This window comes from Myxine glutinosa, chromosome 5, assembly GCF_964187855.1.
Source record: "Myxine glutinosa chromosome 5, kmMyxGlut1.1, whole genome shotgun sequence".
Lineage (NCBI taxonomy): Eukaryota > Metazoa > Chordata > Myxini > Myxiniformes > Myxinidae > Myxine > Myxine glutinosa.
The window spans coordinates 11,805,147-11,866,316 of record NC_136265.1 but is presented as its reverse complement, the minus strand read 5'-3'; the positions used below and the strand labels follow the sequence as shown (position 1 = coordinate 11,866,316).

Sequence of the window (61,170 nt, the reverse complement as noted above, 5' to 3'; positions counted from 1 at the left end):
ACGAGTACTAGGCCTCAGAACACTCGACACGCATTAACCAACGATTGTGTATACATGTACGAAAAATTAACACCGAAAATTTTCCTAAAAGACACGCTATAGGTACACACACCGAAAGATAGATCCAGTCTCGACAAAAACACAATTGTGAAAGATTACTTAGCTTCGAAAGCGTGAGCGCATGGAACAGCTTCGAAAAGACGAGACCTCGCCGTGATCTCGCGAGATCTCATTTGTTAATAGCGGGGCAACTTAGCATAACAATTGTGCATTTTGTGAGGAAAGCACCAAATTTGGCACACTAGTAGACTATCATATTATGAAAAGATCTGGATATTGGGCCATCTCAGATTCAGAGATTTGATTTTTGCAAGATTTCGATTCGATTGGGATCGAAGAGAACACCTTCTTCGTCTTCTGTACAGTGAAGTTGCCAGCCCTGAATTCTCTGGCTACATCTGGGTGCTTCATTGGGAGTGCAACCATGTCCCTCAGGTGAACAGGGACCCACCTGGCATAGTGTGTGTGGTCTAAGGCATGGAACCATGGGACCAGTTCCGTCAGTGCATCAAGGTACATCGTGAATGAAGCCTGCCGCAGAGAACGCACGTAGACCAGTACCAACATCTCTAGTTCCAGCACAGTTGCCCAGTACTGAAAGTTGGGAATGTCTTCTCCTCTCTGGTGACACCAGTCTTCGAACTCAGGCAGGTCTTCTGCATCATCAGCATATGTCATACAGTGGCGTTCATACGCACGGTGTTGCAGGATGTGCAGTGCCGCTGCAGTGATTTGATGAGCTCTTCTTGTGCGGGTGACATGGGCAGCTCGCAGGAAGGAGTCGGCCGTCCCTGGCGTTGCAATCTCAGCTTGCAAATCTGCAAAATCTGCAAATCTTGCAAAAATCAAATCTCTGAATCTGAGATGGCCCAATATCCAGATCTTTTCATAATATGATCGTCTACTAGTGTGCCAAATTTGGTGCTTTCCTCACAAAATGCACAATTGTTATGCTATATTTAGCTCAGCTGCCGGACTATAAAGCCATTTCATTATAAATTTACATCACTCGTTAAAAAGAGCCATTTTATTATTAATTTACATCACTAGTTAAAAAGCCATTTCATTATTAATTTACATCACTAGTTAAAAATAGCCATTTCATTATTAATTTACATCACTAGTTAAAAATAGCCATTTCATTATTAATTTACATCACTAGTTAAAAGAGACATTCCATTATATTAATACATCAATAGTTGAAAAGAGTCATTTCGTTATTAATTTACATCACTAGTTAAGAAAAAAACATTTCATTATTAATTTACATCACTAGTTAAAAGAGACATTCCATTATATTAATACATCAATAGTTGAAAAGAGTCATTTCGTTATTAATTTACATCACTAGTTAAGAAAAAAACATTTCATTATTGATTTACATCACTAGTTAAAAGAGACATTCTATTATATTAATACATCAATCGTTAAGAAGAGTCATTTCGTTATTAATTTACATCACTAGTTAAGAAAAAAACATTTCATTATTAATTCACATCACTCGTTAAGAAAAAACATTTCATTATTGATTTACATCACTTGGTAAAAAAAAAGTCACTTTTTTATTCATTTACATCATTTGTTAAAGCCATTTCATGATAAATTTATATCACTCGTTAAAAAGAGCCATTTTATTATTAATTTACATCACCAGTTACAAAGCCATTTCATTATTAATTTGCATCACGAGTTAAAAATAGACATTTCATTTTAAATTTACATCACAAGTTAAAAAGCCAATTTATTATAAATTTACATCACTAGTTAAAAAGCCATTTCATTATTCATTTACATCACTAGTTAAAAAGCCATTTCATTATTCATTTACATCACTAGTTAAAAATAGCCATTTCATTATTAATTTACATCACTAGTTAAAAAGAGACATTTCATTACTAATTTACATCACTAGTTAAAAGAGACATTCCATTATATTAATACATCAATCGTTGAAAAGAGTCATTTCGTTATTAATTTACATCCCTAGTTAAGAAAAAACATTTCATTATTAATTTACATCACTAGTTAAAAATAGCCATTTCATTATTAATTTACATCACTAGTTAAAAATAGCCATTTCATTATTAATTTACATCACTAGTTAAAAGAGACATTCCATTATATTAATACATCAATAGCTGAAAAGAGTCATTTCGTTATTAATTTACATCACTAGTTAAGAAAAAAACATTTCATTATTAATTTACATCACTAGTTAAAAGAGACATTCCATTATATTAATACATCAATAGTTGAAAAGAGTCATTTCGTTATTAATTTACATCACTAGTTAAGAAAAAAACATTTCATTATTGATTTACATCACTAGTTAAAAGAGACATTCTATTATATTAATACATCAATCGTTAAGAAGAGTCATTTCGTTATTAATTTACATCACTAGTTAAGAAAAAAACATTTCATTATTAATTCACATCACTCGTTAAGAAAAAACATTTCATTATTGATTTACATCACTTGGTAAAAAAAAAGTCACTTTTTTATTCATTTACATCATTTGTTAAAGCCATTTCATGATAAATTTATATCACTCGTTAAAAAGAGCCATTTTATTATTAATTTACATCACCAGTTACAAAGCCATTTCATTATTAATTTGCATCACGAGTTAAAAATAGACATTTCATTTTAAATTTACATCACAAGTTAAAAAGCCAATTTATTATAAATTTACATCACTAGTTAAAAAGCCATTTCATTATTCATTTACATCACTAGTTAAAAAGCCATTTCATTATTAATTTACATCACTAGTTAAAAATATCCATTTCATTATTAATTTACATCACTAGTTAAAAAGAGACATTTCATTACTAATTTACATCACTAGTTAAAAGAGACATTCCATTATATTAATACATCAATCGTTGAAAAGAGTCATTTCGTTATTAATTTACATCACTAGTTAAGAAAAAACATTTCATTATTAATTTACATCACCAGTTAAAATTAGCCATTTCATTATTAATTTACATCACTAGTTAAAAATAGCCATTTCATTATTAATTTACATCACTAGTTAAAAGAGACATTCCATTATATTAATACATCAATAGTTGAAAAGAGTCATTTCGTTATTAATTTACATCACTAGTTAAGAAAAAAACATTTCATTATTAATTTACATCACTAGTTAAAAGAGACATTCCATTATATTAATACATCAATAGTTGAAAAGAGTCATTTCGTTATTAATTTACATCACTAGTTAAGAAAAAAACATTTCATTATTGATTTACATCACTAGTTAAAAGAGACATTCTATTATATTAATACATCAATCGTTAAGAAGAGTCATTTCGTTATTAATTTACATCACTAGTTAAGAAAAAAACATTTCATTATTAATTCACATCACTCGTTAAGAAAAAACATTTCATTATTGATTTACATCACTTGGTAAAAAAAAAGTCACTTTTTTATTCATTTACATCATTGGTTAAAGCCATTTCATGATAAATTTATATCACTCGTTAAAAAGAGCCATTTTATTATTAATTTACATCACCAGTTACAAAGCCATTTCATTATTAATTTGCATCACGAGTTAAAAATAGACATTTCATTTTAAATTTACATCACAAGTTAAAAAGCCAATTTATTATAAATTTACATCACTAGTTAAAAAGCCATTTCATTATTCATTTACATCACTAGTTAAAAAGCCATTTCATTATTAATTTACATCACTAGTTAAAAATAGCCATTTCATTATTAATTTACATCACTAGTTAAAAAGAGACATTTCATTACTAATTTACATCACTAGTTAAAAGAGACATTCCATTATATTAATACATCAATCGTTGAAAAGAGTCATTTCGTTATTAATTTACATCACTAGTTAAGAAAAAACATTTCATTATTAAGAAAAAAGCATTTCATTATTAATTTACATCACCAGTTAAAGAAAAAACATTTCATTATTGATTTACATCACTTGGTAAAAAAAAGTCACTTTTTTATTCATTTACATTATTTGTTATTAAATTAATTTACATATGCTTGGAAATCAGCCAACATCACTTCATTACATAAAAAGGAGCAAAAACTGATCCCTTAACGACAGGCCTATCAGCATAGTCCAATCGTCAGCAAGGTCATGGAATCCATAATCGCAGTTGATATGAAATCTTTCCTTTCCTCCAATGGCCTCATTTCAGATTGCCACTTTGGTTTCAGACCAGGCCAGACATGAGATCAGGCCGTCTCTCTCGACATATCTCGTGCTTTTGATACTATCTGGCATCCGGCCTTACTCTCCAAACTATCTGCTTATGGAATCCAAGGCCAACTCCACACAGGGATTACTGACGTCCTCTACTCCCGTAGCCAATGTGTGTCACTCTCGACAGAATCCTTTCATCTCCTCTCCTTGTCAAGGCTGGAGTGCCCAAGTCAGTGTTCTGGGCCCATTCCTATTCCTGATCTTCATCAATAATCTCTCTGACTATCTGGAAAATCCTCCAGATTTTCTGGAGAAAGGATGACTCCACCCTCCAGCGTGACATCCCTCATCCTTCAGACAGGCAGGTTGCAGCCTCTTCCCTCTCCTCAGACCTTGTCAAAATCACAAGATGGTCAAACAATTGGAATATGTCTTTCAATCCTGACAAATCTCACGCTCAAGATCTCTCTCTCCAAAAGGAACATCTGGCAAACCACCCTATCAGCTTTCTCAACAATCCTCTTGAAGTTCAATCATTCAAACTCCTGGGTCTCACTCCCAGCCATGTTCTTTCATGGGTAAAAACACATTTCAACGTTGGCCTCCAAAGCCAGATGCCAACTGTGCATCCTCCATTGTATACATTCCTTCCTTGACATACCTGAACTCCTATGCATCTGCAAGGCCTTCATCCCCTCTGGGCTGTCTCCCTGCCTCACAACTTGGTCAACTTGATGCTGTGGAAAGCAAGGCCTTCACGATTATTGAAATCTCCCACGATGAAGCTGAGTCTATGGGCCTATCAATTTTGCCATCGCAAACAGGTCGGTGGTCTTTCACTTTGCCTTTGCAGACCTGTCTAGTCTTGCATCATCTGCTCTTTCCATGCTTTGTGCCCCCCCTCCCCCTCACCCACATGTTTCAGCAGGGGTCACATGATCTTCCCAGTAACCCCCTTCTGGTGAAATTATCTAAATCCAAGGTCTCTGTTCACCTATGCTCATTTGTTCTTATTTTTGCACCTGTGAAACCACCTCTCACATTCTCCTCAATGTCATTCTTCCCTCCAGGTCTTCAAGACAGCTGTTCACCACCATCTCAGATAGTCCCCCATCCAAAACCATGATCTTTTCGACCCTCGTTTGCCTCCCTGCCCCCACTGCAATGCCTTCGCCTTCCTAATCTTCAGTTTTCCCTCCTGAGACTTTCCTTATGTATCCATCTTGTCCACTCCAAGCATCCTCTCCTGTCCCTCATGCTTCCCCGCACCCATTGTTCGTCTGCCTCTATCTTGGCCTTTAACTCCGCTGTTGGTGTGCCTTCCCCTCCCCCCTTCTATGCACTGTTCCTTTTGTCCTGTTGTGTCCTATCTGTTCCGTGTACTAGTAATAGCTCTTCCACGAGACTTGACTTGTATACATTTTTATTTTGTTTTACATCACTCGTTAAAAAGACCTAGTTTGTTGCTAATTTTCATTGATCACTAGATAAAAAGAGGTATTTGTTATTAATTTCTATCACTCGTTAAAAATAGCTAGTTTGTTATTGATTTCCATTGATCACGAGATAAAAAGAGGTATTTGTTATTAATTTCTATCACTCGTTAAAAAGAGCTAGTTTGTTTTTGATTTTCATTGATTACAAGATAAAAGAGGTATTTGTTATTAATTTATATCACTCGTTAAAAAGAGGTAGTTTGTTTTTGATTTTCGTTGATCACTAGATAAAAGAGGTATTTGTTATTAATTTCTATCACTCGTTAAAAATAGCTAGTTTGTTGTTGATTTCCATTGATCACGAGATAAAAGAGGTATTTGTTATTAATTTCTATCACTCGTTAAAAAGAGCTAGTTTGTTGTTGATTTCCATTGATCACGAGATAAAAAGAGGTATTTGTTATTAATTTCTATCACTCGTTAAAAAGAGCTAGTTTGTTGTTGATTTCCATTGATCACGAGATAAAAAGAGGTATTTGTTATTAATTTCTATCACTCATTAAAAAGACCTAGTTTGTCTTTGATTTTCATTGATCACTAGATAAAAAGAGGTATTTGTTATTAATTTCTATCACTCGTTAAAAAGAGCTAGTTTGTTGTTAATTTTCATTGATTACGAGATAAAAAGAGGTATTTGTCATTAATTTATATCACTCATTAAAAAGACCTAGTTTGTTTTTGATTTTCATTGATCACTAGATAAAAGAGGTATTTGTTATTAATTTCAATCACTCGTTAAAAAGACCTAGTTTGTTTTTGATTTTCATTGATCATGAGATAAAAAGAGGTATTTGTTATTAATTTCAATCACTCGTTAAAAAGAGCTAGTTTGTTGTTAATTTTCATTGATCACTAGATAAGAAGAGGTATTTGTTATTAATTTCAATCACTCGTTAAAAAGAGCTAGTTTGTTGTTAATTTTCATTGATCACGAGACAAGAAGAGGTATTTGTTATTAATTTCTATCACTTGTTAAAAAGACCAAGTTTGTTTTTGATTTTCATTGATCATGAGATAAAAAGAGGTATTTGTTATTAATTTTTTATCACTCATTAAAAAGAGCTAGTTTGTTATTGATTTTCATTGATTACTAGATGAAAATAGGTATTTGTCATTAATTTCTAGCACTCGTTAAAAAGAGCTAGGTTGTTATTGATTTTCATTGATTACAAGGTAAAAAGAGGTATTTGTTATTCATATCACTCATTAAAAAGAGCTAATTTGTTATTGATTTTCATTGATTACAAGATAAAAAGAGGTATTTGTCATTAATTTCTAGCACTCGTTAAAAAGAGCTAGTTTGTTATTGATTTTTATTGATTACTAGATAAAAAGAGGTATTTGTTATTAATTTCTATCACTCATTAAAAAGAGCTAGTTTGTTTTTGATTTTTATTGATTACTAGATGAAAATAGGTATTTGTTATTAATTTCTTATCACTCATTAAAAAGACCTAGTTTGTTTTTTATTTTAATTGATCACTCGATAAAAAGAGGTATTTGTTATTCATATCACTCATTAAAAAGAGCTAGTTTGTTATTGATTTTCATTGATTACAAGATAAAAAGAGGTATTTGTCATTAATTTCTAGCACTCATTAAAAAGAGCTAGTTTGTTATTGATTTTTATTGATTACTCGATAAAAAGAGGTATTTGTTATTCATATCACTCATTAAAAAGAGCAAGTTTGTTATTGATTTTCATTGATTACGAGATAAAAAGAGGTATTTGTTATTCATATCACTCATTAAAAAGAGCTAGTTTGTTATTGATTTTCATTGATTACTAGATAAAAAGAGGTATTTGTTATTCATATCACTCATTAAAAAGAGCTAGTTTGTTATAGATTTTCATTGATTACTAGATAAAAAGAGGTATTTGTCATTAATTTCTTATCACTCATTAAAAAGACCTAGTTTGTTTTTGATTTTCATTGATCACTAGATAAAAAGAGGTATTTGTTATTAATTTTTTATCACTCATAAAAAGAGCTAGTTTGTTTTTGATTTTTATTGATTACTAGATAAAAAGAGTTATTTGTCATTAATTTCTATCACTCATTAAAAAGAGCTGGTTTGTTATTGATTTTCATTGATCACTAGATAAAAAGAGTATTTGTTATTAATTTTTTATCACTCATTAAAAAGAGGTATTTGTTATTAATTTTTTATCACTCATTAAAAAGAGGTATTTGTTATTAATTTTTTATCACTCATTAAAAAGAGGTATTTGTTATTAATTTTTTATCACTCATTAAAAAGAGGTATTTGTTATTAATTTTTTCATCACTCATAAAAAGACCTAGTTTGTTTTTGATTTTTATTGATTACTAGATAAAAAGAGGTATTTGTTCTTAATTTTTTATCACTCATTAAAAAGAGCTAGTTTGTTATTGATTTTCATTGATCACTAGATAAAAAGAGGTATTTGTTATTAATTTCTATCACTCATTAAAAAGAGCTTGTTTGTTATTGATTTTCATTGATCACTAGATAAAAAGAGGTATTTGTCATTAATTTCTAGCACTCGTTAAAAAGAGCTAGTTTGTTATTGATTTTCATTGATTACAAGATAAAAAGAGGTATTTGTTATTCATATCACTCATTAAAAAGAGCTAGTTTGTTATTGATTTTCATTGATTACAAGATAAAAAGAGGTATTTGTCATTAATTTCTAGCACTCGTTAAAAAGAGCTAGTTTGTTATTGATTTTTATTGATTACTAGATAAAAAGAGGTATTTGTTATTAATTTCTATCACTCATTAAAAAGAGCTAGTTTGTTTTTGATTTTTATTGATTACTAGATGAAAATAGGTATTTGTTATTAATTTCTTATCACTCATTAAAAAGACCTAGTTTGTTTTTGATTTTAATTGATCACTAGATAAAAAGAGGTATTTGTTATTAATTTATTATCACTCATTAAAAAGACCTAGTTTGTTTTTGATTTTCATTAGTTACTAGATAAAAAGAGGTATTTGTTATTAATTTTTTTATCACTCATTAAAAAGAGCTAGTTTGTTATTGATTTTCATTGATTACTAGATAAAAAGGGGTATTTGTTATTAATTTCTTATCACTCATTAAAAAGACGTAGTTTTTTTTGATTTTCATTGATTACTAGATAAAAAGAGGTATTTGTTATTCATATCACTCATTAAAAAGAGCTAGTTTGTTATTGATTTTCATTGATTACAAGATAAAAAGAGGTATTTGTCATTAATTTCTAGCACTCATTAAATAGAGCTAGTTTGTTATTGATTTTTATTGATTACTAGATAAAAAGAGGTATTTGTTATTCATATCACTCATTAAAAAGAGCTAGTTTGTTATTGATTTTCATTGATTACGAGATAAAAAGAGGTATTTGTTATTCATATCACTCATTAAAAAGAGCTAGTTTGTTATTGATTTTCATTGATTACTAGATAAAAAGAGGTATTTGTTATTCATATCACTCATTAAAAAGAGCTAGTTTGTTTTCGATTTTCATTGATTACTAGATAAAAAGAGGTATTTGTCATTAATTTCTTATCACTCATTAAAAAGACCTAGTTTGTTTTTGATTTTCATTGATCACTAGATAAAAAGAGGTATTTGTTATTAATTTTTTATCACTCATAAAAAGAACTAGTTTGTTTTTGATTTTTATTGATTACTAGATAAAAAGAGTTATTTGTCATTAATTTCTATCACTCATTAAAAAGAGCTAGTTTGTTATTGATTTTCATTGATCACTAGATAAAAAGAGGTATTTGTTATTAATTTTTTATCACTCATTAAAAAGAGGTATTTGTTATTAATTTTTTATCACTCATTAAAAAGAGGAATTTGTTATTAATTTTTTATCACTCATTAAAAAGAGGTATTTGTTATTAATTTTTTATCACTCATTAAAAAGAGTTATTTGTTATTAATTTTTTATCACTCATAAAAAGACCTAGTTTGTTTTTGATTTTTATTGATTACTAGATAAAAAGAGGTATTTGTTCTTAATTTTTTATCACTCATTAAAAAGAGCTTGTTTGTTATTGATTTTCATTGATCACTAGATAAAAAGAGGTATTTGTTATTAATTTCTATCACTCATTAAAAAGAGCTTGTTTGTTATTGATTTTCATTGATCACTAGATAAAAAGAGGTATTTGTTATTAATTTTTTATCACTTATAAAAAGAGCTAGTTTGTTTTTGATTTTTATTGATTACTAGATAAAAAGAGGTATTTGTTATTAATTTCTATCACTCATTAAAAAGAGCTTGTTTGTTATTGATTTTCATTGATCACTAGATAAAAAGAGGTATTTGTTATTAATTTTTTATCACTTATAAAAAGAGCTAGTTTGTTTTTGATTTTTATTGATTACTAGATAAAAAGAGGTATTTGTCATTAATTTCTAGCACTCGTTAAAAAGAGCTAGTTTGTTGTTAATTTTCATTGATTCGTAGTTAAAATAGCTTATTATTAATTTTCATTGATCACTAGTTTAAAATGTTCATTACCTCCGCCACCAAAGGTGGATGGAGGTTATGTTTTCACCTCTGTATGTTTGTCTGTTTGTTTGTCTGTTTGTTTGTCTGTTTGTCTGTGAACAAGATATCTCAAAAGGTTGTGGACGGATTTGGACGAAATTTGGCAGAGATGTATCGTATGTGACAAGGACGAAATGATTAGATTTTGGTGAAGATCCGGATTCGGATCCGGCTACTAGAATTTTTAAAGTGATTCTTCACCATTGGGAGATTGGGTTTTAATGAAAAGGTTCGGAGATAAATTGAAACTTTCAAGAACTTTTACATCCTTCTTGAGCTTTGGTGACCAAAACTGCACTCCATATTTTAGATGAGGCCCTCACTAAACTCTTATAGTGTTAAAACCTCTTTTGATTTATAATTTATCCCCCTATGAAGAAACCTAAAACACTGTTTGCTTTACCTATCACTACCTGGCATTGTGCTGTCTGCTTACCCCCCATATATATTACCACCATCCAGATCCTTCTCCCATGTGGCACGCTTCAAGATTGCCCCTTGCATCACGTGATTTTTATTCTGCCAGTTAAACTCCATCTGCCAATCTTTTCCTCAATCGATGGAGGTACCAATACTTTCCTGAATATGATCACCATCCCCTCTGTTAACTACCTTACCTCGAAGCTTTGTGTCAACTGCAAATTTGGAAATCCTACTCTTCACCCCAATATCCAAATAGTTGATGCAAATTATGAATAATAATGGTCCAAGCACTGGCCCCTGAAGTTCCCCACTACTTACATCCTGCCAGATAGACATCCTCTCTGCTTCCTATCACAATGATGCTCAAATGTCTGTGTACTTGGATCAAGGCAGCAAACGATCTCACTGCTAAATTTGAGTATCCGGTTGTTAGTTTAAATCACAAACCAGTCGTATCGCATTAATAACCTGAGCTGTTCATGAGATCATTGCACGGTATTGTATCTTCAACTAGAACGCCACTCAGTAGAGCGCATACTCCCGCCGTGGGTTTAGTTGAAATAATACATTTTGTTTCACATCCGCTCTCCCCAAAACAATAAATGAAAAACAAAGTAAGCCCTAACTGTCAGATACTTTATTTTGATATATCTCGGAATTAGAGGAGAAAAACATCATTTAAGAATAAGAATAAAAGCTTTCATGCAGTAAAACAGAAAAAATCTTTCCCAAAAAAAATTCCCCAAAAAATTCCTGGATTCGGAATAATATCCTGAGCTTCACTAAAAACTAATCAATTCTTCCTTATCCCAAGGGCAATCATCCCACCAACTTTCATCCAAATCCGTTCAGAACTTTTCCAGATATCTTGTTCACAAACACATGAACACACGAACATACGAACACACACACACACGGACGGACACGATCGAATGCGTTACTCCCACCTGAGCCATCGCAGAGCCTGAACCAGAATTATTTATTTGGTCTGGGAAGCCCATGCGAGGTTTCTTCTTCTTCAGCCTCTCTCAACCCTGGGTGAATATGTGATCTTTTTTTTTTAAAGTTGGAATTTTGCCAAATCTGTTTTATTCGTTTGTTAATATACCTCAGCCATTGACAAATCTGGAACTAAGTCTTTATAAGTTCATCAAATACTGACACCGCGAATGACATTCGCTGAGCTAAATGTTGATATCTCTTCTGAGGTAAAAAAAAAAAAAAAAAAGTTTTAAAGCATTATACGTATCAAACGATACATTTTATGAAACGGGGAAACCTAATACACACTTTGGTGGTTTTAAAATGACAGAATATGTCTTTATTAGAAAGAAAAAAAAGAACATTGAAGACGACGCTGCTAAAAAAATACACCGCTCTAACGCATAACCACGAGTTTAAACTACATTTACAACAAATATGAAAACTATTTTCATATCACAATGTTAAATATAGAATATATAGAAAATGTTTTTAAAAAATGAGCCCTATCTTCCAATGGTAAAAAAAATCCTTCAAAAAATTCCTGGATCGGGAATAATATCCTGAGCTTCACCAAAAACTAATCAATTCTTCCTTATCCCCAAGGGCAATCATCCCACCAACTTTCATCCAAATCCGTTCAGAACTTTTCCAGATATCTTGTTCACAAACACACGAACACACACACTCACACGGACACGAGTGAATGCATTACTCCATGGCGGGAGTAATAATCCAACAAATACCTAGCTTATCAAAGTTTGAATCATGTTAAAATGTGCAAATGTCAAATCATTTGTTAAAAAATTTAAAATCAATTTAATTTTAAAATTTTAAATAAATTTTAAAATAAAATTTTAATTTAATTTAATTATTTTAATTTCAGTTAATTTATTTTATTTTATTTATTTATTTTAATTTAATTATTTAATTATTTAATTCTAAAATAAATTTTAAATAACATTTTAAATATTAAAATTATAGATATATACAATATACATATATATTTTTAAATTTTAATAAATTTTAAAATAAACTTTTAATTTTATTTTATTATTTTGATTTTAGTTATCTAATTTTATTTCATTTATTTATTTATATTAAATTATATAATTATTTAATTTTAAAATAAATTTTAAATAAAATTTTAAATATTAAAATTAAATATGTATATTTATTTCTTAATAATAAATTTTTTAATATAAAACAAATTTGTTAAAAGTTAAAATGTGCAAATGCCAAACGCCTTTCCTCTATTTCCACTGTTCTTTTCGTTCTGTCATGCTCTGATCCACACTATGCATAGTTTTTGATCTGCACTGGAGAGTGATGACCATCTTTGGTTGCCATTTTAGGCAAAATCCTCTTCGGAAAGACAAACTGATTGATGCTCTCTCTTCCCTGGTTTGTAACGGTCATGTTTTATTGACTTGTTTATAACAGAGCAGCTTTGGCACGTTGGAATTCGTAAAGATAATACTTATTTCTGATTGTATGAGTGTTAAAAAAAAGTTATTGGATCGAGATGCAATCGGGTCCAAGGAACGCTGAATTTTTATATAGTTTTCGATATAGTGTCCCTTAACTTCAACGCAAGGCTGAAAGGAATCAGGATGGCTAGAGGTACGCACACTCTCCTCTAAGCTGTCTAGCCGGGATTTGAATCCCATCCCAGCTATAAACACGCATCCTGGTGTTTCACAAGCAGGGTCATTCATCAATGTTTGTGTCGTCCCTTGGATGGGCGACCTGGCATCCCGGCTGCCTGCATTGGTTAGGGTTAGGGCATCCCGGCTGCCTGGTGGAAGTTGAAAGACCCAATGATGTCCTTCGTGTAGAGTAGGCGAGCTAACGCCGGCACGGTGGCCAAGTTCCAAATTCCTGCACTAACTCCTGCTGGGAAGGACATAGTAAACCACCCAGTATAATCCTTGCTCAGGAAGCTGCTTCGGCGGCTCAGACTCTCTGCGAAGGGTATGGTACATCAGAGAGTGAGAGGGAGAACTTCAATGCACCTGCTCCATTCAGCCTTCAAAACTATCTCTGCCAATCCAATACAAGTTTTGATATCACCCCTTCAGCCATTCTCAGTTACTACGGTCAGTTCCTCCATCGGTGAATCGGCCACCACGCAGGTGGGACTTCACCTGTGGAAACAGACAAGTCACTGGGGACCAGGTCTGGGCTGCATTGGGGGGCGAGGTGATGGGGAGCAGAGAGTTGCGATGCGACAATCACGAGTGGGGTTTGCGTAATAAGGGCCTTGGCACAGCGACATCGTTATGCAGGAGGAGCACCCCTTCGGTCAACATCCCTGGGTGTTTGTCCTCGATGGTCTGCTGAAATGCTTTCATTAGGCTGGCATTGTATTCATCTGTGATTGTAGTTTTGTGAGGCCTAGAATCAAGCAGCAGGATTCCTTGGCATCCCACATTAGAGGCCATGCATGATCTTGCTGGTCGAGTGGTTGGTTAGAAATTCCTCAGGAGGTGGTTATCCCTTTGTGCTTCCAGCGCAACTATTCCAATTTGGTTTTGGGTTTCCCGTAGTGAAGCCACGTTTCATCAGCAACTATCAAAAGAGTGATGTACATTGAACGGTTTGAGAAGCTTGCAAAGCGATGCCAGCTGTGGATATATCCATTGATCATGGATGCTCAGGTTCTGCGACACTTATCTTGCCGAGACCTTGAACGTTCCCAAATGTTTGTGCATGACGGGTGAAACACTTCCTGGATAATTCTACGTTCTGTGGACATTTTGGAGACTCCGAGGACATCCTCCATCATCAAATGTCTCAAACTTGCTCATGTATATGGCCCGGTGGCATCCACCGACTGACTTGACTCCTGGAGTCCTCCTCAGGTCCTTTTACCTTTCTAATGCACCGTGTACTCAAGCTCAGCAAGGAGGACAGCTGAGCATAGTGATCATGTGATGTCTTGTGCAAAGCTGCAACATTCCACTGATCTTGATTTGGTTCTATTATAAAATGTTCTTCACACACTGTTCTTGGACCGCAACATGCAACAGACCGGATAAGATAATAATAACAGCCCTTTCAAGTCTTCTGGGCTTCAAACAATGACTGTGCATCTGCAGATTCTGTTCTTGCCTCGCGGTGTTTTTGCTACATCCGTCACCTAGGATCTTTCTAAATTTTGCACACCGGTTTCCGTGAACAACCGGCCTTCAGTGTACGCCAGATCCTGGCTTCTCCGACAATGGGTCAGATATTTGGTGAATGACTTCATTGTTTTCCTGCCGTTTCGTCCTATCTGAACGGGAGGGGATAAATATAGCGTTGGACAGGTTCCACGAATGAAACCCCATGCACTGAAAGACAACATGGTTTGAATTCCCCATCATTGTCTTTTTGCCAAAGTGTACGCATGTTCGTCGCCGTACTATACTGCCATTTGCCCTGCACGTGGGATCTCCCAAGCTTCGTTCCAAGGAATTGGGGTTAGTTCCAAGGAACCTATGTCACAATACCACACGCGTGGGCGAAGCGCAAAATCGGAGCACGAACCTGCAGTTTAATAGTACATTTGTCCTCAATTTGGAAAATTGTATGGAATCTCGTCCGGATCGTGCATGTGCACAGAGGAGTAGTGTCGTTTTACTCTGTCTACCGGCCAGGAAGTCAAACAGAATTGAAAATCATTCCAAACAGGAAACTTACTGTTGTTAGGGACCTTGTAAAGGACACAAACAACAGACAAAAATAACTATTTTAACGTATTAAAGCAGTGGTGTAAAAGACGGTGCATCAATGGTGGTATACTCCTGAAAAAAGTTTTTTTCTACAATCTTTAAAATCTTTATTTTATTTCAATTCAATTATACACTTCAATACTGTAGAACACAAATCGCCCTGTCGACACTTCCAGAAACCTTTAGTTTAGCAGTACTTGGTCAAAGTATTACGCCATCATACACTATCTCGACCAATCAAATTTGCCACTCGCGCTCCCAGCATTAGGGAATATGGAGATTTAGACAAAATGGTGGCCCGTAGGAAGTATATAGATCGTGCTCGGAAAACGTGAAACGAGTTTAAAAGACCCTTCCCATGTCCTTTTTTCTCAATACTGCACGCTAAGGTGTTCCATTAATTCTCTAGTTGCAGGACCTCCACCACCTAAGGTTTCACCCACCTGTCTGTCTGTGAGTCTGTCTGTGAGCAAGATATCTCAAAACGTTGTGGATGGATTCAGACGAAACTTGGTGGACATGTCGGGTGTGTGACACGAATGGAATAATTAGATTTTGGTTCAGGTCCAGATGCAGATTCGGTCTATCATTGGGATACAAAACTTAGACTGTTCAGCCTGGCGGAGGTATACTCTCAACTGAGTGCTGTTGTAGTTTTTATTGCAATGATCATGAATATAATATAAACTACACCTGTTGCCTGATTGTAATGTTTATACGTATTTACTTGTTTTTGTTTTCTTGTTAACTCAAGAGTAATGGAAGAGTTTGAATTTTTATTTTATTAAATTACAAATTCATTAAATTAAATTAGAATTAGAAAGAGATTTTATTGTCGTGGAATTTACATAATTAAATTAATTGAATGTTAAAAATCCAATGTCCCCACCAATCAGAAGATTTCTACAGAGTTTCATACCCGGAGGTTTACACCTGGTACAGTATAGATGTACATCAAAGAAAACGTCATAAAGACACACCAAATACACCAGCATACACAGTATACAATATCAACAACAGTATTAACAACCAAGCGGAATACCGACTTTCTGGAATACCGACTTCTTTCCTGGAAGTCCGAGCACTGTCCATGGGTTTTTTTTTTACCTCTCCCTCCCCACCCCCCCCCCCCTCACCCCCTTCCCACGCCTCCTCTCCCCAAGCCCTCTCCCTCCCACAGATCTCCCAATGTCCCTGCTCTCAAATGTTGTACTTGTGTGCATTCCCCCTCTCTCCCCATATTGTCTCCCGCTCCCTTTATTTCGTCTTATGTGTCCGTTTTTTTTTTTTTTTTTTTTTTGTGTCATTAATGCTCTTAGCTCTTACTCGAGCCTCGATCTTGTATACAAAAAATAATAATAATAATAAAAGACTTAAACAGAGGGTGGAACGTTCATAATGCAGAAGCAATGAAGTGACATCCCAAATGGTGAGGACACCGGACTGGTATCCAATATAAGTTATGGGTTTAAATAGGGATTAAGGCAGTAGTATTAAGGTTTTGGATTTTAAACTTCTGGAATACGTGGTGGTTTTATTAAAACTAGAATATAAGACCCGTCCCTTCGCTGATGGGAATACCAATCCCTTCGCTGATGGGAATACCAATCTTGTAGATAGATATAGATTCATGTACGTAAGAGGATTTTTTGAGGTCACGTGAGTTCTCTCCTCCGTGGAGCTCCATGTCGCATCTGTCTGCCACCCCTCACACATGGATAATACAGTGCAGATGGGAAGAGGGAAATTCGACCATTTTTGCTTTCGTAGATGGTATGGTGTTTTGACCGACAGGTTTTAGGAGAAAATAAAAAAAAATTCACTTTCACCCTTTAAAAATCGTGCGACTAAATTATTGAAATATCAGCTGATTGTGTTCTTTAAAAAAAAAAATTGTTGTCAAGATCGAGGCTCATGTAAGAGTGAACATTAATCACAAAAAAAACATCAACGGACACATAAAACATATAATAAAGGGAGCGGGAGACAAGATGGGGAGAGAGAGGGAAGCACACAAGTACAACAGTAGAGAACAGGGACATCGGGAGATCTGTGGGAGGGAGAGGGCTTCGGGGGATGAGGCATGGGAAGGGGGAGGGGAGGGGGGAGGGTGAGGTAAAAACAAATGGATACTGCTAGGACTTCCAGGAAAGAAGTTGGTATTTCAAAAAAATGGATCTGGGGTGAATTAACAGGGGTAGAAAAGATCAAGATTTTGGATGGGGGAAGATATGAGATGGTGGTGAACAGGTGTTTTAAAGACCTGGAGGGAGGAGTGGGATTGAAGGGAGTGAGGGAGTTTGTTCCAGAGGCGGGAGAAAAGAGGAATGAAAGAGTGAACGTGAGCAGAGAGCCGAGATTTTGGCAGTTTAACTATAAGAGGGTTGCTGGCAGATCTTGTGCGACCTGTAGGAATACTTGGGGGACAGAGCACAGACAGAGCAGGGGGAGCAAGGCCGGAGAGGAGTCGGTAGAAGACAGAAAGACCACCAACCTGACTGCGGTGAGAGAGAGAAAGGCCCTCAGAATCACCTTCATCGCGGGAATTTCCAATGATTCTGAATGCTTTGGTTTATTGGTCGCGTACCCAACTCATCCACACCAAGTTGCATCCGAATCCGTCCATAACATTTTGAGATATCGTGGTGACAGACAGACAGACAAAGGATGAATAAGCAACCTCGGTCCACCTTCGGTGACCAAGATAGTAATCGAATTGATAGATTACATCAATTGGGCAAGGATCAAGTGCAGTCAGGATGGGTGAAATGCCCTCATCCTGCATCTGAGTTTACAGGTGCTGACCATTGCCATGCACCACTCATGCTATGTTGGAATGGTCCATGGAAATGCACCACTCATGCTATGTTGGAATTTTCCATGGAAATGCTCCACTCATGCTGTGTTGGAATGATCCATGGAAACGCACCACTCATGCTGTGTTGGAATGATCCATGGAAATTCACCACTCATGCTGTGTTGGAATGATCCATGGAAATGCACCACTCATGCTATGTTGGAATGATCCATGGAAATGCACCACTCATGCTGTGTTGGAATGCTCCATGGAAATGCACCATTCATGCTGTGTTGGAATGATCCATGGAAATGCACCACTCATGCTGTGTTGGAATGCTCCATGGAAATGCACCACTCATGCTGTGTTGGAATGATCCATGGAAATGCACCATTCATGCTGTGTTGGAATGATCCATGGAAATGCACCACTCATGCTGTGTTGGAATGCTCCATGGAAATGCACCATTCATGCTGTGTTGGAATGATCCATGGAAATGCACCACTCATGCTGTGTTGGAATGATCCATGGAAATGCATCACTCATGCTGTGTTGGAATGATCCATTGAAATGTACCACTCATGCTATGTTGGAATGATCCATGGAAATGCACCACTCATGCTGTGTTGGAATGCTCCATGGAAATGCACCACTCATGCTATGTTGGAATGATCCATGGAAATGCACCACTCATGCTATGTTGGAATTGTCCATGGAAATGCACCACTCATGCTGTGTTGGAATGATCCATGGAAATGCACCATTCATGCTGTGTTGGAATGATCCATGGAAATGCACCACTCATGCTATGTTGGAATGATCCATGGAAATGCACCATTCATGCTGTGTTGGAATGATCCATGGAAATGCACCACTCATGCTGTGTTGGAATGATCCATGGAAATGCACCACTCATGCTGTGTTGGAATGATCCATGGAAATGCACCATTCATGCTGTGTTGGAATGATCCATGAAAATGCACCATTCATGCTGTGTTGGAATGATCCATGGAAATGCATCACTCATGCTATGTTGGAATGATCCATGGAAATGCACCACTCATGCTGTGTTGGAATGATCCATGGAAATGCACCACTCATGCTATGTTGGAATGATCCATGGAAATGCACCACTCATGCTATGTTGGAATGATCCATGGAAATGCACCACTCATGCTGTGTTGGAATGATCCATGGAAATGCACCACTCATGCTGTGTTGGAATGATCCATGGAAATGCATCACTCATGCTATGTTGGAATGATACCATGGAAATGCACCACTCATGCTGTGTTGGAATGATCCATGGAAATGCACCACTCATGCTATGTTGGAATGATCCATGGAAATGCATCACTCATGCTATGTTGGAATGATCCATGGAAATGCACCACTCATGCTGTGTTGGAATGATCCATGGAAATGCACCACTCATGCTATGTTGGAATGATCCATGGAAATGCACCACTCATGCTGTGTTGGAATGATCCATGGAAATGCACCATTCATGCTGTGTTGGAATGATCCATGGAAATGCACCACTCATGCTATGTTGGAATGATCCATGGAAATGCACCATTCATGCTGTGTTGGAATGATCCATGGAAATGCACCACTCATGCTATGTTGGAATGATCCATGGAAATGCACCATTCATGCTGTGTTGGAATGATCCATGGAAATGCATCACTCATGCTATGTTGGAATGATCCATGGAAATGCACCATTCATGCTGTGTTGGAATGATCCATGGAAATGCACCACTCATGCTATGTTGGAATGATCCATGGAAATGCACCATTCATGCTGTGTTGGAATGATCCATGGAAATGCACCACTCATGCTATGTTGGAATGATCCATGGAAATGCACCACTCATGCTGTGTTGGAATGATCCATGGAAATGCACCACTCATGCTATGTTGGAATTGTCCATGGAAATGCACCACTCATGCTGTGTTGGAATTGTCCATGGAAATGCACCACTCATGCTGTGTTGGAATTGTCCATGGAAATGCACCACTCATGCTATGTTGGAATTGTCCATGGAAATGCACCACTCATGCTGTGTTGGAATGATCCATGGAAATGCACCACTCATGCTATGTTGGAATTGTCCATGGAAATGCACCACTCATGCTATGTTGGAATTGTCCATGGTAACTAGGCATTCCACACAAAGATAGTGGTGACCTTGAAGAACCGAGATTAATGCAAAGCACGAGAGCCATCAAATGCTGCAAGACTCCTGATGCTTCGTGATAGCATCTTAATAGCATTGTCCATAATAGAAATGAAAGAAGAAGAAGAGACAAAGGAAATCACATTTTACAATGCGGGCAAAGACAATACACAAGGATTTGGACGTGTGCAAAGTTTGCGGACCTCGTGCGTACAGGATGTCCGTAATGAGATCCTGGATTTGTAAGCGGCTTCCCCACTTCCAGAATCACCTGAGCTATTGCGTATCCTCCCGAGCAATGACTGTCTTTCTGAAGACCGGGCAGCAAACCCAATCAGCAATTGGTTCGTCGCAAAGTCTGCATAGCGTGGCTCCTTGTACGATGCAAGGTTCACAACACATTCCACGATTCAGGATTTGTCTCAGGACCAGGGCGCACACCACACTCCGTTCCCAGCCTAGGACGTGCCGTGCGTGGGGCCATGGACAGGAAGGGGGGATGCTGATCCACAAACAAGGCTGTGTGGGAAGAGCGACAGCAAGGTCGCTGGAGCTGTCAACATCCTGTTCATTGGTCGTCAGTCACCTTCAGCACTGCAAACTTCCTAATGTTCATCTGAATAGCCTTAGAAGGCGATCTCTGGGAGAACCTCTGGGCAAAAACCCCCTGTGGAAGATTTTATGGAACAAGGATTGATTGAGCAAGACTGTGATCATACCTGCTATGGAGAAGTCGAGACACGATGCTACCTGGAACTGAAAGAGCGTGTGGGACGGAGGAGGAGGGAGAGGGGGTTGGGGAATTATCAGACATCTTATTGTTCTGTCCAGGTAATTGTCATACGAGTTATCAACTCCAGGTGTGAACATTCAAAATCACTTATGGTGGGTTGGAGAGGGGTTCACCAGACATCTTATTGTTCTGTATAGGTAATTGTCATACGAGTTATCAACTCCAGGTGTGAACGTTCCAAATCACTTATCAGTTCGGACAGCACATTTCCACACGTGGAATCAATCGGCAGCCAAGGCGAGCCACGTTACCTCTTGGAGTTAGCTTTTAAGGAATTTCTAAATTTCCTCCGGCCTTACAACACCTACCCCTCCCTCCTTCCCACAAATACTCCAGCTACAAGGCTGCCATGTTTGCCTTCACCGAGTTTGCCATTGAGACGAGGCTCCGCAAGTTCATTTGACCCATAGACTTTTGCCCCGCACTTGTTTTCTTCCTTTCTTATGTTGGCTCTTGCAACTCTCCATTTGTCATGAGGAATTCTCAGCTGCATTTTTTGCCAGAAACACTTTTCCTTAGTTCATCTTTAACCCATTTATATCCAGATACAGTTCTCGATTTCTCACATTCCTCTCCCTCCTGCCGCTTATCTATCCCAAAGCTGACCAGTTTCTAAAAGCCCTTCCAAAGAAACCCAACATCCTCCATCTCCCCCAGCAGGCCCCCATCCGCTCTGTCCCATTTCTATAACCCCAACATCCACCACAGCAGACTTCCCTCCCGCCGTGTCCCTGGCTCCAAGAGAAAAGGAAAGAGGGCTGTCTCACAGGCCTAGCCCTCCCTTCTCACACGTCCTCTCCTGCTCTGTCAGAAGCCACTTTGGCTACTCCGTTGGAACCTTGCTGCTGCAGTTTGTCTTCAACAGATAGAGAGGGTAAAAATATATAAATACTCCTGTGGCCTTTGTTGCTGCAGTCTGCAAACCTCTGATCTCGATGCTTACAACCACATAGCACCTCTGTTCTTGATCATTGGACCCCAACGAAGACCATTACCATCCCCCAAGCTGTCGTTCCTACCGACATAGCTTGGGCCTTTCAGTGAATCTGTTGCCCAGGGATGGACTCCATCACATGGCTACCACTACAGAGGCCGCAGAACGTGGCACCCTCTACCAGTCGCCCTCCACAAATGGTCGAAGGGGTCCAGCCATGGTCCTAAACCGCCGACTGGTTGTCTTGGCCGTCGTTGCAGCCTGCGTTTCACTCGTCCTGAACAATGCCGCGGCTTTAACGGCCGCCTGGGTACGGCAGAGAGTCGAGGATGAACGGCGCAGGAGCGTGGGTCTTTGGCGGTTTTGTTGGCTGGACCCAGCACCACCTGGCGAATCACCTTGCCAGACGCTAGGATGGGGAGCGGACTTATCTGGCTTCAGGGAGTCTCATGTTACCGTTCGATGTAAGTCGTGGTATTTTGGGTTGTCCAGCTGTACTGCCTAATTATGCTGGAACTCCAACGTGGTCAATGGACCTTTCCTCACCTTAGACTAAATATATTTGCCTTTCAAATGATATGTTTGCACCTGTGATGTCACACTGACCAACTGATGAGTCCAGCTGATGCAGAACAAGCTCAACTATCACTAATTTGGAGATATTTCCATCAAGAAAGCTTTCTGGTGTCTATGAAAAGCTTGGCTTTTTGTCCCTGCTGCAAACATTGTGTAAGGAAACACCATGGCAGCTTTACTCTAGGTTGTGTAAGTTCATCAAGTTGTTGCTGTTGTTGTTGCCATTCACCTGTTGAATCGGTGTGTTTGTTGCTGTTTAATCCACCAGTGCAGTTTGACATGATGCGCGCCTGCAACCTCATCGCATCGGCCGCCTTGATGCTTGGTCTGCTGCTGGGCCTACTAGGCCGCGCCCGCTGCCGCGTTACACCGGCTAACTCCGACTGGTGGGAAGAGGCAATGGCTGCGATGTTTCAGCTGGCCTGTGAGTTTATCGGGCGTGGTGCAACATTGCACGTCATGTCGCTTAACCTTGTCATGCAGTCCTGAAGGCCCTTTAGGAAATTCTGTGGGTAACTTAAATCGTTCCGTGTTTTCTGTCCCTCATCTCCTTGAGATGCCACATCTCAAGTTTGCTGCACCCCAAACAAACTCCCCATGAAGACCATAAGGCATACCACTATTGATGCAACATTGACATTTTTTTCAGTATTAATGTGTTTCTTGCTGCATAAAGACAAACTAGAATAGGAACATAAGGAACCAAAAGCGTACAACTCAATATGACTCACAGGGGCCAGGGGAGTGGGCCTTAGAAGTGGGTTATGGCCTGGGAGCGAGGCAGCCTCTGGCAAAGAGAGGATCTCAGCCCCCTGAAGCCCATCGCTAATATTAGCGGAAGGTTGGGGAGAGGCGAGTGGTGGCTAAAAATACGGCGCCTCTTGGGCGACAGGATATCCTTTAGGCCTGTAGTGCAGGATGCAGTGTGCTGGAGGAAGTTGTTACTTGGTGGGGCAGCATGAGGTCCTGAGAAACAGACACGATAAAGAGAATGGATGCAAGTGGATGCACAGAGAATGTGAAATCTTAAAATGTGTCGCGTAATAACTACTTTCACAGAGGAATGCTTCTCGTTGATTTTCAAATGGTTCTAATTTGCCACCGTTCAATAGAAGTTGAAGGAGACGCCAACGACATTCACCATGCCAACGCATGGCACGGCCAAAGCTCACCTTGGCACAATTCAGCATGTGGGACCACAGGTCACTGTGCCGCCACTGTGTAGCCCCACCTTATTTCCATGTGGCCAACGCTCACCTCCGCACAAGCCTACTGTGGCACAAACATGGCCACAAAGGTTGTGGTTTGTAAGAATCATGGGGTTGCCCCAATGGGTTCAAACCAGGAAGTGCTTTAAACCTGGAACCTGTTCAGTTGTGCAATCCTAAGCAACGATCAGATCATGAAGAATGCCCTATACAGAGCATCGGTGGTGCCAAAGCTGTTTCCATGGCTAAGGTTACAATCCGGGATGCCACAACCAACACAGGAAGTCCACTCCGACACAGGAAGTCAGTGCAGAAATTTTCAATTTGGCCAAGGTGACTGCAATAGTACACCTACTCTTCACAAAGGACAACATGGGATATTTAAACGTCCACAAACTAATACTGATAGATGGTACACCCACTTTATCATCCAACCAAGGGACGGCACACACATTGATGAACCACCCTCTCTGTGAAACACCAGGATGACAGTTTAAACCTAGGTCGGGATTCAAACCCAAGCTAGACTGTTTAGAGGTGAGTGTGCGTACCTCTCGCCATACTACCTGCCCGAAGCAGAGACCTCAACATTCGGTGGAGAAATTTCATCAACCAATCATCATGATTACGTCATCATTATTAAAAAAAAAATTCACAATTTGCATTTATACCCTGTCTTGGTGTAAATGTATTTTGTGAGTGTAAAACATCTCTTTAAGAGTTAATTATATTAGACAAAATAGTAAAGTATTATTATTTAATGCACATTCATTGTAGTATTCCTCGGCAAAGATAAACTGGGATGAAATAAATCAGAAGGAAACGCTAAAAGCATGCTGTCAGAACTTGGGAATCTTGAGTTCGGATTAAAAGGCCGATAAAGCCGGATTGTAAGTGGTGGATGCAAAGCCGGTAAAAGGCCTGTTCCCAGCAGATCGTCATGCGGCTGCACAGAGGGGATGTTAGATAGACGTTGAGATTTGCGTGGAACGTACAGACGGAATGTATCTGTGGGAATCCGAGGAAGCCAGACCTTGAAAAGGCTTGAAAATAATGTTTCATGTTTTAAAACTTTTCTAAACATTCAGAAAACCAGTGCTGATCTGTGTACGCCTTCAGGTGATTGATCCGTGCACACTTTTAGGCAAGTGATGCACCTTCAGGCGGATGATCCGAGGGTGCCTTCAAGCATGTGATCCATGCGTCTTCAGGCAAATGATCTGTGCGCACCTTCAGGTGGCCGAACCATGCGCGCTTTCAGGCAACTGATGTGACTTCAGGCAGCTGATGATCTGTGCACTCTTTAGGTGGCTGATCCATGCACCTTCAGGTGGCTGATCCATGCGCCTTCAGGCAGCTGATCCGTGCGCCTTCTGGTGGCTGATCCGTGCGCCTTCAGGTGACTGATCCGTGCGCCTTCAGGTGGCTGATCCGTGCACCTTCAAGTGGCTGATCCATGCACCTTCAGGTGGCTGATCCATGCACCTTCAGGCAGTTGATGATCTGTGCACTCTTTAGGTGGCTGATCCATGCACCTACAGGTGGCCGGACCTTGCGGGCTTTCGGGCAACTGATGTGAGTTCAAGTGGATGATCTGTGTACGCCTTCAGGTGGCTTATCCGTGTACGCCTTCAGGTGGCTGATCCGTGCGCCTTCAAGCAACTGATGTGACTTCTGGCGGATGATCCGTGCACCTTCAGGTGGCTGATCCGTGCGCCTTCAGTCAAATGATGTGACTTCAGGTGGCTTATCCATGCGCCTTCAGGCGGATGATCCATGCGCCTTCAGGTAGCTGATCCGTGCGCCTTCAGGTGGCTGATCCGTGTGCCTTCAGGCAGCTGATCCGTGCACCTTCAGGCGGCTGATCCGTGCACCTTCACGCAGCTGATCCGTGCGCCTTCAGGCAGCTGATGATCTGTGCACTCTTTAGATGGCTGATCCATGCACCTTCAGGTGGCTGATCCATGCACCTTCAGGTGGCTGATTCGTGCACCTTCAGGCAGCTGATCCGTGCGCCTTCAGGTGGCTGATCCGTGCTCCTTGAGGCGGATGATCCGTGCGCCTTCAGGTGGCTGATCCGTGCACCATCAGGCAGCTGATCCGTGTGCCTTCAGGTGGCTGATCCGTGCGCCTTCAGGCAGCTGATGATCTGTACACTCTTTACGTGGCTGACCCATGCACTTTCAGGTGGCTGATCTGTGCGCCTTCAGGTGGCTGATCCATGCGCCTTCAGACAGTCGATCCGTGTGCCTTCAGGCAGCTGATCCGTGCGCCTTCAGGCAGCTGATCCATGCGCATTCAGGCAGCTGATCCATGCGCATTCAGGCAGCTGATCCGTGCGCCTTCAGGCAGCTGATCCGTGCACCTTCAGGCAGTTGATCCATGCGCCTTCAGGCAGCTGATCCATGCGCCTTCAGGCAGCTGATCTGTGCGCCTTCAGGCAGCTTATCCGTGCGCCTTCAGGTGGCTGATCCGTTCGCCTCAGGCAGCTGATCCGTGCACCTTCAGGTAGCTGATCCATGCACCTTCAGGCATCTGATCCATGCGCCTTCAGGCGGCTGATCCATGCACCTTCAGGTGGCTGATTCGTGCACTTTCAGGCAGCTGATCCGTGTGCCTTCAGGTGGCTGATCCGTGTGCCTTGAGGCAGATGATCCATGCGCCTTCAGGTGGCTGATCCGTGCACCATCAGGCAGCTGATCCGTGTGCCTTCAGGTGGCTGATCCGTGTGCCTTGAGGCAGATGATCCATGCGCCTTCAGGTGGCTGATCCATGCACTTTCAGGTGGCTGATCTGTGCGCCTTCAGGTGGCTGATCCATGCGCCTTCAGACGGTCGATCCGTGTGCCTTCAGGCTCATTGTAAATAACTCCATATGGGGAAGAAGTGTTGTTAACGATGACGTCATTGGTGCCATAATTATGACGTCATAATTCGACAGGGACAACGCTTACCGGTAGTCTGATCAGTTTGAAATACATTGAGCATGATCTATGCAACAATTATATTAGAGAATATAAATTTATGATGTCGTCGCTCACGTGGTCTGGCAGCCATAATCCATGTGCCTTCAGGCAGCTGATCCATGCACCTTCAGGCAGCTGATCCATGCGCATTCAGGCAGCTGATCCTTGCGCATTCAGGCAGCTGATCCCTGCGCCTTCAGGCAGCTGATCCGTGCACCTTCAGGCAGCTGATCCATGCGGCTTCAGGCAGCTGATCCGTGCGCCTTCAGGCAGCTGATCCGTGCGCCTTCAGGCAGCTGATCTGTGCGCCTTGAGGCAGCTGATCTGTGCGCCTTCAGGTGGCTGATCCGTTCGCCTTCAGGCAGCTGATCTGTGCACCTTCAGGCAGCTGATCCGTGCACCTTCAGGCATCTGATCCATGCGCCTTCAGGCGGCTGATCCATGCACCTTCAGGTGGCTGATCCGTGTGCCTTGAGGTGGATGATCCATGCGCCTTCAGGTGGCTGATCCGTGCACCATCAGGCAGCTGATCCCTGCGCCTTCAGGCAGCTGATGATCTGTGCACTCTTTAGCTGGCTGATCCATGCACCTTCAGGTGGCTGATCTGTGCGCCTTCAGGCAGCTGATCCGTGCGCCTTCAGGTGGCTGATCCGTGTGCCTTCAGGCAATTGATGATCTGTACACTCTTTCGGTGGCTGATCCGTTCGCCTTCAGGCAGCTGATCTGTGCGCCTTCAGGCAGCTGATCCGTGCACCTTCAGGCGTCTGATCCATGCGCCTTCAGGCGGCTGATCCATGCACCTTCAGGTGGCTGATCCGTGTGCCTTGAGGTGGATGATCCGTGCGCCTTCAGGTGGCTGATCCGTGCACCATCAGGCAGCTGATGACCTGTGCACTCTTTAGCTGGCTGATCCATGCACCTTCAGGTGGCTGATCTGTGCGCCTTCAGGCAGCTGATCCGTGCGCCTTCAGGTGGCTGATCCATGTGCCTTCAGGCAACTGATGATCTGTACACTCTTTCGGTGGCTGATCCATGCACTTTCAGGTGGCTGATCTATGCGCCTTCAGGTGGCTGATCCATGCGCCTTCAGACGGCCGATCCGTGCGCCTTCAGGCAGCTGATCCATGTGCCTTCAGGCAGCTGATCCGTGTGCCTTCAGGCTGCTGATCCATGTGCCTTCAGGCTGCTGATCCGTGTGCCTTCAGGCAGCTGATTCATGCGCATTTAGGCAGCTGATCCGTGCGCCTTCAGGCAGCTGATCCGTCGCCTTCAGGCAGCTGATCCATGCGCCTTCAGGCAGCTGATCCGTTCTCCTTCAGGCGGTTGATCCGTGCACCTTCAGGCGGATGATGATCTGTGCACTCTTTAGATGTCTGATCCATGCACCTTCAGGTGGCTGATCCATGCACGTTCAGGTGGCTGATCCATGCACCTTCAGGTGGCTCATCTGTGCGTCTTCAGGTGGCTGATCCGTGCACCTTCAGGCAGCTCATCTGTGTGCCTTCAGGCAGCTGATGATCTGTGCACTATTTAGGTGGCTGATCCATGCACCTTCAGGTGGCTGATCTGTGCGCCTTCAGGCAGCTGATCCGTGCACCTTCAGGTGGCTGATCCGTGCGCCTTCAGGCAGCTGATGATCCGTACACTCTTTAGGTGGCTGATCCATGCACTTTCAGGTGGCTGATCTGTGCGCCTTCAGGTGGCTGATCTGTGCGCGTTCAGGTGGCTGATCCAATGATCCATGCGCCTTCAGATGGTCGATTCTTGCGCCTTCAGGCGGCTGATGATCCGTACACCCTTTAGGCAACTGATCTGTGCGTGCCTTCAGTTTGCCGATCCGCCGTAGTCGCTTTCAGGCGGCCCATCCATGCATCTTTAGGCAACTGATCCGTGCGTGCCTTCAGTTTGCCGATCCGCCGTAGGCGCCTTCAGGCGACCCATCCATGCATCTTTAGGCGGCTGATCCATGCGTATTTAGGTGGCTGATCTCTTCAGGTTTGCATTTCTGTAAATTTGAAGATTTACAGTGCCTTCAGAAAGTATTCACACCACTTGACTTTTTTTTTTTACATTTTGTTGTGTTACAGCCTGAATTTAAAATGGAATAAATTGAGTTTTTTGTTACTGATCTACACATAATACCCCATAATATCAAAGTGGAATTTTTTTACAAATTATTTCAAAATAATTGAAAATGAAAAACTGAAATGTCTTGAATCAAAAAGTGTTCAAACCCTTTGTTATGATACTCCAAATTGATCTCAGGTGCATCCAATTTCCATTAATCATCCTTGAGATGTCTCTACAACTTGATTGGAGTCCACCTGTGGCCAAATTCAATTGATTAGACATGATTTAGAAAGAAACACACCTTTCTATATAAGGTCCCACAGTTGACCCTACCATGTAGTCCAAGGAACTGTCCTTGGAACTCCAAGATATAATTGTGAGGCATATATCTGGGGAAGGGTATACAACAATATCTAGAGCGTTGAAAGTTCCCAAGAGCACAGTGAGTTCCATCATTCGGAAATGGAAAGAATATGGAACTACCCAGACTCTTCCTAGAGCTGGTCGTCCAACCAAACTGAATGACTGGGCAAGAAGGACCTTGGTCAGGGAGGTGACCAAGATCCCAATGACCACTCTTACAGAACAACAGAGTTAATTGGCTGAGATGGGAGAACCTCCTGGAAGGACGACAGTCTCTGCAGCAGTTCACGAATCTCGGATTTATGGGAGAGTGGCTAGACGTAAGCCACTCCTGAGAAAAAGGCACTTGACAGCACACCAGGAGTTTACAAAATGTCATGTTAAGGACTCGGAGCATGGGGCAAAATATTTTGTGGTTTGATGAGATGAAAATTGAAATCTTCGGCCTGAATGCAAAGTGCTGCATCTGGAGGAAACCGAGCACAGCTCATCACCCATTTAACACCATCCCTACCATGAAGCATGGTGGTGGTGGCATCATGCTATGGGGATGCTTTTCAGCAGCAGGGACTGGGAGACTTGTAAGGATAGAGGGAACAATGAGTGGAACCAAATACAGGTAAATACTTGAGGAGAACATGCTTCAGATTGCAAAAGACCTTAGACTGCAGCGAAGATTTACATTCCAACAGGACAATGACCCCAAGCATCCTACTATACTTCACCAAATGTCCGTCCGTCTGTCTGTCTGCACGGATGCGCCGTCTGTCTGTCTGCACGGACGGATGCGTCTGTCTGTTCGAAGGTACCGTAAAAACTGCTGAACCGATCGCAAATATATTTTGGGTGTATAATCCTGGGATCTCCAGGAGTAAAATAGGCTATTTAGTTTTCCCAATTTCCGCTTTAGTCTCCAGCATTCTCAGGTTTGGACTCCCGCATAACATTCGCGTTCGCATAACGTTCATTGTTCTCATTGTGACGATGCACGGACTCGATTGGACTCGGTGACCTTGGATAAAGACCTTTTATAAGGACACGGGTTGAATCCCTGCTTGAGAGAATTCCATCCCCCTCCCCGCCGTTTCTCCAACTCACAATCCCACGATATGCGGAAAGGACGACCCAAAACCAATTATCTTCTTTTCTATTCATATATAAACATCATTAAAAGTAAATAATGACCTCGGCGAAAGTTCAAACGTAGGACAGTTTATATAGGACACGGGTAGTTTATAAGGACACGGATATCCATGGATAGTTTATAAGGACACGGGTTGAATCTCTAAATGAGAGAATTCCACATAGCTATTTGGGCAGTGTATACGCTAACAGATCGCTGTCTCCATCGATCTTGACAAGGCCGTAACAGCTATCGGCTCAAAATCCTTTTAACTGTTGATTTGGTACTTTTTACAATGAAGGAAACATTAACAATGTTGTTAAAAGTTTATTTTGTGATTAATTTGTGATTGGAGATATGTTGTTTGGAATGAAAAAAGAGATATCGAGTTCAAGTGAATGACGACATGCCGTGATGGTTTCTACTTTCTGAACGTGAACTTCGTGGATCGCCATAGGCAGATTCGCCACAGACCCACAGATGTTTCTATGCCTGAACTTATCCGTTTATTTGCGAACGGGTACGTTTTTCATGGAAGTCATTCACGAACTTGCTGTCCATGTCTGATGTCCATGATGTGCGACTTGCTGTCCATGATGTGCGACTGAAGGTGCTACAGGAATGTGGAATCTATTGGTTTCATGCTTTAGCATTCGCCGTATCTGCATTGCCTGTCTGCTTCTGGCCTCCCACCCGTGCGTAGCACGGGTATCTCACTAGTACAGACAAAGCAACAATGGAATGGCTTCAGAACCAGAACGTGAAAGCCCTTGAGTGGCCCAGCCAAAGTCCAGACTTGAATTCCGGGGGAGGTGAGGAGGGAAGTCCAGTACCGTATATAAAGAGAGTCTGGCCATCTTTTGATCACGCGGCTTCGCGACGTCATTGGCCAGACCGTGTCACGTGTTTTCCGGCGGCATTTTGTTACCCATTCAATTACTGATGCGATTACCATCGGATTATCACGCATTAGTGCATTTTATCCTTTTGATTGTGATCGAAATGTTTCGTTGTGTGGCAATGGATATAATTCACGAAATGGACAGCGGTTCTTGAGGAATTTTCAGTTTTATCATACCTGACCAGGCAAAAGGGTCCTTAACTCGGCAAAGTAAATTCCTGGTAAATATTCGCTTGTAAATGTCACATTGAAATCTGGTATCGCAATCGATTGCGACCTTTCATCATATCACGCTCTTCACAGACGAGAGGTCGCGTTTGATTACAGAACGAGGAAAGTTTGATCTCCATAAATCCCCAAATTTATTTTTTGGCCTGCTCAGTATGCCATGTTTCATTCAGGTGTATCAATAACTCAGGATCCATTTTAACAGAGTTAAAAAATAATTCAGTTATTATTATTATTATTATTATTCTCATTCATTAATCATAAAATATTATTCAGCGTTCGTATGTCTGGAACTGTGTTCGTACATTATGTTCTCGATTTACGTACACAGTGCACAAAGTTCGTACATTGTGTTCTCGCTACTGAATCTCGTATCGCTGGCACATGGTTGAACTCTTGGTACATTAAAATGTAATAATTAATTTATTCACAATTGGCTCAAGTCTGCAGGCCCACTTGTAATTCCATAAAATAGTCAATTCCATTTTCTCAATAATAATAATACATTTATTTTGTATAGCACTTTCTTTCTTTTTTTTTAACCCCAACCCCCATGCTACCAAGTTTCTCCCGCTAACCGCCCACCCTTGAACCTCTCTAGCCTGCAACTCTCGTATGGTTAAACTGCCAAAATCAAGACTCTCTGCTCACCTTCGCTCCTTCATTCCTCTTTTCTCCCGCCTCTGGAACAAACTCCCCCACTCCCTTCAATCCCACTCCTCCCTCCAGGTCTTTAAAACACCTGTTCTCACCACCATCTCTTATCTTCCCCCATGCAAAACCTTGATCTTTTCTACCCCTGTTAATTCACCCCAGATCCACTTTTTTGAAATACCAACTTCTTTCCTGGAAGTCCAAGCAGTGTCCATGTGTTTATACCTCTCCTATCACCCCCCCCCCCCCTTTATCGTGCCTCCTCCCCCCACGCCCTCTCCCTCCCACAGATCTCCCGATGTCCCTGTTCTCTACTGTTGTACTTGTGTGCTTCCCTCTCTCTCCCCATATTGTCTCCCGCTCCCTTTATTATGTTTTATGTGTCCGTTGATGTTTTTTGTGATTAATGTTCGCTCTTACATGAGCCTCGATCTTGTATACGAAAAAAAAAAAAAAATCTGATCCTATCCCCTGGATTTCACTCCCATCCATGTCTCAGGTGGGTAAAAAAAAAAAAGGTTGCATAGCGCTGGTTGCTGGTTGGGTAACAAAATTGATGGGACAACCACGTGAGCATGCCAAAGTCTGAAGTCTCGGCCTCGTGTCAGGTGTATACTTATATCTTCTTTATTTATTGGACATCATACAGATGTAAATGAACACTCTTTTTACTCTGTGCAAGTTGCACATCATGTGCAGCTAATTTCCCCTCCCTGCACATTGTCTATATATATATATATATATATATTTTTTTTTTTTTTGTTGTTGTTAACGTTTCTGTACACTGCCCATGAGGCTCGGTTTGCACGCGACTGTCTACAATTCCAGTAGAAGAGACATAATGACTCTTTTATGGGGAAAAAAAATTCGAGTTTGTTTTATCCTCAAAAATAGATCATAGTGAACACACATTTATGTTCAAAGATTGGCCTTCAAAACCTTCCCTTATGGCGGGGAACAGACATCTGTACAAACACACAAACTGATATTGTGCTTTATATGGTAGATGAGGCACTTGGGAGGTCCAATGAGCTTTGCACACTTTTCCCTCATTCAATCTCGCCAGTAATTGAAAATATTGGTCTTCCTCGTTTTAAATAGTCCACTCGTGGTCGAGGAAAATTGGGATGCTTTTCCAGCCAACACTATCGATGGCATTTGAAACTGAAATAGCCAATTGCATCCTGACTTAAGACATAAACTTTAGACTTACTTAAGACATAACTTAAGACTTACTTAAGACATAAACTTAAGACTTACTTAAGACATAACTTAAGACTTACTTAAGACATAAACTTAAGACTTACTTAAGACATAACTTAAGACTTACTTAAGACATAAACTTAAGACTTACTTAAGACTTACTTAAGACATAAACTTAAGACTTACTTAAGACATAACTTAAGACTTACTTAAGACATAAACTTAAGACTTACTTAAGACATAACTTAAGACTTACTTAAGACATAAACTTAAGACTTACTTAAGACATAACTTAAGACCTCCTTTGTCTCTTTAACATCTACTCAAGGTCAAGGAATTGCTGTTGTTGCTTCATGTTCCTTCATCGACATTCTGGGGACGTGGCGTGCAAATACCTTTTTTCATTCTGAAACGTTTCCCCGGGATGTAGGGAGTAGGGAGGCCACTCGTGGGATCATCTCTAACCCCTATAAACATTTGTCCCACAAAAAGTTCTCTGGTTATGTCCGATCATGCTCTTCCCACCACAGCTTCACAGATGTAACTCACGTCATCTCTCATGATGTCAATCAATATCATTTAGCTCTCATGCACCGTCTTCCCCCCAACACCTCTTCGCAGTCCCCATTTAATCGCACGTCCATATGATCTACGCTACTCTCTAGTGCTGTTTGTGACTTTTCCCACCTGTCGATTCGCTCTTCCATGAACTTTAACAGTCTATAAAATGTCGCCGAATCAAGCCCTTTCTGGGGAAACACAAATTGTCACAATTTGGAATGTGGGATTTTTGAAATGATGCAATCCACCCCAGAATGCTTTGCACACATGCGTAGAACCCCCTAGCAACAGCATCCATCAGTGCACGCTAAAATATATTGTGCGTGCGAGATAAGGATTGTTCGGTAAAATGGTCCACAAAGCTTGTAAAACAAGTCGAAGGTACTTGGAAAATAACCTGAGAGAAAGGGGTGTCTTCTGCACAACGAATGAGTTGGAGAACTTTCTCAGATCGCCGACAGGGCTGAGATCTTACAACTGTCTGTACTGCAGACTCCTGATGGTGTGGACGAGTGCAAGGCCCGAATAACTGTGGTCAGGCACTTGCGACCTGAAGAGCTTTCAAATCAACTTTTAAAATGATATTTACAATTAATCATGTTGGGAAGGTGAGGTTGGGGAGAGATGAGGGATCTGTGAGCGCTGTTATAAATATTTTTGGTGTTTGGTACGGGGGCCGCAAGATAAACTAGAACGGCACTAGGTAGACCGCATATCTCCACCACGCTGAACAGTTTACGCTTTGTATCCCACTGATAGGCCGGATCTGGATTCAGATCTGAACCAAAATCGAATCGGCTTCTTCTTGTCACTTACCCAACTCATCCACCAAGTTTTGACCGAATCCGTCCACAACATTTTGAAACATCATGTTAAATATTGTTTTTTGGTTCCATCTCTCAATGGTGAAGAATCACTGATTAAAAAATAGAAAATAATTCCCGAATCCATATTCAGATCTTCACCAAAATCGAATCCATTCGTCTTTGTCACACACCCAACCTGTCCACCAAGTTTCGTCCATATACGTGAATAACTTTTGAGATATCGTGATATAAATAGGTTTTTAGCCCCGATCACTCAATGGTGACGGATCACTTAAAAATTATAGTATCCAGATCTGTATTCAGATCTTCACCAAAATTGAATCGATTCTTCCTTGTCAGACACCCAACCTCTCCACCAGGTTTCGTCCAAATCCGTCCACAGCTTTTTGAGATATCCTGCTATGTATCGTTTTTGGCCCCATCTCCCAATGGTGAAGAATCACTTAAAAATTCTAGTAACCAGATCCGAATCCGGATCTTCACCAAAATCTAATCATTTCGTCCTTGTCACATACACTACATTTTCACCAAATTACGTCCGAATCCGTCCACAACTTTTTGAGATATCTTGTTCAGAGGCAGACAAACAAAGAGGCAGACAGGGGTGAAAACATAACCTCCATCCACCTTTGGTGGTGGAGGTAATTAAACAATTATCGGATACAGATTCGGATATTCACCAAAATATAATCAATTCTACTAACAAGTGCGCGTGCGCGAGCATGTGCGTACGCGTGCGCGAGCATGTGCGTACGCGTGCGTGTGCGTGCGTACGCGTGCGCGAGCATGTGCGTGCGCGAGCATGTGCGTACGCGAGCATGTGCGTACGCGTGCGTGTGCGTGCGTGTGCGCGAGTGCCACCACTCAGTTGTATCAACTGGAAATGGTGGGAACTCAACACCTCACTTCCACAGCTGTTTCTCGTATCTCCTGTCTTTTCATGAGTCCAATTTGCATTCAGGAACACAATTATGCTGAGCCATTCTTAAATTGCCACTCTTTCATTTAAATGCTGAAAATTATGTCAAAAACACTATTCGACTGATATTTCCCCCCAGCAACGGCAGGTTACAAGTTCCCCGGTTATCAGCAGCAAGTCACTGAAAACACATACACAGCGCATGCCCTCGTTTGCGTTTATTCATCATTTCAAAACTTTCGTATTCTAAACACTCAGATTTACCACCTCATGTTTTGTGAAATAAAAAATGCCTCCATGCACAAGGTAGAACTTGGAATTTTATTTCCTTGTATGCCCTCCTCTTTTTTTTCTTCTTTTTTTTGTATACAGAGTCAAGTCTCGTGTAAGAGCTAACACATTACACACGAGAACAGGCACAGACCCATAAAACATACAATAAACAAGAAAGAGCAATTGGAGATTGCAGACCCTGACCAGGACGTGTTTTCAGTGGTTTTTAAAGCTTTTGTGTTAAAACAAATATGGTGGCAGAGCCACGTGACCAATGACGTCATTGGGTTTTTTTCTCCACCAATTTATCCTGAGATGATGCTCAAGAAATTTCATCTTGATCAGATGACGTTTTGTACTTGTCGAATTATGACGTTGTAATGAAGGCACCTATGACATCATCATTAAAATATGTTATTCCACATGGAGAGCTCTTTACAATGAGCTATCTCTCAATTTTTTCTCTGCAGCACTTTCCGAGATATAGAGGTGCAATTTTTTTCGGTTTTTCCAAGATGGCGACCGAACCACGTGACCGATGACATCATCATTTTTTTTTTCTCCACTAATTTATCCCTAGATGATGCTCAAGAGATTTCATCTTGATTGGATGACGTTTTGTACTTGTCGAATTATGACGTCATAATGGAGGAACCTATGACATCATCATTAACATATGTTATTCCACATGGAGAGTTCTTTACAATGAGCCATTTGTCGATTTTTTCTATGCAGCGCTTTCAGAGATATAGAGGTGCAAAGTTTTTTGGTTTTTCCAAGATGGCGCCCTACCACGTGACCTATGACGTCGTAATTGTAATTTAAAAATTATACAGGTGGAGTTGCACCTATGGTGAAAATTTCCTGTCAATCGGACCAACGGTTGCAGAGAAAATCTGTGCGGACAAACAAACAGATAAACAGACAAACAAACAAACGGACTCAAATGCAATAACCTCTCCTCTGGCGAGGGTAATAAAGGGAGCGGGAGACAAGAAGGGGAGAGAAAGAAAAATATACAAGCACAACAACAGTATAAAACAGGGACGTCGGTAGATCTGTGGAAGAGAGAGGGCCGGAGAGGGGGAGGGAAGGCGTACACGGTATAAAACAAAATGACACAACTAGGAATTTCAGGAAAGAAGTTAGAGATTGAAAGAGGTGGATTTGGGGTGTTTTAACGGGGGTTTAAAAGATCAAGGTTTTGGATGGGGGATGGTGGTGAACAGCTGTTTTAAATAAGAGATGGTGGTGAACAGCTGTTTTAAAGACCTGGAGGGAGTAGAGGGATTGAAGAGAGTGAGGGAGTTTGTTCAGGAGGCGGAAGTGAAGAGGAATGAAGGAGTGAAGGTGAGCAGAGAGTCTTGATTTTGGCAGTTTCGCCAGAAGAGGGTTGCTGGCAGATCTTGTGTTTCCTGCAGGAATATTGGGGGGACAGAGCACAGAGAGAGCAGGGGGAGCAAGGCCGGAGAAGCGTCGGTAGAAGACAGAAAGACCACCAACCTGCCTGCGGTGAGTGAGAGAAAGGCCCTCAGAATCACCTTCATCGCGGGAATTTCCAATGATTCTGAATGCTTTGGTTCCAACAGCGTGAAGCCGAGCTCGGTGTGAGGCAGGAGCACCGGCCCAGAGGGGAGAGCAGTATTCCATTGAGCTGCGGATGAAAGCCTTGTATGTGGTGAGGAGCTCAGGTGTGCCAAGGAAGGACTTCGCACGACGGAGGATGCCCAGTCGGCGACTGGCTTTGGAGGCCAGATTTGAAATGTGGTTTTCCCAGGAAAGATCATGGCAGATAGTGAGACCCAAAAGTGAGACTCTTGTGTCCCGGCACTTCCTTCTAAACAGTTTTCCCCAAGCAAGTGCTGAGTACAGGTGCCTTCTGCATTTGGGCTTGGTTCTAAAAAAAGCATCTTTACTGTGAAAAGGAATATGATAATTAAACAGCACAAAGTGAAGGCAAATAAGGAAATTGATGCATCAAAGGTACAAACAAATTATAAAGACTCAGATTTCTTGTGTTTAGGCATTTGCACCAATGTTTCACTTTTCTTCCTGCATATCACAGTAAATGCATGCCTTTAGAAAGTATTCACACCCCTGACGTTTTCACATTTTGTTGTGTTACAGCCTGAATTGAAAATGAATTAAATTTAGATTTTTGTCACTGATCTACACATAATACCACATAATGTCAGTGTAATTTAATTTTTTTTATAATTTCCTCCAAGTTAATTAAAAGTGAAATCCAGAAATATCTAATTTACATTAAGTATTCAACCCCCTGAGTTAATACTTTGTAAAAGTGCCTTTGGCAGCGATTACAGCTTTGAGTCTTCTTGGGTTTGTCTATTAGCTTCTGCACATCTGGATTTGGGGTTTCTCCCATTCTTCCTTACATATTTGCTCAAGCTCTGTCAAGTTTGATGGGGAGCGTCGGTGAACAGCAATCTTCAAGTCCTTCCACATATTCTCAATGGGATTCAAGTCTGGGCTTGGGCTGGGTCACTCAAGGACTTTCACGTTCTTGTTCTGAAGCCATTTCAGTGTTGCTTTGGCTGTAAGCTTCGTGTTATTGACCTGTTGGAACCTAAATCTTCGCCACAGTCTTAGTTCTTTTGAACTCTAAAGCAGGTTCTCCTCAAGGATTTGCCTGCATTTGGCTCCATTCATTTTTCCCTCGACCCTTCCAGGTCTCCCAGCCCCTGCCACTGAAAAACATCCCCATAGCATGATGCTGCCACCACCATGCTTTACGGTACGAATGGTGTTAGATGGGTGATGAGCTGTGCTCGGTTCACGCCAGATGTAGCGCTTTGCATTCAGGCCAAAGAGTTCAATTTTCATCTCATGATACCACAGAATCTTTACCTCATGCTCTTAGAGTCTTTCATGTGCCTATTTGCAAACTCCAGGTGTGCTGTCAAGTGTCTTTTTCTCAGGAGCGGCTTCCATCTGGCCACTCTCCCATAAAGCCTAGATTTATAGAGTGCTGCAGAGACTGTCGTCCTTCCGGCAGGTTCTCCCATCTCAGCTGAGGAACTCTGTAGTTCTGTCAGAGTGGTCATTGGGTTCTTGGTCACTTCTCTGACCAACGACCTTCTTGCCCAGTTACTCAGTTTGGTCGGACAGTCAGCTCAAGTAAGAGTCTGGTTAGTTCCATATTCTTTCCATTTTCTAATGATGAAGCTCACTGTGCTCTTGGGAACTTTCAACACTCCAGAAATTGATCATTTCTCAGGTCTTTGCCCCCTCATAATTTTATCTCAGAGTTCAATGGCCATTTCCTTGGACTTCATGGTAGAGTTTCTGCTCTGACATTCACTGTCAACTGTGGGACCTTGTATAGAAAGGTATGTGTCTTCCTAAATCATGTACAATCAATTGAATTGGCCACAGGTGGACTGATCCAATCAACGTTATCTATGACGTCATGATTATAATTTTAAATAAATAGCACCGCAAAGTGGGCGTAACCCCTCAGCCCATGCATGGTGAAAGGAAGCAATGATGATAATTTGTTATTTGAAGCGAAGTTGTATACCGAGTAGGATCTTGCAGTAAAGAAATTTTCGCCCATGAACCCATGAACCCATTTCGCGCCCATGAACCTTCCTCTACTCAACCCCAACACACACTGCAAAAATGGATTTAATCGGACAAGCCGTTCTGCTCGAAATTGACGGGAACCAATTTCAAGATGGCTGCCGTAGCGGCCATATTGAAAATGGCAGCATGCCCATGAACCTTCCTCCACTCAACCCCAACACACACTGCAAAAATGGATTTAATCGGATAAGCCGTTCTGCTCGAAATTGACGGAAACCAATTTTAGATGGCTACCGTGGCGGCCATATTGAAAATCGCAGCGCACCCATTTTCGAAAGGAACCGTCCTCTACTCAATCCCAACACACACTGCAAGCATGGATTTAATCGGACAAGCCGTTCTGCTCAAAATTGATGGAAACCAATTTCAGATGGCTACCGTGGCGGCCATATTGAAAATCGTAGCGCGCCCATTTTCGAAAGGCACCTTCTTCGACTCAACCCCAACACACACTGCAAAAATGCATTTAATCGGACAAGCTGTTCTGCTTGAAATTGACGGAAACCAATTTCAAGATGGCTGCCATGGCAGCCATATTGAAAATGGCAGCACGCCCATGAACCTTCCTCCACTCAACCCCAACACACACTGCAAAAATGGATTTAATCGGACAAGCCGTTCTGCTCGAAATTGACGGACACCAATTTCAAGATGGCTACCGTGGCGGCCATATTGAAAATCTCAGCGCGCCCATTTTCGAAAGGAACCGTCCTCTACTCAACCCCAACACACACTGCAAATATGGATTTAATCGGACAAGCCGTTCTGCTCAAAATTGACAGAAACCAATTTCAAGATGGCTACCGTGGCGGCCATATTGAAAATCACAGCGCGCCCATTTTCGAAAGGAACCTTCCTCGACCCAACCCCAACACACACTGCAAACATGGATTTAATCGGACAAGCCATTCTGCTCGAAATTGACGGAAACCAATTTTAGATGGCTGCCGTGGCGGCCATATTGAATATCGCAGCGCGCCCATTTTCGAAAGGCACCTTCTTCGACCCAACCCCAACACACACTGCAAAAATGCATTTAATCGGACAAGCTGTTCTGCTTGAAATTGACGGAAACCAAAAGTTGACGGACGCCCGGACGCCCGCCCGGACTCCCGGACGACAATACCCCTTAGCCCATTGGGCTGAGGGGTGAAAACTATAGGAGGAGGCGCTGTTATAGTGAAAATTTCTTGGCAATCGGACCAACGGTTGCAGAGAAAAACATACTTATTCTGTGCGGACAAGCAGACAAACACAGATGAAAGATCACTCATAGAGCGACACTTGGCAAAAGAGATCAAAGTAAAATGGCACTCAGTAGAGCATCCTTTTGACCTCACAAATAATTGGTGGTTGAATTCAGTTAGCTGACATGCAAATCGTCTTCAAATGTTAAGTTAATCGGATGAAAATTGACCGTTTTAGAAATTTGGCCTGTGCTTACTTTTTGGTCTATGCTGACTTCAAAAATAGTTGGTGGTTGAATTCAGTGACCAGATATGCAAATCCTATTCAAATTTCAAGTCAATCTGATGAAAATTGAGGATTTTAGAAATTTGAAAAGGTGGGTGACCATAGGCCTATGTTGACCTTTTGGCCTATGTTGGTCTCAAAAATAGTTGGTGGTTGAATTCAGTTCACTGATATGCAAATTCTATTCAAATTCGAGTCAATTGGATGAAAATCGAGGATTTTGGAAATTTGAAAAAAGTAGTTGACCTTTGACCTATGTTGACCTTTTTGACCTCAAAAAGAAATGGGATTTTGTCAGACCAACCACTCTACCATTTGGTGAGGTTTCGTGAATATCGGTTTAAAATCGTGACCTGTAGGTAAGTATAAGTGAGCGGACAGACAAACAAACAAAGACACACAAACAAACACACAAACCGGAGTGATCAACATACTTGTCAAATAAATAAATAAATAAATTTTTGCCGAGTAACAAACAGACCCAAATGCAATACCCTCTGTCTCCTCTGGCTCGGGTAAAGATGCTAACTTAATGATGATAGCTCGAATTCGCTCTGTTAACATGAAATGTGGGAATAGCAACAACAACAACAATGTCACAATCGCTTTGTTTTCGACTTCGGTTTAAAAGTACCAGCTCCACGCCTTAACGTTTGTTTTTCACTTCGAATCATAAACTCAGGGAGCGCTTTAGTGTTGCCCAGCAACTCATTAGAATGTAAACAATGGTTGTATTTTGTAACCTTTGACTTTTTTTTCCATTAATTACTATAGAAATGAACTGTTAAATAATAAAAGCCTCATTCTTCATTTACTTTTATTTATTTATCTGCTTGTAGAATGAAAACATAATCCACTTCATCAAATATATAAAGCTTATATTTATTATGTTTGTAGGTAGGGTGTATTGAACACTGCTGTTTGTGTGTGTGTATGTGTGTGTGTGTGTGTGTGCGTGTGTGTGTGCGTGTGTGTGTGTGTGTGTGTGTGTGTGTGTGTGTGTGTGCGTGTGTGTGTGTGTGTGTGTGTGTGTGTACGTATATGTGTGTGTGTGTGTATGTGTGTGTGTGTGTGTGTGTGTGTGTGTGTGTGTGTGTGTGTGTGTGTACGTATATGTGTGTGTGTGTGTATTTGTATGTGTATGTATGTATGTGTGTGTGTGTGTGTATTTGTATGTGTATGTATGTATGTGTGTCTGTGTATATGTGTGTGTGTGTTTGTATGTGTATATATGTATGTATGTATGTGTGTGTGTGTGTTTGGTTGTGTGTATGTGTGTGTGTGTGGGTGTTTGTGTTTTTGTTTATGTATGTGTGTTTGTTTGTGTGTTTGGTTGTGTTTTTTTGTGCATGTGTTTGGTTGTGTGTATGTTTGTGTGTGTGTGTGTGTGTGTGTGTTTGTTTGTGTGTTTGTTTGTTTGTATTTGGTTGTGTGTGTGTGTGTGCGCATGTGTTTGGTTGTTTGGTTGTCTGTGTGTGTGTTTGTTTGTATTTGGTTGTGTGTGTGTGCATGTGTTTGGTTGTTTGTTTGTCTCTGTGTGTGTTTGTTTGTGTGTGTGTGTGTGTGCGTGTGTGTGCCTGTGTTTGGTTGTTTGTTTGTCTGTGTGTATGTTTGTTTGTTTGTGTGTGTATGTGTGTGTGTGCGTGTGTTTGGTTGTTTGTTTGTCTGTGTGTATGTTTGTGTGTGTGTGTGTGGAATCTGTGCAAGGTTTTAAGATACCACACGTTGGCCTTGAAGGTCGTTGTGAGGTCACCAAAAGCCACTATGGAGTGCATATTGGGATGTGGGGTCACACTGCGACGAAAACCTCACCCAGCCTACCAGGTATCCTTCCCTCTACCCTCCTCTCTCCTCCCCGCAACTCTGGTGGATTTCCCAGTAATATATGTCGATCCATGAAGCCACATTTTGTCGACGATCACCTGCAAAACTCTGCTATGACTCACACGTCTGTCAATTCAATAAGTGCAGCAGCTTTTCAATCATGTGCAGTGAGGTTTGTTGGTGCAGGTGAAGATATGCAGAAGATGAGGTTTTTGATCGGGAACTTGGTCTGCGCGCCATGTATCTTTTCCTGTTTTCCTATTTCTGTGCTGGACGTTCCCGCCAAATATAGAAGCTTGTGATCGGGAACCACGTGGTCTGACAATGCACATGTACGAGCATGAACCACAAATCACATTCATTTGTAACTCTGTTCAGCATAAATTTGTGACTGTTTTGAGACCTTTGTTTCAATCGTACCTCCACCTGAATGTGTAATTACCTGAGGTTATGTTGTCATCCCTGTCTGTCTGTCTGTCTGTCTCTTTGTCTGTATGTGAACAAGATATCTCAAAGTTATGGACGGATTGGGACGAAATTAGGTGGACAGGTTGGGTGTGTGACAAGGACCAATTGATTTGATGTTGGTGAAGATCCGGATATCAGAATTTTAAAATGATTCTTCAACATTGAGAGATGGGAATTTGATCCACGAGCGGGACAAAAATGAGTAAAATGGGGAAGCCAAAGCTTTGGGTTTTGAACCGTTAGATGTAAGGAGGGCAGGTGTTGTTATTGAATGGAGATGCGAGCACGGGTGCCTGAGAGCGAGGTAGGCCCACACAAAGTTTGCCTTTTTGGCTTCACACGTTCCGGTTTCCAAAAACATGACCGTTCCTTCTCTCCCCATAGGTTTCGCACTGCTCATTGGCCTGGCGACGTTCTACCGCGTCGGCCCGTACACCCAGCTATCGTGGTCGTGCTACGTGCAGATAGCGGCGTGCCTCTTCGCCACAGCCGCCGCCGCCCTGCTCCTCTGGGACGCCATGCGCCTGTCAGAAGAATGTCTTCCACGCCAGGTCATCGTCGTGAGGCACGCTGCGCCGCGCCGCCACCGTCGTTGCCGTCAGAACGAGTACGTCGAGACGCCGTGCTAGGCTTGGGCCCAGTTCGGTGTTCTAGGCCCGGGCCCAGTTCGGTGTTCCAGGCCCGGGCCCAGTTCGGTGTTCTAGGCTTGGGCCCAGTCCGGTGTTCTAGACCTGGGCTCTAGGCCCAAGGTTGCTGTACGCCACGGAGTCCTTTCGCCACTTACGGCCATTTTTTTTCATCAAATCGGGCCAAGATTTTTCGCGTACCTGTGGATTGGTATTTATTGGTGCTCCATCGGTGGCAACCGCAACTATCCGGCAATCAAAAGGAACACTGGCTTTAGGTCATGTTTGAGGTTGCATTGCTTATGTGGATGGAAATAAGATTTCTCCATGAAGTATCTCCGTTGGCCTATTCCCCATACCTGCTGACGTTTCCCATGGAGGAAGGAACAGCCACAGCAATTGTTGCAACGTCGCCAGATGGATGACCCGGTATTTAAAAAGAATCAAGCAATTGGAAATGACATTCAAATCTGTCCAGACTTATTGTCTCTCTGTTATTTAAAAACACTATTGTACCACTTCTATATATACCACTTACATACATACATATATATATATATATATATATATATTTATATATATATATAGTATACAAGGCGCAAGGCTGTGGCGGGGGACTTCGAGGGGGAGACGAAGGGAATAGGGTCATGTGGTTTGCTGATTTTGCACTTTGCACAGTCAAACCGGATCAAACTTCACTGCTCCTGAACAAATAGGTTAGACTTGGCTTCGTGTTGCAAACTTTTCTTCGCCATGGAATGCACCAGCGTTTGACTTTCCTCCAAGAACAAAACTTTCACCGTAAAGGTTTCACCAAACTAGTCAGAAACGCACACACATGGCGGAGGGGCCTTTTTGGGGCCTTCGAGACATGGCGGAGGAATTTTTGCCGCCATGTTGAGGGCTAACTGGTTGCCCGCTGGTTCTGCAGAAGGCCGCCGGTTGCTGTGGCAGGTGCGCTTGTGGCAGGTGCGCTTGCTGAACCGAAATGCTTTTTGGCGTCTTTAAATCCCTTCGATAGACACTCCTGGTGCTAAGATGCAGAAAACCCGGACAGTCTGGAAGGCCCTGCCCTGATGCTGCCCCCTGGTGTGCAATGTTGTTTTACATTCCACTCATTTAGTATAAATAAAGCAAGTTGGACGATGCTGTTGTGTGTTGGTTGTTAGCTTATGATTGAGAAACAACTTATTTAAATCGAATATTATATTTTGAACATGAAGCGGAAGACGAGTCCTTCGTTCTCCCGTACTTGGCCTCCGAATTCGTCCCGATCGCACATGCACAGAGAGGAGCGAGATCATTTTTCAGTCTCTCTGTCTGTCACAGTCAAACAAAATTGAAAATCATTCCAAACAGGAAACTTACTGTGTTTAATGCTTCAGTCACATTTGGCTCGGCGGCCGTAGGGTCTAAAAAATCTACGGCCACTAGCAATTATAGGGCGGCCGCAGTATTTCCACGGTCACACAATGTAGCAGTCACATATGTTTTTATTTTTCGGGTAGCCGCACGGGGTATTTAGAAATTGTGGAGACCGAAAACGTGGGGGTGCCGTACGGTCTTTGATTTGATGTCGCACGGTGACCTTAGGGTGTCCCTGCGGTGGCCATATAATTTTCAAGGCAGACGCAAGGTAGCCTCAAGGTGCCCGCAAGGCGACCGCAGGGGGGCCCTAAGGCGAACGTGCGGCCAGACGGACGGTAACGAGTGGGTATATATACCAGTTCTTTTTCATATGTATAACAGCACTTTCAGTTGTCATGGCTACGGCTTGTCGAATTGCTACGGCCGACCGAGAAATGAAAAAAGTTTTAACTCCGCGCTATAATTCCACGGCGACCCCTACGGCCTGTAAAAGATAGCCATACGCCCTAGGGCCACCCTGAGGCCACCTCAGAAACTCTGCGGCCGCCGCTCGTTTCTGTCAATTTAGGGGGGGTACGGCCGCCGTATCCTAGCCGTAGGGCAAATGTGACTGAGGAGTAAGGAAGTCATAAAGGACACAAACAACAGGCACGAGGAGCTAATGTAACGTGTTAAATTAGGTGGTGTAAAAGACGGTGCATCAATGGCGGTAAACTGAAATTTCTTTACTTTTTTTTACAACCTTTAAAATCTTTATTTCATTTCCATTGAATTATATACTTGAACAATGTAAAACACAAATCGCCTTTTTCACAGTTTAAAACCCCTTCCGTTTAGCAGTACTCGGACAAAATATTACGCATTTTACATAATCTCGACCAATCAAATTTGCCGCTCACAGACTCCTCCCATGTCCTTTTCTCTCAAGATGGCACAAAGTAAGGTGTTCTATAAACTCTCTAGTTTATTTATTTTATGTACTGGAATGAGGCTCATAGAAGAGAAAGGTAGATCTGACAATGGGATCGTTCCGTTTAAACTGTTTCTGACACGAGTTGTTTTTTGAGAGTTTTCATATCACGGTAAAATATTTAAACACGACATTGCGGTACATCATATGACCTCGTACTGACACACCGCTTTATGACATCACGCTGACAGGTTGATAAACTTTTCATAGATCCATGTAAAGGCTTTCCTCAAACTTTCCAGATTTTCACTAGGTGGCAGCACAGACAAGTCGATCAGCAGATGCATTTCCACGAGGGGGCAGCACAAAGGGAAGTTATCGAAAACCAAGTTTTGCAGTCGGGCAGTAATCCATTGTGACGTCATCCTCCAGGCTATACCGCAAAGGGGCATTAAGTCCACAGGGCGTCCATTCCTTCCGGCCCGACATGTCCAGACAGCCAATACAAAGATTCTGCCTGAGGCCTGGCTTTTAATTAGTGGATAAGCCCTGTTATTGGTGTGTGATAAAGCTGTTCTGATTGGCCAGGAACAACCAGTTTGTGGAGGCTGTGGTTACGACCCTTTTGCTGCCACCCTTGACGTTACAAAACTATTGGATACATGTACCGCATTCATGGTAATAAAGTACTCACTGAGGAATCATCTCCATTATGATGAAGTACCAAACTGTGACGGTTGCAACAATTTTTGGGGAATTTTGTTGTTTTTCCTTGGTCTGATGATTGTTAAAAGGATGATAAGCTGACTTTCTCCAGACAAGGGTGACTAACCCCTTCATGTGCTCACCCAGCATTCCTCTGGGCTCTCGCTATTACAAAGGCCCTATGCCTTTGTCTGCCCAAGATACAGGGGTAAAGCAAACATGCCAGGAAAAGCTGTCAATCTGATCTTGGCAATCTACAAACATTGAGATAAAGTGAAGCCGATTGATAAAAGCTCAAAAATCAAAAAGACCCAAACAAACCCTGCAAACAGGCCAAGTCAAAACAGGCCATGTCGGCCAATAAACCGTACAACGGAGGACAGTAAAAACAACAAGTCTAATTTGCCTTAAACGCAAAAGGAGAAGCACCAAAGAAGGCCATGGTACAAAGCACGCGACAGGGACCGTTCAGATAACCTTTGGGCCTAGTGGAATCTGCATTCGGCCAAGCCTCTGAACCAGGCCTGACATTTGGCTGCAGTGGCAGCTCTGCGATGCCGGAATAAAATTGGTGTTCCGCTGGTGCAACTCCAAGGAAAGCATTCCATACAAACGCTATTTGCTATCAAAATAAGCCATTTATTCCCAGTTTAAATTCATATTGCTTGCATTGGCGATGCGATTGGAGTGCGATTAATCTTGAAACTATTTTCAAATATTTGTGTCTGTGTGTGCATTACTCTTTCACAGCACCTAGAGCCCTCAAACTTGGATGCAGGGACTTTAGGATCTGGGAAAGGTTTTCAGACACCCCACGTTGGCCCTGTCATCCGTTTTGAGGCCACCAAAGGCCGCTATAAAGTGTATATTGGGATGTGGGGTCAGGAAGTACCTGTTTCTGGCCCTCGAGAAATAGGTAACCAACACGAGGCCAATAACTCCATAGCTTTTCTTTTCAATGTCCGACACGTCCCGAAACCCGCGCCGGGTATCCCGGGTGGAGGTGTATGGGAAGGGTTTGTAAAAGTAAAATGAGATTGTGCTTAAAGGTAATGGAGATATGATATGGCGGTGAGCTGCACTCCTGAAGCACTGGAGGGAAGAGTATGATTGGACAGATACGGGAAAGCGGTTCCGGAGGAGGAAGAAAACGGGGAGACAAAGGAATGCAGGTGAGCAAACATGATGGAAGGATCGCAAACAAGCGGTTTCTGGTATAACCCAATAGTCCTGGAATCATTGGAGATGGGTGGAGGTTTGAAAGGGCAGGTGGTCCAAGACCAGGACCAGATGATAGGTGGCCGGTGAGAAAGCAGCGGGTCAGGTGCCTTGGCCTCTTTATGGATGATGACGCCGAGCAAGGACTTTGCCCAACAGTGGGTTTTTTCTGGCACCATGGTCCCCTTTTTGAAGGAATGTTTTATGGCCGGATGCCCTTCCTGTCGCCAACCCTGTTAGTCACCTATTGCGACACACAGGGAATTACCAGTGAACTGGTACTCAATTTGCCGACCTCGGAAGGATGACATGCTGAGTCAACCGCCCTGAGGTTAATTCAGCGAGCGACCGGGATTTGAACCCAGGATCCTAGGATCCCAAGCCAGTACCCTAACCGCTAAGCCAACACCAGGTACCAGGTGTATGTTGGTGCATTACCACCATCTTCTTGATGCTGATTGTACGACTGAAGATGTTGCACGCCGAGGAGAAGTGGTCCGTGCTCTGCTGTATGTCAGACTGAAATTGAGCAATCAGGAAAAAGGAAGTCAGGAACAGTTACCTCTTGCACCTTTGTTTTAACGTGTAGGCTCCGATGGTTGTTATTGTTGTATAGCCCCAGACAGTTCTCACCGAGACAGCCGATTGATCTCCCAGGAGCAACCCAGAAGTATGCCACATCCAGGATGGTGTACATGCCTTCACGAAGTCGGAGCCACGACAGAGTTAGAGAGAGAGAGAGAGACAAAAGGGAAAGGGCCGGTCCATGGGGACTTCCACGGCAGATAAATCACCACAGTCCATGGGGACCGGTGCCGGTCCATGGGGACCGATGGGCATTCTGACCATGACCACGCTGCCCCGACGAATCCAGGCAGCAGGGAAGAATGGGGAAGATTTGCCCCAGACTTGCGTTGAGCACCGCAAAGAGTCGTCCAGCTTCTCGGGTTAATGAGCTTGCTTGCTCTTAAGCAGATCTCGTCTTTGGAGTCACGAAAGTCATCTGTTAGTATGGCAGAGGACATCATGCAAAAGAGGGCAGGTGTCAGTGCACAGCCTTCCTTGTCTCCATCAGTGACTGAATGATCTCTACTGGTATCGCATCTACTTCCTGTCGCTATATTGACCGGAAGAGTTCTGCGAATTTCTCAACCTGGTTTCATTGATCTCTACTGGTATCGCATCTACTTCCTGTCGCCATATTGACCGGAAGAGTTCTGTCAATTTCTCAACCCGGTTTCATTGATCTCTACTGGTATCGCATCTACTTCCTGTCGCCATATTGACCGGAAGAGTTCTGTCAATTTCTCAACCTGGTTTCATTGATCTCTTCTGGTATCGCATCTACTTCCTGTCGCCATATTGACCAGAAGAGTTCCATCAATTTCTCAACCTGGTTTCATTGATCTCTTCTGGTATCGCATCTACTTCCTGTCGCCATATTGACCAGAAGAGTTCTGTCAATTTCTCAACCCGGTTTCATTGATCTCTACTGGTATCGCATCCACTTCCTGTCGCCATATTGACCGGAAGAGCTCTGTCAATTTCTCAACCTGGTTTCATTGATTTTTACTGGTATCGCATCTACTTCCTGTCGCTATATTGACCGGAAGAGTTCTGCGAATTTCTCAACCTGGTTTCATTGATCTCTACTGGTATCGCATCTACTTCCTGTTGCCATATTGACCGGAAGAGTTCTGTCAATTTCTCAACCCGGTTTCATTGATCTCTACTGGTATCGCATCTACTTCCTGTCGCCATATTGACCGGAAGAGTTCTGTCAATTTCTCAACCCGGTTTCATTGATCTCTACTGGTATCGCATCTACTTCCTGTCGCCATATTGACCGGAAGAGTTCTGTCAATTTCTCAACCTGGTTTCATTGATCTCTTCTGGTATCGCATCTACTTCCTGTCGCCATATTGACCAGAAGAGTTCCGTCAATTTCTCAACCTGGTTTCATTGATCTCTTCTGGTATCGCATCTACTTCCTGTCGCCATATTGACCAGAAGAGTTCTGTCAATTTCTCAACCTGGTTTCATTCATCTCTTCTGGTATCGCATCTACTTCCTGTCGCCATATTGACCAGAAGAGTTCTGTCAATTTCTCAACCTGGTTTCATTGATCTCTACTGGTATCGCATCTACTTCCTGTCGCCATATTGACCAGAAGAGTTCTGTCAATTTCTCAACCCGATTTCATTGATCTCTACTGGTATCGCATCCACTTCCTGTTGCCATATTGACTGGAAGAGTTCTGTCAATTTCTCAACCCGGTTTCATTGATTTTTACTGGTATCGCATCTACTTCCTGTTGCCATATTGACCGGAAGAGTTCTGTCAATTTCTCCACCCGGTTTCATTGATCTCTACTGGTATCGCATCCACTTCCTGTCGCCATATTGACCGGAAGAGTTCTGTCAATTTCTCAACCCGGTTTCATTGATCTCTACTGGTATCGCATCCACTTCCTGTCGCCATATTGACCAGAAGAGTTCTGTCAATTTCTCAACCTGGTTTCATTGATCTCAGCTGGTATCGCATCCACTTCCCTTCGCCATATTGACTGGAAGAGTTCTGTCAATTTCTCAACCTGGTTTCATTGATCTCTACTGGTATCGCATCTACTTCCTGTCGCCATATTGACCGGAAGAGTTCTGTCAATTTCTCAACCTGGTTTCATTGATCGCTACTGGTATCGCATCTACTTCCTGTCGCCATATTGACCAGAAGAGTTCTGTCAATTTCTCAACCCGGTTTCATTGATCTCTACTGGTATCGCATCTACTTCCTGTCGCCATATTGACCGGAAGAGTTCTGTCAATTTCTCCACCCGGTTTCATTGATCTCTACTGGTATCGCATCTACTTCCTGTCGCCATATTGACCAGAAGAGTTCTGTCAATTTCTCCACCCGGTTTCATTGATCTCTACTGGTATCGCATCCACTTCCTGTCGCCATATTGACCGGAAGAGTTCTGTCAATTTCTCAACCCGGTTTCATTGATCTCTACTGGTAACGCATCCACTTCCTGTCGCCATATTGACCGGAAGAGTTCTGTCAATTTCTCAACCCGGTTACATTGATCTCTACTGGTATCGCATCTTCTTCCTGGTGCTTTGCCATTTGAAAGAAGGCCGATGGCTTTCTTCATTTCCATCAGAGTGGATCTGGGGATTGGGATATTCCTAATGTCGGTGTTCCATCGAATGTGCTGAGCACGCGTCTTGCAAACGTCAGAGCTTGTGCTGGACTGTCCTGCGAATGTTGTCGGAAGCCGTTTTCTTCGGGGTTAGGTGTTGTCGTTAAGGCCTTACATAGGCGATGTTTCTCCTCGATAGGTTTATGCGTCTCAGCATCATTTTCCTCAAACCAGTCTTGATGTTTACATCTTGTAAGGCCGACATTTTCTGATGCAGTTTCAGGGCAGCCTGGAAAAGGTTACAGGTATCGTCCGCAGTTTTGTCGAGTCTATGTTTGTGTCAAGTTGGAGTGATTCCATTTGGCTGCTCAATTATTCAATGGACACCTGCTCAATGCTGATCAGAACGATATCTTCTACCCATTTCCTCGGTAATAGGAATCTGTTGCTGTTGTACTTCCCAATAACACCATCCCGAGTCTGGTGATCTGTACCAGGTCTGCATCCATGGGATGGCCGCCTGCTCCTTGTGCCCTGTCGCTGTCTACACAGCTTTTGTCTACCAGAATGGGTAAAGCTGATAGGGAGTCGGATTTAGCTTACTTTGCGTGGGTACAGTCTATGCCGGTAGTACCTCCTACTGTTACCATGGTAACAAACATAACCATAGCCATACCCAAACTGACACAAGGCCTGATACTACCAGGAACCAGAAAGGATTAATTTCTTCCTGAGGTTCATCATTGAGATGGGTGGAAGTGAAGAAAAGATACATTTGAACAGTGAGTGGGACAGTCAGGCAATGAGTGGGGAAACGAGTAACGTAGCTATCCTGGACAGTGATGGAACCAGTGAGATGGTGAGTTGGACAATGTGGGACAGTGGTACGGTGAGTGGACAGTGGTACGGTGAGTGGACAGTGGTACGGTGAGTGGACAGTGGCACGGTGAGTGGACAGTGGCACGATGAGTGGACAGTGGTACGGTGAGTGGACAGTGGTACGGTGAGTGGACAGTGGTACGGTGAGTGGACAGTGGCACGGTGAGTGGACAGTGGTACGGTGAGTGGACAGTGGTACGGTGAGTGGACAGTGGCACGGTGAGTGGACAGTGGTACGGTGAGTGGACAGTGGTACGGTGAGTGGACAGTGGTACGGTGAGTGGACAGTGGTACGGTGAGTGGACAGTGGCATGGTGAGTGGACAGTGGCACGGTGAGTGGACAGTGGCACGGTGAGTAAAAGTGTTGGCCATGTAAGATGGTAAGCTGGACAATGTGGGGTGGTGTCACTGTGAGTAAGTGTTGGCCATGTAAGCAATAGGAGTGAGATGGTGAGCTGGGCAATGTTGGGAGGTGTCATGGTGAGTGGACAGTGGCACGGTGAGTATGTCGTGGCACGGTGAGTGTTCTGGCAATGAATGGGGAAGCAATATCATGAATGTGACAGAGCAATATCAATAATTGGGGGGGGGGTGGGGGTAGGGGGGATGCAGCAATATCATGAATATGGGGTAGGAATGGGTGGCAATATCACAAATGGGTGGGGATAAGAATAAATATCAATATAATGAGTTCGGGGCAATGTGAATGGAGGGATACAAATGATGAGTAATATCATCATGAATGAAGAATGAGGAATATAATGAATGAAGGGATCAATATATTGAATGGGGGCAGCAATATCATGAATGGGGAAGCAATATCATGAATGTGGGGGGTGGGGGAGGGAGGCAGCAATATCATGAATGAGGAAGCAATATCATGAATGTGGGACAGCAATATCATTAATTGGGGGGGGGGGGGGGAGGCAGCAATATCATGAATGTGGGACAGCAATATCATGAATGGGGGACAACAATATCATGAATGGGGGACAGCAATATCAGGAATGGGGAAGCAATATCATGAATGGGGAAGCAATATCATGAATGGGGAAGCAATATCATGAATGGGGAAGCAATATCATGAATGTGGGACAGCAATATCTTGAATGGGGAAGCAATATCATGAATGGGGGACAGCAATATCATGAATGTGGGGGGTGGGGAGGGGGGGGAGGCAGCAATATCATGAATATGGGACAGCAATATCATGAATGTGGGGCAGCAATATCATGAATGTGGGACAGCAATATCATGAATGGGGAAGCAATATCATGAATATGGGACAGCAATATCATGAATTGGGGGGGGGGGGGGGAGAGGAGGCAGCAATATCATGAATGTGGGACAGCAATATCATGAATGGGGGACAGCAATATCATGAATATGGGACAGCAATATCATGAATTGAGGGGGGGGGGAGAGGAGGCAGCAATATCATGAATGGGGGACAGCAATATCATGAATGGGGGACAGCAATATCATGAAGGTGGGGGGGTGGAGGCAGCAATATCTTGAATGGGGGACAGCAATATCATGAATGGGGGACAGCAATATCATGAATGGGGGACAGCAATATCATGAATGGGGGACAGCAATATCATGAATGGGGGACAGCAATATCATGAATGGGGGGCAGCAATATCGTGAATGGGGGACAGCAATATCATGAATGGGGGACAGCAATATCATGAATGTGTGGGGGGGGGGGCAATATCATGAATTGGGGACAGCAATATCATGAATGGGGGACAGCAATATCATGAATGGGGGACAGCAATTTCATGAATTGGGGACAGCAATATCATGAATGTCAGGGGTGGGGGGAGGGAGGCAGCAATATCATGAATGGGGGACAGCAATATCATGAATGTGGGGGGGGGGGAGGCAGCAATATCATGAATGGGGGACAGCAATATCATGAATGTCGGGGGTGGTGGGGGGGGGAGGCAGCAATATCATGAATGGGGGACAGCAATATCATGAATGGGGGACAGCAATATCATGAATGGGGGACAGCAATATCATGAATGTGGGGGGGGGGGCGGCAGCAATATCATGAATGGGGGACAGCAATATCATGAATGTGGGGGGGGGGGGGAGGCAGCAATATCATGAATGGGGGACAGCAATATCATGAATGGGGGACAGCAATATCATGAATAGGGGACAGCAATATCATGAATGGGGGACAGCAATATCATGAATGGGGGACAGCAATATCATGAATGGGGACAGCAATATCATGAATGGGGGACAGCAATATCATGAATGGGGGACAGCAATATCATGAATGGGGGACAGCAATATCATGAATGGGGGACAGCAATATCATGAAAGGGGGACAGCAATATCATGAATGGGGAACAGCAATATCATGAATGTGGGACAGCAATATCATGAATGGGGGACAGCAATATCATGAATGGGGGACAGCAATATCATGAATGGGGGACAGCAATATCATGAATGGGGGACAGCAATATCATGAATGGGGGACAGCAATATCATGAATGGGGGACAGCAATATCATGAAAGGGGGACAGCAATATCATGAATGGGGGACAGCAATATCATGAATGGGGGACAGCAATATCATGAATGGGGGACAGCAATATCATGAATGTGGGGGGTGGGGGGGGGAGGCAGCAATATCATGAATGGGGAAGGAATATCATGAATGTGGGACAGCAATATCATGAATGGGGAAGGAATATCATGAATGGGGAAGGAATATCATGAATGGGGAAGGAATATCATGAATGGGGAAGGAATATCATGAATGTGGGACAGCAATATCATGAATTGGGGGGGGGGGGGGGAGGCAGCAATATCATGAATGGGGGAAGCAATATCATGAATGGGGGGCAGCAATATCATGAATTGGGTGGGGAGGAGGCAGAAATATCATGAATGGAGGAAGCAATATCATGAATTGGCGGGGGAGGTGGGGTAGGCTGCAATATCATGAATTGGGTGGGGAGGAGGCAGAAATATCATGAATGGGGAAAGCAATATCATGAATTGGAGGGGAGGTGGGGTTGGCAGCAATATGAATGGGGAAAGCAATATCATGAATTGGAGGGGAGGTGGGGTAGGCAGCAATATGAATGGGGGAAGCAATATCATGAATTGGAGGGGAGGTGGGGTAGGCAGCAATATGAATGGGGGAAGCAATATCATGAATGGGGGTGGGAGGGAGGCAGCAATATCATGAATGGGGGAAGCAATATCATGCATGGGGGCAGCAAGAACAGGAATGGGGGCAGCAAGATCAGGAATGGGGGAGCAATATCATGAATGGAGGCAGCAAGATCAGGAATGGGGGGCAATGTCAGGAATGGGGGCAGCAAGATCAGGAATGGGAGAGCAATATATGAATGGGGGCCAAATAATGAATGGGGGCCAAATAATGAATGGGGAAAATATAATGAATGGTGGGGGATATTGGTGGTGGGGCAATATCACGAGTGGGAGGCAATATTTTCATCTAAAATAACAACATGAGCCCAAGCAAATGAGGAAGAATCGTTTTAATCAAAGTGGAAAAATTCCTTCCAACAGTTTTTACTCGAGAAGACCATGATGGGAAGAGTGGGGGGAACGGGGGAGGCGTTTTTCATCCTCGGTATCATTGAACCAGCACAAGGATGGGTTTCGATAGAAAATCCAAGTTCATCTTGCCTGGGTCCTTATTTGGGTTTGCTCTCTCAGAATAAACATGCTCGTGAAATGGCAGAAAGTTTGTGCCTCGGTTTATTTAAAACCCTCAGCCCCGAATGGCAGCTTGCTTTGCCAGGACAAACACACAAACACTGAGCGCTTTCACTTTTTGGGGGAACAGGGCGAAACGGGCATTCGAGTTTCATCATCAGGGACCGATCAGGGTCATGCAAAGGTCAAAGGATCAATGCTGGGCTTTGCACAAACATTCAATTAAATGGCAGGACCAGGGCTAGCCAATCAAAGCAGGGTTAGCCTGTGGCCAATCGCAGCACAGCACGTGCTGAAATAAACTCTGCATCCCGGGCCCGAGAAAAAACCATGGCGGAAGGCGAGGGAGCGGGTACCGCAGGAAGTTCCAAGTGGTCATTTCAAAGGATCAGGGAGAAACTTACCGAGTAACCTGTTCATGTGATCTAATCCGCGCAGGTGTCGGCCATGAGCGGCGAGGTCAACGAGGGTCCTCCAGATCGCGCTGTTGGGAGGTAAAGAATGGCGTGGTTGTCTCTATTGTAGCCTTGTGCGAACAATGATTATATTCATGAAATAATATAATATTATTATATTAATGATATGTATTGTCGTGTTCAGGGCGGTTAACACCGAGACCCGTGAACGGATGGACCAAAACAGGCTTGAACTCCGAGGCGTTCGGAATTATGGCGGTAAAATCTCGCGCACGCGACTCGAGGAGAATCACGAGGACTTCAAGCTTTTGTAAAACCAAACGGGTTTATCAACGAAGAAACAAGGGAAACTAAAATCAATATAATAATTATATACAATGTGGTAAACTAATGAGGTAAAATCAATGCTATTAAAACTAGGCACCTCACTCTCAGTCACGGTCATAGATGGGGTGAGGGACACAAAACCGGGGGACTTATCTCTGGTGTGGCAGCGGGGAGCAGGAAGGTGGGCATGGAGCTGGTGTTGAGGAGATGGCAGGACGATGTGCAAGGTGCGGGGAGCAGGAAGGTGGGCATGGAGCTGGTGTTGAGGAGATGGCAGGACGATGTGCAAGTTGCGGGGAGCAGTAAGGTGGGCATGGAGCTGGTGTTGGGGAGATGGCAGGACGACGTGCAAGGTGCGGGGAGCAGGAAGGTGGGCATGGAGCTGATGTTGAGGGGATGGCAGGACGATGTGCGGGGAGCAGGAAGGTGGGCATGGAGCTGGTGTTGAGGAGATGGCAGGACGATGTGCAAGGTGCGGGGAGCAGGAAGGTGGGCATGGAGCTGGTGTTGAGGAGATGGCAGGACGATGTGCAAGGTGCGGGGAGCAGGAAGGTGGGCATGGAGCTGGTGTTGAGGGGATGGCAGGATGATGTGCAAGGTGCGGGGAGCAGGAAGGTGGGCATGGAGCTGGTGTTGAGGAGATGGCAGGACGATGTGCAAGGTGCGGGGAGCAGGAAGGTGGGCATGGAGCTGGTGTTGAGGAGATTGCAGGACGACATGCAAGGTGTGGGGAGCAGGAAGGTGGGCATGGAGCTGGTGCTGAGGGGATGGCAGGACGATGTGCAAGGTGCGGGGAGCAGGAAGGTGGGCATGGAGCTGGTGTTGAGGAGATGGCAGGATGATGTGCAAGGTGCGGGGAGCAGGAATGTGGGCATGGAGCTGGTGTTGAGGAGATGGCAGGACGATGTGCAAGGTGCGGGGAGCAGGAAGGTGGGCATGGAGCTGGTGTTGAGGAGATGGCAGGACGATGTGCAAGTTTCGGGGAGCAGGAAGGTGGGCATGGAGCTGGTGTTGAGGAGATGGCAGGACGATGTGCAAGGTGCGGGGAGCAGGAAGGTGGGCATGGAGCTGGTGTTGAGGAGATGGCAGGACGATGTGCAAGTTGCGGGGAGCAGGAAGCAGGAAGGTGGGCATGGAGCTGGTGTTGAGGAGGTTTTCAGGACGACGTGCAAGGTGCGGGGAGCAGGAAGGTGGGCATGGAGCTGGTGTTGAGGGGATGGCAGGACAATGTGCAAGGTGCGGGGAGCAGGAAGGTGGGCATGGAGCTGGTGTTGAGGAGATGGCAGAACGACGTGCAAGGTGCGGGGAGAAGGAAGGTGGGCATGGAGCTGTGTTGAGGAGATGGCAGGACGATGTGCAAGGTGCGGGGAGCAGGTATGTGGGCATGGAGCTGGTGTTGAGGAGATGGCAGGACGATGTGCAAGGTGCGGGGAGCAGGAAAGTGGGCATGGAGCTGGTGTTGAGGAGATGGCAGGACGACGTGCAAGGTGCGGGGAGAAGGAAGGTGGGCATGGAGCTGTGTTGAGGAGATGGCAGGACGATGTGCAAGGTGCGGGGAGCAGGAAGGTGGGCATGGAGCTGGTGTTGAGATGGCAGGACGACGTGCAAGGTGAGGTAACAGCTCGACGACAGCTCAAAGAGGATTATATGTTTAGGGTAACGATAATTTTTAGGGTTATGGTAACGCTACGAGGATTAGGGTAAGGATTACAACAATATGGTAACGATATTAGTGTTACGGTAACGATAATAGGGTTAGGGTAATGATAATTAGGTTAGGGTAATGAAAATAGGATTAGGGTAAGGACTACAACATTATGGTAACGATATTAGGGTTAGGGTAAGGATTACAAGGTTAGGGTAACAATAATAGGGTTAGGGTAAGGATTACAAGATTAGGGTAACGATATTAGCGTTACGGTAACGATAATAGGGTTAGGGTAACAATAATTAGATTAGGGTAATGAAAATAGGATTATGGTAAGGATTACAACATTATGGGAACGATATTAGGGTTAGGGTAAGGATTACAAGGTTAGGGTAACAATAATAGTGTTACGGTAAGGATTATAAGATTATGGTAACGATATTAGTGTTACGGTAACGATAATAGGGTTAGGGTAACGATAAATTAGGTTAGGGTAATGAAAATATGATTAGGGTAAGGATTACAACATTATGGTAACGATATTAGGGTTAGGGTACGGATTACAAGGTTAGGGTAAGGATTGCAAGGTTAGGGTAATGATAATAGGGTTAGGGTACGGATTACAAGGTTAGGGTAAGGCTTACAAGGTTATGGTAATGATATTAGGGTTGGGGTAATGATAATATTGTTAGGGTCACGATAATAGGGTTAGAGTAAGGATTACAAGGTTATGGTAACGATATTAGGGTTAGGATTAGGACTGTGATTAGGGTTATAGTAATGGTTATGGATGTGGTAATACCGTAGTAGTTCTGGTTATGGTAACGATTAGGAATAGCATTAAGATTAGGGTTATAGTAATGGTTATGGATGTGGTAATACCGTAGTAGTTCTGGTTTTGGTAACGATTAGGAATAGCATTAAGGTTAGGGTTATAGTAATGGTTATGGTTGTGGATCTGGTAATATAAATGGAAATGGTTGTGGTAATGGTTATGGTAATGTTCATATGGTTGTGGTAATGGTTATGGATGTGGTAATGGTTATGGTAATGTTCATATGGTTGTGGTAATGGTTATGGATGTGGTAATGGTTATGGTAATGTTTATATGGTTGTGGTAATGGTTATGGATGTGGTAATGGTTATGGTAATGTTTATATGGTTGTGGTAATGGTTATGGATGTGGTAATGGTTATGGTAATGTTTATATGGTTGTGGATGTGGTAATGGTAATGGTAATGTTTATATGGTTGTGGATGTGGTAATGGTAATGGTAATGTTTATATGGTTGGGGTAATGGTTATGGATGTGGTAATGGTTATGGTAATGTTTATATGGTTGACTGGTTGTGGATGTGGTAATGGTTATGGTAATGTTTATATGGTTGGGGTAATGGTTATGGTAATGGTAATGTTTATATGGTTGGGGTAATGGTTATGGATGTGGTAATGGTTATGGTAATGTTTATATGGTTGTGGATGTGGTAATGGTTATGGTAATGTTTATATGGTTGGGGTAATGGTTATGGATGTGGTAATGGTTATGGTAATGTTTATATGGTTGTGGATGTGGTAATGGTTATGGTAATGTTTATATGGTTGTGGATGTGGTAATGGTAATGGTAATGTTTATATGGTTGGGGTAATGGTTATGGATGTGGTAATGGTTATGGTAATGTTTATATGGTTGACTGGTTATGGATGTGGTAATGGTTATGGTAATGTTTATATGGTTGGGGTAATGGTTATGGATGTGGTAATGGTTATGGTAATGTTTATATGGTTGTGGTAATGGTTATGGATGTGGTAATGGTTATGGTAATGTTTATATGGTTGTGGATGTGGTAATGGTAATGGTAATGTTTATATGGTTGGGGTAATGGTTATGGATGTGGTAATGGTTATGGTAATGTTTATATGGTTGACTGGTTGTGGATGTGGTAATGGTTATGGTAATGTTTATATGGTTGACTGGTTGTGGATGTGGTAATGGTTATGGTAATGTTTATATGGTTGGGGTAATGGTTATGGATGTGGTAATGGTTATGGTAATGTTTATATGGTTGGGGTAATGGTTATGGATGTGGTAATGGTTATGGATGTGGTAATGGTTATGGTAATGTTTATATGGTTGACTGGTTGTGGATGTGGTAATGGTTATGGTAATGTTTATATGGTTGGGGTAATGGTTATGGATGTGGTAATGGTTATGGTAATGTTTATATGGTTGGGGTAATGGTTATGGATGTGGTAATGGTTATGGATGTGGTAATGGTTATGGATGTGGTAATGGTTATGGTAATGTTTATATGGTTGTGGATGTGGTAATGGTCATGGTAATGTTTATATGGTTGGGGTAATGGTTATGGATGTGGTAATGGTTATGGTAATGTTTATATGGTTGACTGGTTGTGGATGTGGTAATGATTATGGTAATGTTTATATGGTTGTGGATGTGGTAATGGTAATGGTAATGTTTATATGGTTGGGGTAATGGTTATGGATGTGGTAATGGTTATGGTAATGTTTATATGGTTGTGGATGTGGTAATGGTTATGGTAATGTTTATATGGTTGGGGTAATGGTTATGGATGTGGTAATGGTTATGGTAATGTTTATATGGTTGTGGATGTGGTAATGGTTATGGTAATGTTTATATGGTTGTGGATGTGGTAATGGTAATGGTAATGTTTATATGGTTGGGGTAATGGTTATGGATGTGGTAATGGTTATGGTAATGTTTATATGGTTGACTGGTTATGGATGTGGTAATGGTTATGGTAATGTTTATATGGTTGGGGTAATGGTTATGGATGTGGTAATGGTTATGGTAATGTTTATATGGTTGGGGTAATGGTTATGGATGTGGTAA

The 61,170-nt window shown here is 42.5% G+C and overlaps 1 protein-coding gene, 1 long non-coding RNA gene and 1 pseudogene across 2 annotated transcripts in view; 2 read left to right on the top strand and 1 right to left on the bottom strand.

Moving 5' to 3' along the window:
• The first annotated feature begins 21,955 nt into the window (after window positions 1–21,955).
• TMEM204 (transmembrane protein 204) lies at window positions 21,956–45,119 on the top strand. The gene is made up of 3 exons (XM_068117824.2): window positions 21,956–22,567; window positions 22,948–23,103; window positions 43,730–45,119. Exons 1-3 carry the CDS (start codon window positions 22,243–22,245, stop codon window positions 43,972–43,974), a joined length of 726 nt encoding a protein of 241 aa, XP_067973925.1. The 5' UTR covers window positions 21,956–22,242; the 3' UTR covers window positions 43,975–45,119.
• On the top strand, window positions 28,594–30,904 carry LOC144891940 (uncharacterized; annotated as a pseudogene).
• Window positions 45,120–55,932: 10,813 nt separating the features above from the next.
• The window catches only part of LOC137427961 (uncharacterized), a 34,995-nt gene continuing 29,757 nt past the window's right edge, over window positions 55,933–61,170 (bottom strand). The window contains exon 2 of the long non-coding RNA XR_010984615.2: window positions 55,933–56,392. This is a non-coding gene — a long non-coding RNA (uncharacterized LOC137427961). The remainder of the gene's footprint in view (window positions 56,393–61,170) is intronic.

Coding starts and splice junctions, on each gene's coding strand:
- TMEM204 (XM_068117824.2), top strand. CDS start 22,243: ATGGCTACCACTACAGAGGCCGCAGAACGTGGCACCCTCTACCAGTCG. Junction 22,568..22,947: donor GTCTCATGTTACCGTTCGAT/GTAAGTCGTGGT, acceptor TTAATCCACCAG/TGCAGTTTGACATGATGCGC. Junction 23,104..43,729: donor TGCGATGTTTCAGCTGGCCT/GTGAGTTTATCG, acceptor CTCTCCCCATAG/GTTTCGCACTGCTCATTGGC.